The sequence below is a fragment of the Rhinoderma darwinii genome, chromosome 2 (assembly GCF_050947455.1).
Source record: "Rhinoderma darwinii isolate aRhiDar2 chromosome 2, aRhiDar2.hap1, whole genome shotgun sequence".
Lineage (NCBI taxonomy): Eukaryota > Metazoa > Chordata > Amphibia > Anura > Rhinodermatidae > Rhinoderma > Rhinoderma darwinii.
Window position 1 is genome coordinate 284,651,020 of NC_134688.1, and position 72,089 is coordinate 284,723,108.

The window sequence follows — 72,089 nt, forward strand, 5'->3', positions numbered from 1 at the left end:
GGATGTTAGCAAAATGAATAATCTCTGAACTTTTTTTTTTAATTTTTGGAGTTGGCAAATCCACAACAGCCTCGATTTCACTAAGTTCCATATTCAGACCTTCTGGAGATACACAATCAAGTCACATTATTATGACCAACTCCTACTTGCTACGTCGGCAGCGTGTAGCCCATGAAGATAGTGATGTGTCGTGGGCTGGCTTGGTGGGTATATAAGGTGTGCGATAGGCTGTCCGAATACACATCACTCATTGCCATGGCTAAAAGGGTAGATTTATCAGAGTTGCAAAAAGGGATGATTACTGGCTTTCGGGCCAAGGGTGGCAGTATTTCTCAAACAGCGCAGTTTGTGAATGGTTTGCGTGCTGCTGTGGTTAAAGTGAGTGGACAAACAGCACCATAGGGAATAACCAACGTGGAAACTGCGGAACACCACGTGCCATTGATGTGAGGTGAATGTTGACTACGAAGGTGCGTGAGGGCCGATCGACACACTACAGTGCAGCAGCTCACCATGAAAATCAACCAGGGGGCTACCAGACGTGTGTCTAAAACAACAGTTCAGCGAACCCTACGGAGTATGCGGCTCCGAAGAAGATGGATGATCACTGCTCCTAAACTAACAAAGTGCATCGGAAAAAAAAGGCTACTATTTGCACGGCAGTATTGGAATTGGACCACTGATGATTGGCAAATGGTTGCCTTCTCCAATGAGTAACGTTTTCTTCTTCATCGAACGGACGGACGATGGCGTGTCAGGCGAGAAACATCGGAGAACAAACACCCTGCAAACATTGCAGGAAGAACACAAGCTGGTGGCGGCAGCGTTATGGTCTGGGGAATTTTTTTCCTGGAATTCTCTGGGCCCACTCATCCATGTGGAAGGCACTCTGAACCAATTTGGGTCTGAATCCATCGTTGCAGATCACGTCCACCCATACATGTTGTTTGTCTTCCCTGGGGCAGATGGAATCTTCCAGTAAGACAATGCGACATGTCACACTACTAGAAATGTCCGACAGTGGTTGGAAGAGCACGACCAAGGCTTCCAAGTATCTCCCAAACCCCGTAATTCGCCAGACTCTAACCCAATTGAGCATCTGTGGGTCCACCTCGATCGTCTTGTTCGCTCTATGGATCCTCCCCCACGCACCCTCCAGCAAATGTGGGATGCACTGCAGTCAGCGCGGCTCCAGATACCTGAGACAACCTACCAGCACCTTATTGAGTCACTCACAACCCATCTAGCTGCTGTCCGTGCTGCACACGGTGGTTACTCTGGATATTAGTTGGTGGTCATAATAATGTGACTCGACTGTGTATAATGTACAATAGAAAGAACTGTAGTCTGTTAAAACTCACATTTCTCAAGTTTAATGTTTGCAATTCCAATCAAGATTGTTTGGGCTCCCTCTATCACCCATCAGTGGCCCGCAAAAGTAATCCCCGGGCACCGACTGGTTGCCATGGCAGTTGGGGGTCTAACAAAGGCCCCCAGGCTTGTCATGGATATATACCTGTTAGGTCCTGTTCACACAGGGTTTTTTTGCCCCTGCAAAAAACGTCCGAAATTGACTCCTATTGATTTCAATGGGAGGTGGAGGCATTTTTTCCCGCTCGCGGGAAAAAGAAACGACATGCCCTATCTTGAGGCGTTTTCCTCCTCAAAAACTCCATTGAAATCAATGGGGGATGGAAATAAATTCGTTTTTTGCCGCGTTTTTTAGCCTCGATTTTTGACTCGTTTTTCAGCAAAAAAGGCTTGCGGTTTCTCCCTTTGTCTGTTGAAGACATAGGTAAAGAAAACCGCTTTAAAAAACACGGCAAAACTCGTGTAAAAATCTCGGCAAAAAACGCGTGCGGTGCAAAACCACTTCCAAAAATCCGGAGCTGATTTACCCAGCCAGAATTTTCTGCCTGCAAAAAACTCTGTGTGAACAGGGCCTTAGGCCGTGCCACAGGCATGGCCTAATAGATTGGCTGTCAGTTTTAGGGCTTATTCAGACGAACGCCATATACATCCGTGCAACGCACGTGATTTTCACGCGCCTCGCACGGACCTATATTAGTCTATGGGGCCGTGCAGACAGTCCGTGATTTTTACGCAGCGGGTGTCCGCAGCGTAAAACTCACGATATGTCCTATATTTGTGCGTTTTTCGCGCATCACGCACCCATTGAAGTCAATGGGTGCGTGAAAAATCACGCGCACCACACGGAAGCACTTCCGTGGGAAGCGCGTGATTCGCTCAACAGTAGTGAAAAGTATGAATGAAAACAGAAAACCACCACGTGCTTTTCTGTTTACAAACATACAAACAGAGTGTCATAATGATGAGCGAAAAGCATGCAGCCGCGCACAATATGATCATGACACACGGAGCTGTTAAGTGCCTTTTGTGCACGCAAAACGCTGTGTTTTTTGCTTGCGCAAAACGCACACGCTCATGGGAATCCGGCCTTACACTGACAGGTAATAATGCTTTGGTATACTGAGTAAAAGAATTACATCAGCGATCAGAAGAACACATTGTAAATTGCCATAGTGGGACAAAAAAATTATTCAAAACAGTGAAATAAAGTTGATTAAAAAATAAAAAAAAGATGACCGTAAAAATAAAATAAAAAGTGGTTTTGTTTAGTAAAAGTGTAAATAAAAAAATACACATATACGATATCGCCGCAGTTGTAACGACCTAAACAATAAAATTAACACATTAAGTAAACTGCCGGATGAAGGCATATAAAAAAAACGCAAAAAAGACAAGTAGAATATTTATTTTTTATTCCCCTCAAAAAATAAAAAGTTAATCAATAAATTCCATGTACCCCAAAATAGTACCAATGAAAACGACACCTTGTCCTGCAATAAACAAGCCCACATATGCTACATCGATGGCAAAAACAAGAAAAAAGTTACGGCTCTTGGAATACAGTGTTGATAGGGTTTTTATTGTGCAAACGTAGTAAAACATAAAAAAACGTATACATATTTGGTATCGCCGTAATCGTACCGACCCATAGAATAACACAATATTTACACCACATAGTGAACGGCTTACATTTAAAACGCGATAAAAATAATGCTGGAACATTTTCCATCGCAAAAAAAGTTAATCAACATACTATATTCACCTAAAAATGCAATTGAAAAATACAAATCGTCCCGCAAAAAACAAGCCCTCGAACCACTATGAAGATGGAAAAATAAAAAAGTTATGGCTGTTGGAATACAACAATGTTAAAATGAAAAAGAATGCCTGGTCATTAATGCCCAAATAGGCCTAGTCCTTAAGGGGTTAATGTCAAAGTGAAAACAAATTTCTACGAAGTTCTACATTAAAAACAAGAACATTTCAGGACAACTATTCCCTCTTTGAAATCAGTATTTAAACAAAGGGGATGTGGCACTTAGTTAAGCGATGTGGCACCTTTACTATATACAACAATGCCCTTGTCCATTCGCTGTGTCTATATTTCTGCGCATATGCAGCTCTGCCACATTCACTTAAATAGCAGACACAATGTACAGTGGAGCTCTGTGGCGCCTTTGTTCTCTCGATTGGTGGCAGTCCCAGCAGCTGGAGCCCAAAAATCACACATTGATAGTTATCCATTCCTAGCCATATGTAATTAATCTTGAAAAGTTATTTTATCTCTTCATCTGTTGCCTTAGGGCTTGTCCACACGTAGCGGAATTGCTGCATATTTTCCATCCGGAATTGCGGACGGAAAATACGCAGCAGAATACAATAGCAGCAAAGTGGGTGAGATTTAACAAATGTCCACACGATGCCTAAAATATTCCACCAGAAATTGACCTGCGGTGCGTATTCCTGAATTCCTGTCAATTCCTGCTGTGGAAAGTGGATTGAATGGCTGCGTTTTTCAGAGAAGACGTCACCATCTCCCAACATTGAGAAAAGCACCGCAAAATCGGCACCGTTTTCTGCAGTAAAAATAAATAAATCAGGAAATGGTGCATTTTTTCCGCAACGGAAATCCTGCTACTTTCTGCGGAATTGCTGCAGAAATTGTCTGCAGCATTTCAGTTACGTGTGGACAAGCCCTTACACTTTTATTCCCTTATCTACATCTTGGCCTTAGATTTAAATGTGCCCCGAGTGGTGCTTTATATTAATGCCCCCTTATTGTTTATCATATAGTGCGCAAATAATCAAATCATATAGTGCTCAAGTAACAGTCGCATAAATAACACTTTCCAATCAATAAACTAAGGATTGTTGCTGCCTTTTCACTGCTTTGAGTACAAAATGTGGGATAAGTAGGTGTAACTCGGGGTCACCAGGGTAAGGGTCTCTCCCCCTTCAGTAGTGGCATATTATGTCCAGAGTGATATCACACTTGCTGCATACCGCTGAGGCTGGCCATGGCAATCATGCACTAACCACACACTTTGTCACCTAAACTAACTATGAAACGCTCAATGATATGTGCCAGACCCAATGAATTTCCATTCACATAAGCAATACAAGGATCTCAGAAGAGATGTTATGGCGTCACTTTGTTGCAGCAACTGCATTGATGCTCATGAAAAATGAAAAAAAAAAAAAGATGCATTAAAATCGCATTATGTCACTTGCATGTATTGTAAGAGTGCTAGCCAATGCAATGCGTTAAACATGCAGCAGGCTGTAATCTTATTCAATGGTAAAACCCAAACAATAAGAATAAAACATGCATAGTGCTGACACTGAGATCTGGCCGTCTGTAAAGTTGAAGACCACATACTGCCAGGACTAGTATACTGCTTTACATGCCTGTGTTAGAAGTTGTCACTATATTTTTTTGTCTAATAATGGCATTTTGACATGAAAAGAAGCAGAATTTGTCAGCGACTATTTTTAGACTAAATAGGAATATTCGGCATATTGGCATAATGAAAAGACTTACAGATAGATTATGTGATAAATACAAAGGTAAGTAGAATATGTGGTTTCCGCAAAGTCATAGCCCCTAAAAATGACCTCCCCTCCCTTTTCAGAATTTTCTCTGCATGGGTGAAATTCTCAGGACTGGGAGATGTTAAGTTATCTACTAGCAGGAACTAACAATATCCTCTTCCCTAATCACTAAAATATGTTTGTCTAAGACCTTCAAATAAAGTCTGGGGATAGTTAACCCCTCTTTCACTGCCCTTACATTGCAATGTGTCTATGAGTTCAGATGTGTTATGGTGAGTAGCTAATAGGCATAAACCGTGGAGACAGCAGAAATGTATAGCAACCTACAGAAATCAATGCATGTCCAGCTGTGATGCATCTTAACAGTTGCTCTCGAACACAGGGCAAATTTTTGTGCCTCAGTCTGCAAAACATCAATGCCAAGGTACAAATGATAAAAGAATGGTGCATGGAAGAACGAGTTATCACTTGTTCTGTTTCCATTCTATCCGTTTTCATTGTTGGATTGGAGCTATTAGATGGATGTAGTAATCCCGACTTAAATACAGGATAGGCACAACGACATTATGCACACACCCTGGGGCGTAAGTAGGAAAGACTGGGCCCCATAGCAAACTTTTGACTGGGCCCCCCTCCCCTGGGTGCCACAAACAGCCCCCCCTTGTAGATAGTGCCCCCCTGTGGATTCTGCCACACAGCACCCCTTTGTAGATAGTGCCCACCATGTAGATAGTGCCATACAGCCCCTTCTGTACATAGTGCCACACCCACTTGTAGATAGCGCCCCGCACATGCCCCTTGGAAATAGTGCCATACAGCCCCCTTTAGATAGCGCCATACAGCCCCCTGTAGATAGCGCCATACATCCCCCCTCCTGTAGAAAGCGCCATACAGCCCCCTCCTGTAGATAGCGCCATACAGCCCCAACTCCCCCCCCCCAAAAAAACGTCATTTAGCCTAGTTAAAGGGGTTCTCCCACAAAACACATGTATCCCCTATCCACGGGGACAACCCCTTTAATGGGGAGATACCGCCCTGCTTTGCTGTAGTGTTCAATAGTATCTGTGTCCTAAGGACGCAGATACTATTAAACGGGGAAACACTACAGCTGCAGCAGCGCCACCGGGGGGGGGGGGGGGGCCGTGATAGGCCCCGTGGCAGCCGCTATGCCTGCTACAGCGGTAGTTACGCCACTGAACAACATCTGCATTTGCATGTCTGTTTTGAATGCATCTTTGCTAAGAAAATGGGTTTAAGCAACTGCCAAAGATATCAATGAGCCACATAACAAATTAAATAAAATAACACAGCGGCATAGCACGCCGCAGCAATTTTTTCCCCCTGTCAAGCCACGCCTCTAACCCTGCCCAATCCTTACTCATCCAGTTCTGCCCACACAGTATAATACTTCCAATACTCAGTACAATGCCCCCATAGAAACCCCACACAGTATAATGACCCTATAGCTGCTCCCACACAGTATAATTCCCCATAGTGCCCCTCACTCAGTATAATGCTCCATAGTGGCCCCCACACAGTATAATGCCCCCATAGTACACCCACACAATATCATGCTCCCATAGTGCCTCCCCATAGAACCCCCCCCCCCCCCGCAAAGTACAATGCCCCTATAGCTGCCTCCAGACAGTATAATACCAAATAGCTGCCCCCACACAGTGTAATGCCCCCATAGCTGCCCCATACAGTATAATGCCAACATAGCAGGTGCCCCATAAAGTATAATGCCCCCTTAGCAGGTGCCCCATACAGTAAAATGCCCCCTTAGCAGGTGCCTCCATACAGTATAATCCCCATAGTGCCTAATAAAATATAAAATAAATACTTACCTAGCCCTGTTCCCATGACGAGTGGAAGAGATCAATTTCCAAATTATTATGCAAATGTTATTTTTCGCTGATTTTCCTAAATAGTCGATGCAAATGACAGTCAGTATAATCTTCAAGCCATCAACCGTTGGAGTATAATGCGAATTTAATTGAACAAATCTCCTAATGATAGCAGTTTTTTTTTTAGAAGTAAAAAACTCAAAATGCACTGTTTCAAATTATTATGCACAACAGAGATCAAAACATTTTAAAGGTTGTAAAGAGAACTAAAATGGTAATTTGTTGAATTTGCAGCATCAGGAGGTCATATTTACATAAATCAAAAGCTCTTTCAATCAAAAAAAACTTAACAGGCCAAGTTACATGTTAACATAGGACCCCTTCTTTGATATCACCTTCACAATTCTTGCATCCATTGAATTTGTGAGTATTTGTGAGTATTTGGACAGTTAATGCTTGAATATCTTTGCAGCAGTGGCGTAACTACCGCCGTAGCAGCAGTAGCGGCCCCCACCATGGCCGGAAGCTCCGCTAGCAGCCGCTATGGCGGCTACAGCGGGACGCCACTGAACAGTACGGCAGAGCAGGGAGGTATCTCCCCGCTCTGCCATTAAACAAAAGACATGTATCCCCTATTCACAGGATAGGGGATACATATGTGATCGCTGGCAGCGATAGGGAGAACGGGGGACTGAAAGTCCCCTGAAGTTCTCCATCACAAACCTCGGACTTCCGGGGTCTGTGTCGGCAGCTCCGGAGAAATTAATGGAGTGCCGGTCCCGCTTGTGCGCATGCGTGACCAGCGCTCCTTTCATTTTTAGTGAGCTGCGCAGATGCCGGAAGTCCGAGGTTTGTGATGGAGAACTTCAGGGGACTTTCAGTCCCCCGTTCTCCCTATCGCTGCCAGCGATCACACATGTATCCCCTGTCCTGTGGATAGGGGATACATGTCTTTTATTAGGACACACTGTAGGTCGCTTTTTTTTGGGGAACGGGGACGCTGTATGGCGTTCCCTACAGACCCCCCCTGTAGGTAACGCCATACAGTCCCCCCTCTAGATAATGCCATACCGCCCCCTCTGTAGATAACGCCATACAGCCCCCCCTGTAGATAGTGCCATAAAGCCCCCTGTAGGGAACGCCATACAGTCCCCCCTGTAGGGAACGCCATACAGTCCCCCCCCCTGTAGGGAACGCCATACAGTCCCCCCTGTAGGGAACTCCAGACAGTCCCCCCTGTAGGGAACGCCATACAGTCCCCCCCTGTAGGGAACACCATACAGCCCCCCCCTGTAGATAGTGCCATACAGCACCCTGTAGGGAACGCCATACAGTCCCCCCTGTAGGGAACGCCATACAATCCCCCCTGTAGGGAACGCCATACAGTCCCCCCTGTAGGGAACGCCAGATAGTCCCCCCCTGTAGGGAACACCATACAGTCCCCCCCTGTAGGGAACGCCATACACCCCCCCTGTAGGGAACGCCATACAGTCCCCCCGTAGATAACGCCATACAGCCCCTCGTAGATAATGCCATACAGCCCCCTCTGTAGTTAGCGCCATACAGCCACCCCTGTAGGGACCGCCATACAGTCCCCCCTGTAGGGAACGCCATACACCCCCCCTGTAGGGAACGCCATACAGTCCCCCTGTAGATAACGCCATACAGCCCCCCCGTAGATAACGCCATACAGCCCCCTCTGTAGATAGCGCCATACAGCCCCCTCTGTAGATATCTACAAAGGGGGCTGTATGGCGTTATCTACAGGGGGGCTGTATGGCGTTATCTACAGGGGGGCTGTATGGCGTTATCAAAAGGGGGGGTTTGTAAAAAAAGGCACTATCTACAAGGGGGGGTTGTGTGACACCCGGGGGAGGGGGTGCCCCAGTCAAAAGTTTGCTATGGGGCCCAGTCTTTCCTAGTTACACCCCTGCTTTGCAGGATGTCAGAATAGCCTCCCAGAGCTTCTGTTTTGATGTGAACTGCCTCCCACCCTCATAGATATTTTGCTTGAGGATGCTCCAAAGGTTCTCAGTAGGGTTGAGGTCAGGGGAACATGGGGGCCACACCGTGAGTTTCTCTCCTTTTATGCCCATAGCAGCCAATGGCACAGAAATATTCTTGGCAGCATGAGATGGTGCATTGTCATGCATGAAGATAATTTTGCTACGGAAGGCACGGTTCTTCTTTTTGTACCACGGAAGAAAGTGGTCAGTCATATACTCTACGTACTTTGCAGAGGTCATTTTCACACCGTCAGGGACCCTAAAGGAGCCTACCAGCTCTCTCCCCATGATTCCAGCCCAAAACATGACTCCGCCACCTCCTTGCTGACGTCGCAGCCTTGTTGGAACATGGTGGCCATTCCCCAACCATCCACTACTCCATCCATCTGGACCATCCAGGGTTACATGGCACTCATCAGTAAACAAAATGGTTTGAAAATTAGTCTTCATGTATTTCTGAGCCCACTGCAACCGTTTCTGCTTGTGAGCATTGTTTAGGGGTGGCCGAATAATAGCTTTATGCACACTTGCAAACCTCTGGAGGATCCTACACCTTGAGGTTCGCGGGACTCCAGAGGCACCAGCGGCTTCAAATACCTGTTTGCTGCTTTGCAATGGTATTTTAGCAGCTGCTCTACTAATCCTATTAATTTGTCTGTCAGAAACCTTCCTCATTATGCCTTTATCTGAACGAACACGTCTGTGCTCTGAATCAGCCACAAATCTTTTCACAGTACGATGATCAAGCTTACGTTTTCTTGAAATATCCAATGTTCTCATACCTTGTCCATGGTATTCAACTATTTCACACTTTTCGGCAGCAGAGAGATCCTTTATCTTTCCCATATTGCTTGAAACCAGTGGAATAATAATGTGGAACGTCCTTCTTAAGTAGTTTTCCGTTGATTGGGCATACCTGGAAAACTAATTATCACAGGTGTCTGAGATTGATTACAATGATCCAAAGAGCCCTAAGACACAATACCATCCATGAGTTTAATTGAAAAACTAATAATTAAATGTTTATGACACTTAAATCCAATGTGCATAATAATTTGGAACACGATGTAGTGGCTCATTGCAGACAGGCTCACGGCCGCTTCACAAAGTGAATGCTGAAGCAGGGAGCTGCTTCCCTTCTTTAGCATTGGATTCAACTTTAGCATTGGATTCAACTGTATCTGCATCCTGAGGAATCCGGGACTGTCCCACTGAATCCAAGATGTGTAATGACGGGGTAGGGAGACAGACAGGTGAGCCCTAATCTACCCATCACTCAGTCCCTTCCTACTTGCACGGCCCGTCCTAGGCGACGGAATACATCTGGGCGACGGTCCCTACGCTCAATAAGTGCACAACAGACCAGCAGACAAGGGTACACAGAAGCTAAGGGAAATGGGGCAGTTGCCCATGGCAACACCGTGAGCAACAAGAGTAGTGAATGAGCCGAGTCAAACCAGGAGTGTACGAGGTACCAAACGCAGAGCAGGAGAGTAGTCAGTAAAGCCAGGGTCAATTTGAAGCAGAGGACAATAGTACAAGCAGGAGCAGCAGAGCCAGGAAACAGAAGAATCACAGGCAAAGGAGGAGCAGGACATGAGGGTATAAATAGACAGAGGGCGGGAGCTAGCTCCATCTGGCCAGGCTGTGATAGGTTCTCCCACTCCTCAGCCTCCCAGCCTGAGTGGTAGCAGATCGAGTCACTCTAACAGATCTAGGCACAGATGCAGGCTGATTAACCACAGGCGTCGACAAAGAAGCTGTGTCAGGCAAATCCATTACAGGATGGTTGGGAGGTATGTGTAAGACCTGCAGGATTTTTTTTTTCCGTTTTTGCATCACCGTATTCCAAAACTATAACTTTTTTTATTTTTCTGTTCACACAGCCACATGAGGGCTTCTCTTTTGCAGGTTGAGTTGTATTTTTAAATGTCACGATATTGGGGGGACAGGGACATATGACTTATTTGTTACATTTTATTAACCCTTTCTGGGGATAATGGAAAAAAACTATAAATTCTGCCATTGTTTTTTTGTGTTTTAAATTTGAGCCATTTACCGTGCGGTGTAAAGTGTTACCATAATCGTACCAACCCATATAATAAAGGTGATACGAAATAGGCATACGTATATTTTATGTTTTACTACTTTTGCACAATGAAAACATTTTCAGGAAAAACCAGGCTGTCAGTCAACGCTGAGCTACCACAGTAATCGTTCGGGCACAGCTTTTGTCCTCGCTCGATCGCCATGACGTAACCGTATGTCATGGTCACTTCAATGTGAGAAGGATGAAATACTGTGAATCGCGGCTACGTGTGTCGACTATTCACAGTGAGCAAGTAGAAATAAAGGGGAAGCACCGCTCGTATGAGTGCTAAACCTTCTTCAAAACAGCTGATCGGCGAGGGTCCCGGCAGTCGGATCCCGACCGATCAGGTATTAATGGCCTATCCTCAGGGACTGGAAAACCACTTTAAAGCTTCAGCATTCCAAGACATTTTGGACAATCGTTTGCTTCCAACTTTGAGGGAACATTTTGAGAAAGACCCTTTTTTGTTCCAGCATGACTGTGCCCCAGTGCACAATGCAAGGTCCATAAAGGCATGGTTGGGTAAGTTTGACATGGGAGAACTTGACTGGCCAGCACAGAGCTCTGACTTCAACCCCATCAAACACCTTTGAGATAAAGTAGAACGGAGATTGTGAACCAGGCTCTCTCATCCAACATCAGTGTCTGACCCCTTCTGGATAATTGGGCAAAAATTCCCACAACACACTCCTAAATCTTGTAGAAGACTGGAAGCTTTTTTAGCTGCAAAGGGGGTGGGGGGCAACTCCATATTAATGCCTATGGATCTAGAATGGGATGTTATAAAAGCTCCTTTTCGGTGTAATGTGTGACAATACTATTGTCCATATAGTGTATTTCCTATATGAGCTACCAGAAGAATTAAGGGGAAAGCAGTATCATGATTATAGTTATGAGTTTATATGCATTTACTACTGACATTGGAGTATAGATATATCTAGATGTCTTAGCAGGCTCTTGTCTGATTAAAGTGTTTATAAGACCCTCCTTACTGGCCTCAGACTGGCAGAGAGATTTCTCACCATTTAGCAGCACGTAAACCAGTGGCAGGGAAAAGGCTGCTCTCTTAATGGGGCTTTTGCACGCATTATTCCTTTATAAATGAGTTGCTTGTTGGAAGGCAGGTCAGTTTCTCAGTGCTCCCTGATAGCTATTAGTTGTTAATAGTCATTCCTTTCCTAGCTTATTGGACAGTTTATTCCAGCCAAAGCCTGTTCTTAGCTCTAAAGGGGAAAGGTGAAGAGGAACATTACCTGCCTGGGAATAGCATTTTTATCCCTCACTTACACTTTCCCTTCCCCAGTCAATAGTCATTGCATATATTCTTTATACTTTAATGTATATCACTGTTGCACTATGTGGCTATTATTTTACAGCTAGATTTAAAACATAGCTGCGCACATTCTCGTCAATAAATGTTTATTATTATTTTATATACTTTAACAAATTATTGCTTTTTAAAATATTATTTGCTGTATAAAAAAACACGTAAACCTGTAAATTAAATTAAACTAAATTAAATACTTTCATCCCATGTTACACTATCAGTCCAGGAAAATGACATATGTGGAATTGATTGGTAGGTTACTCACATGATTTATTTATTTCTGTTACTTATATAGCGTCAACATATTCCGAAGCACTGTACTCAAAGCAGTTGTTATCAGTTTCTGTCCCCAGTGGGACTCACAATTTAAAATACCCTATCTGTATATTTTTGGAGTGTGGTAGGAAAGCGGAGTACCCGGAGAAATCCCATGCAAACACGGGGAGAACATACAAACTCCATGCAGATCTTGTTCTTGGTCAGATTTGACTCCAGCACTGAAAGGCAACAGTGCTAACCACTTAGCCACTGTGTTGCCCTTGAGAGAACTACTGATCACAGAGATATTTTCTTTCCGACTAACAATATATCAGCTCTTCAAGGTCAAAAGAAAAATTTTAATAATAATAAATGTAAAACTTCCTGAATTGTTTTAGTATTAGGGCTTATTTACACAACAGAGTGCAAACTCGGACGTGAAAAACTTACTTTTTTCACGTCCGAGGTGCACCCGCGCGGGACAAATTCTCATGGATCCCTCATACACATGAGTCTATCGAAGGATCCGTGAAAACTAAAGAAAATAGGACATGTTCTATTCTTCAACGGACCCTTCACACGGTCCATTAAAACAACGGCCGTGTGAACTGCCCCATTGAAATACATGCGTAAGTGTGATGGCCGTTGTTTTAACGGCCGTCACACGGATGTATACGACGTTCGTGTGAATAAGCCCTTAGAGAAAGAAAATCACCAGTGACCACATGTGTCTTCCATCTCCCCAATGTTAGGGTATGTTCACACGATTAACAAAATACGTCTGAAAATATGGAGCTGTTTTCAAGGGAAAATAGCTCCTGATTTTCAGACGTTTTTAAGCAACTCGCGTTTTTCGCGGCGGTTTCCGCAGCGTTTTTTACGGCCTTTTTTTGGAGCTGTTTTCAATAGAGTCTATGAGAAAACGGCTCCAAAAAAACGTCCCAAGAAGTGTCCTGCACTTCTTTTGACGAGCCATCATTTTACACGCTGTATTTTGACAGCAATGCATAAAATGACAGCTCGTCTGCACAGAACATCGTAAGACCCATTGCAAGCAATGGGTAGACGTTTGCCGACATATTGGAACCGTCTTTTCAGGCGTAATTTGAGGCATAAAACGCCTCCATTACGTCTGAAAAGAGGTCGTGTGCACATACCCTTAGATCTACTACAGAATGAAGAAAACTCATAGGTGTGCATAGCCCATTTTGGGTTTGGGGGGTGTTTGATGGACAACAACTTCAGCACGATTCTGAATATTTTCCTATTAGTGCCTCTCCAAAAGCCATGCCCTTGAATGCATAGGCAACATTCAAAAAAATACTACATTCCTAGACATAGCCCTATATGTACTAAGACAGATGTTTAAGACTGGTGTATGAAGCCTGCTGTATTAAAGAGGCTCTGTCACCAGATTTTGCAACCCCTATCTGCTATTGCAGCAGATAGACGCTGCAATGTAGATTACAGTAACGTTTTTATTTTTAAAAAACGAGCATTTTTGGCCAAGTTATGACCATTTTTGTAGTTATGCAAATGAGGCTTGCAAAAGTCCAAGTGGGTGTGTTTAAAAGTAAAAGTCCAAGCGGGCGTGTATTATGTGCGTACAGCGGGGCGTTTTTAATACTTTTACTAGCTGGGCGCTCTGACGAGAAGTATCATCCACTTCTCTTCAGAACGCCCAGCTTCTGCCAGATCACAATGTGACATCACTCACATGTCCTGCATCGTGTCAGACGAGCGAGGACACATCGGCACCAGAGGCTTCAGTTGATTCTGCAGCAGCATCGGCGTTAGCAGGTAAGTCGATGTAGCTACTTACCTGCAAACGCTGATGCTGCTGCAGAATCAACTGTAGCCTCTGGTGCCGATGTGGCCGACACGATGCAGGACCTGTGAGTGACGTCACAGCGTGATCTGGCAGAAGCTGGGCGTTCTGAAGAGAAGTGGATGATACTTCTCATCAGAACGCCCAGCTAGTAAAAGTATTAAAAACGCCCCGATGTACGCACATAATACACGCCCACTTGGACTTTTACTTTTAAACACACCCACTTGGACTTTTGCAAGCCTCATTTGCATAAATACAAAAATGGTCATAACTTGGCCAAAAATGCTCGTTTTTTAAAAATAAAAACGTTACTGTAATCTACATTGCAGCGCCTATCTGCTGCAATAGCAGATAGGGGTTGCAAAATCTGGTGACAGAGCCTCTTTAAGATGCGCTAAATGTATTCAGTGATGCACGCCTCTTAACCCCTTCCCTCTTTGGTCACTTTTGACCTTCCTGACCTTCAAATCTGACATGTTTCACTTTATGTGGTAATAACTCCGGAATGCTTTTACTTATCCAAGCGATTCTGAGATTGTTTTCTCGTGACACATTAGAGTATTTAATTGTGAAAAACACCAAAATTTAGCAAAAAATTGCAGAAATTAATATTTTTCTCAATTTAAATGTATCTGCTTGTAAAGACAGGCAGTCATACCACACATAATTCTTGCTAATTAACATCCCCATATATCTACTTTAGATTGGCATAGTTTTTTGAACATCCTTTTATTTATTTAGGACGTTACAAGGCTTTGAACTTTAGCAGCAATTTCTCACATTTTCAAGAAAATTTCAAAAGGCTGTTTTTACAGGGGCCAGTTCAATTGTGAAGTGGCTTTGAGGGCCTTATATATTAGAAACCCCAAAAAAGTCACCCCATTTAAAAAACTTCACCCCTCAAAGTGTTCAAAACAGCATTTAGAAAGTTTCTTAACCCTTTAAACGTTTCACAGGAATTAAAGCAAAGTAGAGGTGAAATTTACAAATTTCATATTTTTTTGCAGAAATTTATATTTAATCCATTTTTTTGTAACACAGAAAGTCTTACCAGAGAAATGCAACTCAATTTTTATTTCCCAGGTTCTGCAGTTTTAGGAAATATCCCACATGTAGCCCTAGCGTGCTACTGGACTGAAGCACCGGCCTCAGAATCAAAGGAGTACCTAGTGGATTTTGGGGCCTTATTTTTATTAGAATATATTTTAGGCACCATCTCAGGTTTGAAGGGCTCTTGTGGTGCCAAAACAGTGGAAGTTCCCCAAAAGTGACCCCATTTGGGAATCTACACACCTCAAGGAAATTTTCTAGGGGTATAGTGAGCATTTTGACCACTAAATGAAAATGAAAATCTACATTTTTCAAAGAAAATGTAGGTTTAGCTAATTTTTTCTCATTTCCACAAGGACTGAAGGAGAAAAAGCACCGAGTAAAAAAATACCCCACATATGGTCATAAACAGATGTTTGGAAACAAGGCAGGGCTTAGAAGGCAAAGAGCGCTATTTGGCTTTTGGAGATCACATTTAGCAGGAATGGTTTGCGGAGGCCATGTCACATTTGCAAATCACCTGAAGGGACAAAACAATGAAAACACCCAAAATGTGACTCTATTTAGGAAACTACACCCCTTCAGGAATTCATCTAGGGGTGTAGTGAGCATTTTGACCCCACAGGTGTTTCATAGAATTTATTAGAATTGGGCAGTGAAAATAAAAACAATCCTTTTTCTTCAATAAGACGTAGCTTTAGCTCAACATTTTTCATTTTATCACCAAATAAAGGACAAAAAGAACCCCAACATTTGTAAAGAAATTTCTCCAGAGTACGGAAATACCCCATATGTGGTCATAAACTGATTGCGCACACAGTAGGGTTCAGAAGGGAAGGAGCGGCATTTGGCTTTTAGAGTGCAGATTTTGCTGGATTGGTTTCTGGGCGCCTGTGGGACCAAAACAGTGGAAACCCTCAGAAGTGACCCCATTTTGGAAACTACACCACTCAATGCATTCACCCAGGGGTGTAGTGACCATGTTAACCTCACAGGTATTTTGTAGAAATTAGTGTGCACTCGATGTTGCAGAGTGAAAATGGGAGTTTTTCCATAGATATGCCAATATGTGGTGCCCAGCTTGTGACAACATAACAAGACAGCTCTCTAATTATTATGCAGTGTTTCCCGGTTTTAGAAACACCCTACATGTGGCCCTAATCTTTTGCCTGGACATTTGACAGGGCTCAGGAGTGAAAGAGTACCATATAAAATTGAGGCCTAATTTGGCGATTTACAAAGTATTGGTTCACAATTGCAGGGCTCAGATAAAAAGAAACTCCTGAGAAGTGACCCCATTTTGGAAACTACACACCGCAAGGCATTTATTAAGGGGTGTAGTGAGCATATTCACCCCAAAGGTCTTTTCCATAAATGAATGCGCTGCGGATGGTGCAAATTAAAAATTAATATTTTTCCCTAGATATGTCATTTCAGTGGCAAATATGTCGAGCCCAGTTGTGCCACTGGAGACACACACCCCAACAATTGTTAAAAGGTTTCTCCCGGGTATGGTGATACCATATATGTGGAAGTAAACTGCTGTTTGTGCACGCTGTAGGGTTCAGAGGGGAGGGAGCGCCATTTGGCTTTTGGAGTGCGGATTTTTCTTGGTAGTAGTTCTGTTTGAGTATTGCTGGTGTTTCCGTTTATAATGTGGTGGCATATGTAAGCTGGGCGGAGTATATCAGGGGCATAGTCAGGTGGTAAAATAATGGGGTAAAAAAAACAATAGAATAATCCATAGATGTGTGTTACGCTGTGAAGCAATCCTTTCTGCACAGGCCTGTGTCACACTGATAAATGATGTCCTTTCTTATCCCCTTTTTGGTCCACACTCCGCACCTTTGCAGTTTGGGGAATTTTGCTAGGAAAGTGTTGTCCTGGTATAATACGGGCATCGTCGCTTCCAGCAGATATGTTTGGGCCCTACCCTTCCTGCTTCCCTAATTTTAGGGCCTTGATAAATCGCCTCTTGAAACAAAAGAAATGTTCCCCTCGGACCTGCAGAACTGCATATTTTTTATTTCCTGACTTATTGGAGCCTTAACTAATTTTATTTTTTCATAGACATAGTGGTATGAGGGCTGTTTTTTTGCGGGACGAGCTGTAGTTATTATCGGTACCATTTTGTGGTTCGTGCGACTTTTTGATAATTTTTTATCCTATATTTTGGGAGGCCAGGTAACCAAAAAAACGCAATTCTGGCATAGTTTTTTTTTAAAAATTCATACAGCGTTCACCATGCGTTATCAATTACATATTAACTTTATTCTGCGGGTCAGTCCGATTCCGGCAATACCTAATTCCTAGCACTGTTTTATGTTTTACGTTTTGCACAATAAAATTACTTTTGTAAAAAGAATGTATTCTTTCTGTCGCCAAGTTGTGAGAACCATAAGTTTTTAACTTTTTTGTCGACGGAGCTGTATGAGGGCTTGTCTTTTGCGAGATGAGCTATAGTTTTTATAGGTACCATTGTTGGATATGCGTGACTTTTTGATCACATTTTATTCCAATATTTGTAGGGCAAAGTGACCAAAAACCAGAAATTCTGGTATAGTTTTTTACTATTTATTTTACGCTGGACACCGCGTGCAACAAATAATATAATATTTCTATAGCTCAGGCCGTTACGGTCGCAGCGATACCAAACACGTACGGTTTATTATGTTTGTTTTTCAATAATAAAGGACTTGATATGGGAACAGGGCAATTGTGTTTTATTTTATTACTTGAAACTTTTATTATGTTTTCAAACTTTTATTTTTTTCACTTTTTTATACTTTTTTTCAAGTCCCACTAGGGGACTTGAAGGTCCAACGGTCCGAATTTTTTTTTCAATGTATTAGATCTGTCAGTTGTTCACTGACAACAAGCCTCCCGGCGGGGCCTAATCGGCTTCCGTAGTGTCAAAGCAGGAGGCCATTGTGTCTCCTGTTGCCATAGCAGCAGTCGGCAGCCCTGATTGCATGTCAGGGCTGGCGATCTGCTAGCAACCGCTAAGATGCAGCGATTGCTTTCGATCGCTGCATCTAAGGGGTTAATGGCAGGGATCGGAGCTAGCTCCGGTTCCTGCCATTACAGGTGGATGTCAGCTGTAACATACAGATGACATCCACCGCTGAGGACGCCGGCTCAGCTCCTGAGCCAGCGCCATCTTGCCGGCGGCTACGGAAGCTGTTTAGGCTCTGCCGCCGGGCGGGTCCTAAACGGCTTCCGTGCTAGGCAGAACGGGAGGCCAGTATTAGGCCTCTGGTTGCCATTGCAGCCACCGGAACCCCAGCAATTTCATTGCTGGGGTTCTGATGAGCTGCAAACACCTTAAATGTAGCGATCGCGTTTGAGCGCTGCATTTAAGGGGTTAATGGCGGACATCGAAGCTAATTTCGGTCCCCGCCATTACAGCCGGATGTCAGCTGTAAGATACCGCTGACATCCGGCGATGATGGCACCGGCTCAGCTTCTGACGTATGGATACGGCAAAATGCGGTAAGCACTAGCTTTCGATGACGTATCCATACGGTAAATGTCGGGAAGGGGTTAAAGGGATTTTCCAGAACCTATAAACTAATTTATTTTTCACTACACATCTAATTTTCAAAAATAATCTAATTTGTAATATACTTTTGTTTGGATTTCCTTTTATAACACCTGATTCCAGCGCCGGTCACATGATGCGTCTCCAATCTTGAAATCTTAACTTCCGGCGCTGCCCCGTACACTTCCTTTTTTCGGTCGGCTCAATGTCCGGTGACGTCACTGTACACTGAGGGAAGGGGTGGACCGGATCCTCTTTCTCCGGCGTCTCTGAGCATGCGTGGTGTTTACACTAAAAGTGTTTGCCACGCATGTCCACTCTTGCGCTATCACACTCCTGCACTGAATTTTCTCTACCCTAGCAGCGGACTGGAAACTGTCAGAAGAAAGGGATGCATGTAAACAAAGTGAACGTTTACATCATGGAAAGTAAAGGAAAACAAACAAAAGGTATTTTTTTGGGAGTTTATTTATGCCTAAAAAAAAGCAGCAGACTATTTATAAAACATTTTTTAGATCTCGGAAAACCCCTTTAATAAATTTGTTGCATCTTGGCCTTTCCATGCACCATTACCTAAAATCTATGACAGTTATGAGCTGGCATAGATTTCCACAATCATTTACGACAATTTCTGATATCAATTATAGTAATTTTGTCAAGCAGTGGATGGCCCTGCTCCTCCTGCACAGCCCCATCCATTTATTTTTTTTAAAGTGTCGAGAGCGGCCCATAATTGGAAAAAGTTGTACATTTTGGCGCAAAACAGGTGTGCACAAAAGTAAAGGGCCAGCGCACGCACATGCAAACAATTACCTAATTATCTTCAGATCACCCTGGACTTTAAAAAGGGCTCTACCCTTCCACTCCTTGCCAGAACGTTGTTGTGTATTCCCATGTTAGTCTTAGCAAATGGTCCCTTAGTGTTATCCTGTATCATGTCAGCCTATGTCAAGAAGAATCAGGAATGGGGCTTCATACGATAATCCTCCTCCCCGTCCGGAACCGGGTTCTTCTTCGTTAAAAAGAAAGACGCATCTGTTCGACCCTGCATTGATTACCGTGGTCTCAACCAGATCACAGTCAAGAATAAACATCCATTGCCGCTGATCCCCATATTATTTGACCGTATACGAGGATTTTCTCTAAACTAGACTTGCGTGGGGCTTACAACTTGATCCGAATCCGTTGAGGTGACGAGTGGAAGACCGCATTCAACACTCGAGATGGGCACTATGAAGACCTTCGGTCTGTGTAATGCTCCCACAGTCTTCCAAGAATTCGGGAATGATATCTTCAGAGATCTCCTCTTTGTTTGTGTAGCGATCTATCTACATTATATTTTGATCTTCTCCCCAGATCCGACGACACATCGGAGGCATGTCTGTCAAGTCCTGTTACGTTTAAGGGAGAATCGCCTGTATGCCAAGCTTGAAAAAAATTCACTGCCCTTCCTGGGCTACATCATCTCTGACCAAGGTCTGAAGATGGATCCTGAGAAACTAAAGTCCGTCCAGCGTTTTTTGGGATTCGCTAACTTCTACCGGCAGTTTATGCCAAATTTCTCGTCTCTGACAGCTCCTGTCTCGTCTCTGATGGCCCATAAAGGTGTGAACCCCAAAGTGTGGACTTCTGAGGCAGAATCCGCATTTAATAGGCTCAAGAGTGCCTTCACTTCAGCCTCGATCCTCCATCATTCTTATGTATCTCGACAGTTCTCGTTGAAGGTGGATGCTTCCTCTGTTGGTGCTGGTGCACTTCTGTTCCAGAGAGGCTTCAAAGGAAAGGCAGTAGTGTGTGGCTATTACTCAATACTTTTTTCACCCGCAGAGCGGAATTACTCTATTGGGGATCGGGAGTTACTGGCCATCAAGTTGGCACTGGAGGAGTGGAGACATCTGCTAGAAGGCACAGTTCATCCCATTCTGATATACACCGACCACAAGAATCTTACCTATCTCCAGTCAGCTCAACGGCTAAATCCCCGTCAAGCCAGTTGGTCGCTGTTCTTCACCCGTTATGAGGGGGGGCCGATGCCCTATCCAGGTCGTTTGAAACAGAGGACACTATGGAGACCCCTTAATGTAGCATAGACCCCTCCTGCATTATTACTTCTAATTCCTTGCAAGTTAAAGACATCCCTCCGGGGAAAACTGTTCATTTGGCAGACAGGAGGAAAATTCTTCGCTGGGGACAAAGCTCCAAACTGGCTGGGCTTATTTTTTGCGGGAGGAGTTGTAGTTTCTTTTGGTACCATTTATAGTTTCATATAATGTACTGGTAAACTGAAAATTTTTTTGTTGCGGACTGTGATTCCTTAATTGTTTTTTGGGTTTCGTTTTTATGGCTTTCACCGTGCAGTAAAAACTACAACTTATCTTTATTCTGTGGCTCAATACGATTACGGTATATGAATACGATACAAAATTTATATAGATTTTTTTATATATTTTACTACTTTTATTGATAATAAACTTTTTATTACATTTTGTTTGAGAGCTAAGGTGACCAAAAATCTGCGATTTTGGCGTTTTACATTTTTTATTTTTTACGACGTTCACCGTGCGCATTAAATAATGCTATGTTGTAATAGTTCAGACATTTATGGACGCAGCAATACCAATTTAGTTATTTTTTTTTATATTTTTTACATTACTAAAATGGCAAAAGTTTTTTTTTTTACTTTTAATATATATAGATTTTTTCACTACTAAAAACTTTTTTTCACTTTTTTTTTTTACCCTAGGGGACTTGAACCAGCGATCATTAGAGTATATCGTTATTTTTACAGTCATATGTTAAAGAGGCTCTGTCACCAGATTTTGCAACCCCTATCTGATATTGCAGCAGATAGGCGCTGCAATGTAGATTACAGTAACGTTTTTATTTTTAAAAAACGAGCATTTTTGGCCAAGTTATGATCATTTTTGTATTTATGCAAATGAGGCTTGCAAAAGTACAACTGGGCGTGTTTACAGTAAAAGTCCAACTGGGCGTGTATTATGTGTGTTACATCTGGGCGTGTTTACTACTTTTACTAGCTGGCAGTGCAGACACACAGCGTGTTCTCAAGAGATCACGCTGTGACGTCACTCACTTCCTGCCCCAGGTCCTGCATCGTGTCGGCCACATCGGCACCAGAGGCTACAGTTGATTCTGCAGCAGCATCAGCGTTTGCAGGTAAGTAGCTACATCGACTTACCTGCAAACGCCGATGCTGCTGCAGAATCAACTGTAGCCTCTGGTGCCGATGTGGCCTCGCTCGTCCGACACGATGCAGGACCTGTGAGTGACGACACAGCGTGATCTCTCGAGAACACGCTGTGTGTCTGCACTGCCAGAAGCTGGGCGTTCTGAAGAGAAGTGGATGATACTTCTCGTCAGAACGCCCAGCTAGTAAAAGTAGTAAACACGCCCAGATGTAACACACATAATCAGGGCCGCCATCAGGAATTTCAGGGCCCCCTACAGCTACATTTTCTGGGCCCCCCTACCGTGGCACCGCCTGTTAACGGTACTCCGTCCAGTACTATATCATGGTACCCAGGGCCGCCATCAGGGGGGGTATTAGGGGTACTGATGTGAGAGGCCCAGCCAAACCTAATTGAAAGGGGGGCCCGGCAAACTGCCGCGACTTGCCTTTGGTAGAAAAAAAACAGGCCCCTGCAATGGGGCCCGTTTTTTTCACCAAAAGAATGTCATGAGCTGCGGGCCCCCCTTTCAATTAGGTTTGGCCGGGCCTCTCACATCAGTACCCCTAATACCCCCCCTGATGGCGGCCCTGGGTAGCATGGGGGCCGTCAAACACCGCCGCCCGTGCGACCGATCACGCGCACCCGCAAACTCCCGCGCATGCGCACCGGCGACCGCCTGGAACCGCGCACCAAATTTTGAGGCAGATTTTGACCTGCCCACACTATCTTGCCGCATTTGTTGCCCGCGGCGATTGAGGACAGCAGACAGAAAACGCAGCGAAAAATGCATTTTCTGCCTCCCATTGATTTCGATGGCAGGTCAGAGGCAGAACCGCGGCAAGAAAGGACGTGCTGCTTTTTCTTTTTTCCGCGACTGGCTCCCATTGATTTCAGATTAAATCAATGGGAGGCGGTTTTGGAAGTTTTTTGGTGCTGATTCTGACACAGTGTCCGAGTCAATATCAAGGCCCAAAAACTCTGTGAACTGGGCCTTATTGTTAGGGCTTATTCAGACGAACGTGTAATACATCCGTGCAACGTGCGTGATTTTCACGCGCCTCGCACGGACCTGTGTTACTCTATGGGGCCGTGCAGACTGTCAGTGTTTTTCACGCGCCTCGCACGGACCTATGTTACTCTATGGGGTCGTGCAGACTGTCAGTGATTTTCATGCAGCGCGAGTCCGCTGCGTAAAACTCACGACATGTCCGATATTTGTGCATTGTTCGAGCATCACGCACCCATTGAAGTCAATGGGTGCGTGAAAATCACGCCCAGCACTTCCGCAGCCGTATAAACTATGAATGAAAACAGAAAAGCACCACGTGCTACAAACATACAAACAGAGTGTCATAATGATGGCGGCTGCGCGAAAATCACGCAGCCGCGCATCATACGCTGCTGACACACGGAGCTGTTATGGACCTTTTCCAAGCGCAAAACGCCACGTTTTTGTGCACACAAAAAGCACACGCTCGTGTGAATCCGGCCTTAGGGTAGGAACACACTAGGCATGAACACTGCGGATTTTATGCAACACATTTTATTGTGGAAAATCCGCAGCGTATTACAGTCGCAGCAGAGTGGATGAGATTTGAACAAATCTCATCCACACGCTGCAAAAAAAATGGACCTGCCGTGTGGCTTTTTAAGTCGCAGCGTGTCAATGTATATTCTGTGGAATCGCTGCTCCTCTGTTGCGGAAATGCTGCGGTTCTGCCGCAAAAATCACAAATGAGAAAAAAAAAAAAGGCACTTTTTTAAATTTATAAAAAAAGTTTAGACTTGCCCCGGCCGTAGTCCTGGTGACGCGATCCTCTATTCTTAGCGTAGCCCCGCCTCCTGTCATGATGTTTCATCCCATGTGACTGCTGCCGCAGTCACATGGTCTACAGCGTCATCCCAGGAGGCGGGGCTACGTTCAGAAGAGAGAGATGCGTCACCAGGACTACGGCCGGGGCAAGTCTAAACTTTTTTTTCCCTGCAGGATTCCTGCAGCGGACACGCCTCACGAAACCTGCGCCACTATTTGGTGCGGTTTTGCTGGCGGAATTCCCTGCGGCTCCCGGGATAAGCTGTGTCGTTTTACTCAGCATATCCGCCTAGTGTGTCCCTTATGATGTCGCTCCTGGAGCTGCTGCCGCTCTCTAAATAGGCAGTTGGTTCAGTAGAATTTGGAATTATTTTTTTTTGTGAACCAGCTTAAAAAAATACAAAACTTTTGTGTTAGGGCCTGTTTACATCACCGTTCGCTTCCGCTCCGGGGTTCCGTCTGAGGTTTCTGTCGGGTGAACCCCGCAACGGAAAGTGAAAGTGACAGCACAGCTTCCGTTTCCATCACCATTAGCGCAGTCGACTGCGCTATTGATTCCGTCCGAAAACCAGCCGGAATGGTGACGAACGGAAACCATTAGCGATGTTTCCGTCACCATTGAGATCAATGGTGACTGAAACGGAAGCTGTGCTGTCACTTTCACTTTCCGTTGCGGGGTTCACCCAACAGAAACCTCAGACGGAACCCCGGAGCGGTGGTTCGTCACCATTCCGGCTGGTTTTCGGACGGAATCAATAGCGCAGTCGACTGCGCTAATGGTGATGGAAACGGAAGCTGTGCTATCACTTTCACTTTCCGTTGCGGGGTTCACCCGACGGAAACCTCAGACGGAACCCCGGAACGGAAGCGAACAGTGATGTGAACAGGCCCTAACACAAAAGTTTTGTATTTTTTTAAGCTGGTTCACAAAAAAAAATAATTCCAAATTCTACTGAACCAACTGCCTATTTAGAGAGCGGCAGCAGCTCCAGGAGCGACATCATAAGGGACACACTAGGCGGATATGCTGAGTAAAACTCCACAGCTTATCCGCCCCGGTAGCCGCAGGGAATTCTGCCCGCAAAACCGCACCAAATAGTGGCGCAGGTTTCGTGAGGCGTGTCCGCTGCGGGAATCCTGCAGGGAAAAAAAAGTTTAGACTTGCCCCGGCCGTAGTCCTGGTGACGCATCTCTCTCTTCTGAACGTAGCCCCGCCTCCTGGGATGACGCTGTAGACCATGTGACTGCGGCAGCAGTCACATGGGATGAAACGTCATGACAGGAGGCGGGGCTACGCTAAGAATAGAGGATCGCGTCACCAGGACTACGGCCGGGGCAAGTCTAAACTTTATCAATTTAAAAAAGTACCTTTTTTTTCTTCTCTTGTGTGATTTTTGCGGCAGAACCGCAGCATTTCCGCAACAGAGGAGCGGCGATTCCACAGAATACATTGACACGCTGCGGCTTAAAAAGCCACACGGCAGGTCCATTTTTTTTGCAGCGTGTGGATGAGATTTGTTCAAATCTCATCCTCTCTGCTGCGACTGTGATACGCTGCGGATTTTCCACAATAAAATGTGTTGCATAAAATCCGCAGCGTTCATGCCTAGTGTGTTCCTACCCTAAGGCCGGATTTACACGAGCGTGTGCTTTTTGCACGCGCAAAAAACGTGGCGTTTTGCGCATGCAAAAGGTCCATAACAGCTCCGTGTGTCAGCAGCGTATGATGCGCGGCTGCGTGATTTTCGCGCAGCCGCCATCATTATGACACTCTGTTTGTATGTTTGTAGCACGTGGTGCTTTTCTGTTTTCATTCATAGTCTATACTGCTGCGGAAGCGCTGGGCGTGACTTTCACCCACCCATTGACTTCAATGGGTGCGTGATGCGCGAACAATGCACAAATATAGGACATGTCGTGAGTTTTACGCAGCGGACACACGGACACACGCTGCGTGAAAATCACTGACAGTCTGCACGGCCCCATAGAGTAACATAGGTCCGTGCGAGGTGCGTGAAAATCACGCACGTTGCACGGACGTATTACACGTTCGTCTGAATAAGCCCTAACAATAAGGCCCAGTTCACAGAGTTTTTGGGCTTTGATATTGACTCGGACGCTGCGTCAGAATCAGCACCAAAAAACTTCCAAAACCGCCTCCCATTGATTTAATCTGAAATCAATGGGAGCCAGTCGCGGAAAAAAGAAAAAGCAGCACGTCCTTTCTTGCCGCGGTTCTGCCTCTGACCTCCCATCGAAATCAATGGGAGACAGAAAATGCATTTTTCGCTGCGTTTTTTGTCTGCTGTCCTCAATCGCCGCGAGCAAAAAACGCAGCAAAAAAATGCGGCAAGATAGTGTGGGCAGGTCAAAATCTGCCTCAAAATTCTTTAAGGAATTTTGAGGCAGATTTTTTTTTGCCTGCAAAATACTGTGTGAACAGGGCCATACATAAACAACACTTTGAGATAATTTACTCACTGTGTCAGAAGAGCTGCTCCCACTCCAGTCCTCTTCCGGCAATGTCTTCCAGGGGAGGTCTTCGGTCCAGACGTCCAGACGTCCAGTCCTTCACCTCCAGCCAGGCTCCAGGTAAGTTTTGTCCATGTGTGTCCGCGGCTGCGCGCGCTTCGTTCGCGGGTGCGCGCGCGGCCGCTCGCTTCGTTCGCGGGTGCGCGCGGGGGCGGTCTCCAGTGCGGGCGTTCGTGGATGCGCGCTCGCGAGTGCGCACGCGCGGGAGTTTCCTTGTGCGCGCGATCGGGTGCGCGCGCGCGGGCGGACGGTTTGACGGCCCCCCATGACGAGGGGAGGGGGCCCGCAGCAGCAGCAGCTCACGACATTCTTTTGGTGAAAAAAACGGGCCCCATTGCAGGGGCCCGTTTTTTCCTACCAAAAGAATGTCGAGGCAGTTGCCGGGCCCCCCTTTCAATTAGGTTTGGCCGGGCCCCTCACACCACTACCCCTAATACCCCCCTGATGGCGGCCCTGCACATAATACACGCCCAGTTGGACTTTTACTTTAAACACGCCCAGTTGGACTTTTGCAAGCCTCATTTGCATAAATACGGAAATGGTCATAACTTGGCCAAAAATGCTCGTTTTAAAAAAATAAAAACGTTACTCTTATCTACATTGCAGCGCCGATCTGCTGCAATAGGAGATAGGGGTTGCAAAATCTGGTGACAGAGCCTCTTTAAGCCCTGCCACAGGTAGGGCTTAACAGAGGCACAATAAAGAAAGCCCTGGGGGCCTTCATTAGGCCCCTGGACTGCCATAACAACCGTCATCACCCCCCAATCTCACTGCGGGCGGGGGGCGTTGAGCTGTTGGAGGGGGCCGCCCCCCTCTTTTCAACGCTTCAGATGCTGTGGTCGCGATTGCCTGCAGCATTTGAGGGTTAAACAGCCAGGAACAGTGTGATCGCTGCTCCCGGCTGTTAGTCCCGAGTGTCCGCTTTAAAGTACAGCCGACACCTGCTGAATATGGAGCGCACTCAGCGCGGGAGCACGCTCCAAACATCACCCTCGCACTCGGATGTAATAGCACATCTTGGTGCGCGGAGTTAAACGAGCGGGATCCCGGTCGTTACACTGAAGCATCGGCAATAAGATACAGCCGACAAACTCATTCTATAGAGCGGGCTCAGCCCATGAGCGCTATCCATACTCCCCTACCCGACCTGCGCCGTATATATACGGTGGATGATGGGAAGGGATTAAAGGCATCTTTTCACGCATCGTACAAAAACAAAACTTATGTTTCACATCAGCTTTGAACAGACACAAACTTTGGGGGGGGGGGGATTTATCAACTGTTCTAAGCCAGTTTTCTGGATGGTGAACAGCCGAGGTTGCTGCGCCACAATTGTCGCATAGTTATGTGACTATAGTATTGTCATTTTTGTTTTCTATATAGTCTACCAATATTTTTCTCTATTGGTAATCACTATGAAATATGTTAGGATGTAAAAACTATATATTACTATAAAATATATAAATTACAAGTTTAATTTCAGTGCTTTACAACTGAAGGGGCTGTTTAAAATCATGGACATCCGAGCAGGTTGTATTGAGTTATGTGAATTATTATTTTCCTAGTTTCAATGTTATATTACTGACTGCTTACTTGACACTTCTTTCCTCAGTCACAATAGCTTCACTTGGAAAGTGATGATTCCTTTGATTTCAGTGATATTAGTTTTACCACACAGATTAACATCTCCATTGACTTCACCAATAGTTTATGTGTTGCAGCTGCTTTTAGCAGGTGATTTTTTGTCATGGAGAAAATGATCAAAATTCCATTAATAGTAAAAACGAAAGCTTGAAAAAGGATGGAATAAAGGTCAAGAAAAAGGTTTGGGAAATGTTGAAATGATAAATGGCAGTAATCGTGGTCATTGTTTGCCAAATCATTTCGAGTGTGCTTGACTAAATTGGGTGAGTAACGTAGTTTTTGCAGAGGATGTTGTGCCACAATCCTATCATTGGACAGCCCTACATTAGGTTTTGTCTATAACATGATTAAATGGGTTTTTCATGGTTCCTTGTTAACCTATTGACTTAATTTAATATATTCTACATGTGATTTTGTATATCACTATTTTACTCATAGGACAAACATTTCTAATCCCACCTTGTGACTCCTGGCAGTAACATACCACAAGACTCTACAATGTTACCCAAAACATGTTTGCAATCCGTTTCAATGACTTGGCTTAAACATAAGAACCCAGATGGCATAGTGGTTAACACATCTATCATGTATCTTGATGTAGAGCTTCACGGTGTTCTGATATGGTGTTGTCTATTGCACTGTCCTACGATCATTGCTGAACAGATGATAGGTGCAAATAAATATCTAGAATTCATGCCTACCAGGAATTATTTGGACAATGAGGCCTGTATCAAATCCTAGAGGGAGTTCCGTATATCTCACACTGCTTGGGATCTGGGGGCAGCTGGCACTACATCTAATCCTTACTGCCGCTGAAGAGGTTCTGGTGTCACCCCTCATGCACACCCCCTGTAAGCTGCCTATTCAACACTTAAACTGTTCTTTGGTCATTACAATGTAAATATAGCTTTTCATGGACTAAGGCCTTTTTATGAAGGGGGGGGTTGAAAACATTTAGCCCACTTAACCCTGCTGACAAAAAAAAACACTGAATTAGCCATTTACACGCTGCTCGTGCGAAAAATCCCTTCTCCAAAAGGCTGTGGGTATATAAACAGCTACGCTTCGGAGGAGGTGAAAAGACTTTAAAGCCTGTCCGTGTGCCACAGCTTCTTTCCAGCAATAGGCCAACCATTGATGGAAAACAGCTGCTTAGCTTTAATAGAACAATGATTTATTCATAGTGATTTGGGGAGGGCAAGGGGAAAACTTATGTCTAAAACATTTCTTTTCTTTCACAGGGGGTTTGTGTGTCTGTAGCCACACAGACACATAATTCAAGGCGTGGATGGGAGGTAGGGTTAAGGGAAAGTCTATGGCAAATATATCTATCAAACAGGTGTCGAGGACAGCAAATATAGAAAAGAAAAAATGTATTGTTTATAAGTCGTGGTTGATTTTCCAGACTACAATGTATACAATAGTAGTATCAGTCATTGCCACATCAGTTTACTGGCTTAATTATTATGTACGGAAGACAAATCGTACAAATTTTATTATATGTATTCATTATCAGAAGGTTTATCTACAACATACTGTACATAAATAGATATCTTTTATACTACGATATGAGCGATGATAGATTCTCATGAAAATGTATTGATATTAGAAAATTTTTCTCATGGGAATAACCCATTTTTTGGCTAAATGCTAAGGCTGAGTTCACTTGTACCAGATGAACCCATTGACCCTGCTGCGGAAAGCAACGCTAGAAAAAAAGATTCCGGCGCAGTTTCCTCGTCAAAATCAGAGCCAAAAAGCTCAGCTTGAACTGACCCTTATAGTGATTGTTTACATCCATATCAGTACCACTTGTCCAGAAAAAGCAAAAGCGACTTGGACAAGGTATACGCATAGACTTCAACGTTGGATGTAAAAAGGCAAGCACGTTATGTTTGTGGCACTTCCCATGATATGTTATAGCATGCTATATTATAAAATTGATGTATTATGGTTGTAAAGTGCAAATTTCTGTATTAAGCTTATTGTGCAAGGAAAGACCGGATAGCAAGAACTGCCAGAGGAAAGGTTCGTTTCTGTTAGGGTTGGATTTACACACAGTGATTATGTGCACTTTTGGTGGCAGATTTTAGGCATTTTTTCTTAGCTAAAAACGCTGCAGTCGGATGCTTGCTGTAAGTTAGCAGGAAAATATGAATATCTCTATACACTTTGCATTTAGGTTTTGTGGCGTTTCTATGGTGTTTTTGATCTTGGTGGCATTTTTTAAGATGTTTTTAGCAGAAACTGTCACTGACTGTATGAACTTATGCAGCATTTTTTGGCTGCAGTATTTATGGAGTTCCTTTGTGAATTTAAGTCTCCTTCACACACAGATTATTTTTTGCATTATTACTGCATCAAAAAAATGCTTCTAAAAATACCTCCATTGTTAGGCCAGATTTACACGAGCGTGTGCGTTTTGCGCATGCAAAAAACGTGGCATTTTGCGTGGGCAAAAGGCACTTAACAGCTCCGTGTGCCAGCCCCGTATGATGCGCGGCTGCGTGATTTTCACGCAGCCGCCATCATTATGACACTCCGTTTGGATGTTTGTAAACAGAAAAGCACGTGGTGCTTTTCTGTTTACATTCATAGTTTGACAGCTGTTGCGCGAATCACGCTCATCCCACGGAAGTGCTTCCGCGTGGCATGTGTGATTTTCACGCACCCATTGACTTCAATGGGTGCGTGATGCGCGAACAACGCAGAAATATAGGACATGTCGTGAGCTTTACGCAACGGACTCACGTTGCGCAAAAATCACGGATACACTGCACGGCCCCATAGACTAACATAGGTCCGTACGACACGTGTGAAAATCACGCACGTTGCACGGACGTATATCACGTTCATGTAAATAAGCCCTTAAAGTGTAACTTGTGGTTCCTATGGCCTTTTTAGTAGCATTTTTGGGAAAAAAAAAATTTTATTTGGTGTCATTTTATACATGCTTTTTCCAAGTGTGTTTAAAAGAGAAACTTATGGGAAAAATGCCTGAAAAAACGCCATATCCAGAGCATGCTGCGTTTGGAAAAAATGGCACTGACCACAAAAATTGCCTCAAAACCTTCAAACCAAAACGCATTTGTATGTAGCGTATTTTACATTTTACTATAGACTCTAATGTAACATCTGGCCTAAAAAAAAAAAAGCAATTAAAAATGCCATTAAGCTGGATTCACACACAGCATTTTTCTGCGTATTTTAGGCAGTTTTTAATACTTTTTTTAGTGTGGCCAGATGTCACGTTATAGTCTATAGTAAAATGTCAAATACAATACACAGAAATGCGTTTTGGTTTGTGGCATTTTTTAGCTAATTTTGTGGTCAGTGGCGTTTTTTTCCAAACGCAGAATGCTCTGGGTATGGTATTTATTTAGGCGTTTTTCCCATAGGCTTCTCTATAGGACTTCAGAAATGCCAGAAAAAAACATGTCCAAAATTTTAACGTTTAAACTGCCAGAAAAATACTGCGTGTGATGGAAGCCCTAAAAATGCACAAAATCTCTTTGTGGGAATCCATCCTTCACTATAAGGGCATGTTCAAACGGGGCAGAATTGCTGTTGAATTCTGCTGCGAACAGTCCGCAGTGGAAATCTGCAGCAGCCATTTTTTCCATTGTTTACTATAACTTTTTAGGTAAATTACAGTAGTACAGACGTTGTGGATAATTGCAGTGCACAATTTAGGCTGCGGTGCTAAATTTTCATTCCGCAGCATGCATGACCGCCAGCGGAGAAGCAGCGGATTTTCACTGCAGATTACAGTCTTTGTAATGCAATCTGCTGTGTTATCCGCAACGTCTGAACATGCCCCAAACAAACCAAAAACAAAACATGTGTAAAGGGTTCCTAAGTGTATATCCAATCATGCGGAATGGAAGAAATCAGGACAAAAATGTTCAGGCGCTGTGTTCTTACTTCAATTTTATGCATTTTATGATGTGGTTGCAGTTAAAATTGCTGTTATTTATCCATTTATAAGGAGTCTGCATTTCTTTCTTGAAAGACATATTATAAATTAAATGTACTAGATCACTTGAGATGGGTTGTTGATTCAGGGATACATTTTGACTTTAATGGCTGTTTATTAACAGAGTGGAGCCAACAGGAGACAATGTGGCATAGTGCTTTCCTAGAGCCACTGCTACATTGTTCTAGTGCAGGGGTCTCAAACTCGGCCGGGTAAATGGGCCGCACATAAAAAAAAATAGAAGTTGACGGGCAGCCTTACTTTCAAATTTGATAAAATACAAAATTCTTGTTAATCAATTAGCTATTCGAACTACTTTCCACGGCGTGGGGTGTGAACCCACTGGGCCGTACCGCGTAGTGGGATAGCAGCTAGCCAAACTGGTACAATGCAATGTCTATAGTTCAGAAAGGGTACCTGAGGCAATGTAGACAGTAGCGGTAGATTCAGGCTAAGATGAGGCTCCGACAGTAGACAGACACCCGGCAGGGTGTGGTACAGTAAATGCAGCGGAGGGCACAACACGACTCCAACTCTAAACGGGACAGAGGCACGGTAGCACGGGATACAGGGTACAGGCAGGAGGAACGGGTAACACTCACTGGGAACTGGAAATCACTAGGAGACCATTTGCAATAGCAAACTTTAGGTAACACAACAATACTCAGGCAAGGATCGAGAGGGCAGAGCCCCTTTTATAGTCCTGTAGCATTCTGGGCTGATAGCAGTATTCTGCAACTGTGAGCGTACCCTGCGGGAGACAGTGTCCGGACCAGGAAGTGAGTGCTGGCGTCTCTCATTGTGACATCACAATGGCAACCATTGTGCCATCACAATGGCGACCATTGTGCAATCACAATGGAGACCAATGTGACATCACTTTTGGGACCATTGTAACATCACAATTGGGACCATTGTCACGTCACAATGGCGACCATTGTGACATCACAATGGCGACCATTGTGACATCACAATGGAGACCATGGTGACATCACAATGGAGACCATGGTGACATCACAATGGAGACCATGGTGACATCACTTTTGGGACCATTGTGACACTACTATGGCGACCATTTTGACATCACAATGGCGACCATTTTGACATCACAATTGGGACCATTGTGACATCACAATGGCGACCATTGTGACATCACAATGGCGACCATTGTGACACCACAATGGCGACCATTGTGACACTACTATGGCGACCATTGTGACACTACTATGGCGACCATTTTGACATCACAATGGCGACCATTTTGACATCACAATGGCGACCATTGTGACATCACAATAATGACCATTGTGACATCACAATAGCTATCATTGTGACATCACAATGGAAACCATTGTGACATCACAAAGGTGACCACTGTGACATCACAATGGAGACCACTGTGACATCACAATGGAGACCATTTTGACATCACATTGGGGACCATTTTGACATCACAATGGAAACCATTGTGAAATCACAATGGTAACCATTGTGACATCACAAGGACGACCACTGTGACATCACAAGGGCGACCATTGTGACATCACAATGGATATCATTGTGACATCACAATGGCGACCAGCCGCTCGTCCATGGCCGCGGCCGTCAGAGGGTAAGTCAGGACAACGGTCCGCTGCCTAAGATGTTACACTACTATAGCAGTAATACTACAATACTATAATAATACTACATGACTATAATAATACTGTTCGGTTTAAACTTACTGGAAATTTGCGAGTTTACTCCACGTGTATTTTAACTATCCAGTTTTCCAGTTTAAGTGTCGCTAAATGCAGTCCGGCGGCTCAGTTGGCAGCGTTTGACAGGCACAAGAATGTCAAGATTGGGCAGCCCTTTCTTAGATAGTGCCACAATGCCCTCTTTAGATAGCGCCACATACACACCCCCTATAGGTAGTATCACACACACCCCAGAGCGTTGCCGACGCTTTGGCCGGGGATTCCTCTGCTGGAGGAGCCCCTGACGTCACTGTCCATAGACAGTGACGTCAGGGGATACTCTTGGACCAGAATGTGATGTCAGGGGCAACCCCAGAGCAGGAGTCCTGGGCAAAATGGTACTAGGGCTCCTCCTGGGACTCCAGCTCTGCTCCTGACATCACTGTCCATATATGGTTCCTATACTAGCAGAGCGTGAGTATAGGCTCTGCTCCTGAACTCAGGGGAAGCCCCTGACATCACTGTCCATTTATGGACAGTGATATCAGGGGCTTGCCCAGAGCTGGAATCCTGGGCAGAGTGCTAGTAGCACTCTTCCTGGGACTCCAGCACTGATCCTGACATCACTGTTCATATATGGACAGTGATGTCAGGGGTTCCCCAGAGCCGGATTCCCAGAGCAGAGCGCTACTAGCACTCTGTCTGGGACTCCAGCTCTGCTCCTGACATTACAGTCTATATATGGACAGTGATGTCAGGGCTTCCCCAGAGCAGGAGTCTCAGGGAAGAGCGGTAGTATAGTCTCTGCTTTGGGACTCCTTCTCTGGGAATGCCCCTGACTTCTCTGTTCATATATGGACAGTGACTTCAGGGGCTCCTCCAGCAGAGGAATCCCCGGCCAAAGCGTCGGAAATGCTCTGGCTGAGGATTCCAATCCTAGAGCGAGCCCCAATAGAGCGATCTACTACAGGGGGCTGTGTGACGGCATGAAGGACCACGCTTCTCCTTCAGACTGCTCTCTCCTCTTCCGGGGGAGCTACGGTGCCCTGCGGGTCGCAGATGACAGTCCCCTGTTCTAGTTAAATGCTACCAATGTCTGTGATGAGACAACCCCTTTAACAAACATATTTAAGATAGAAATAAAGCAACATGCCTGGACCTTGAATGATTAAAGTGGCCACTCTGCTAATAGTTGGAATTTGCAGCTATCAAATCTCAGCAGTAACATAAAAATATTTTTTATATATATATATATATATATATATATATATATATATATATATATATATATATATATATATAAAAAGCAGCACTGTTTCAGATGAAAACAGGGTGCAATATCCTCGTCCGGACATGTGGCCAGTGTCCCAAAATTCGATTTAGTGAAAAATAGGATCACCACATGCGATGTTTCAGCCCTACTCCATGGGGCTTGAGAAAGATATAATTTTATATATATGTATATATAGGGAAAATATTAATATTTATAGTACACAAATAAATGAATAGGCAGCACCTGCAGATATAAACTACAACTTTGGCAAAATATTACACAAGTTCAATTATCGTTACCTCAAAAAGCTGGTTCTTTGGTTGTTACATGGTAAATGGTACAACTATATTTAATGACTGTTGTATTGTTTTACATTTAACTAGCAACTTACATAAACTGCTTTATAGCCCTCAGCTCTGTATAGTGAACGGTTCTTGTCTAGACAGCTCTATAGCAGGACCACTGGTAGTCAGTGCACATTAATATGAGCATGTACACGCAGCTAATGTTTTCGTGTAGCAAATTTTTCTCATTGTATATAAGTAAGCAAGCTATATTTATTAGAAATTTGATAGTCCACAGTTGAGGATGTTGGCTTACATAACTATGCAATGTTTATAGTTCTCAGTACAAACTGTGTACATGGACCTCTATGTATTTTCATCCTGAGAGCTGTCTGTTCAACAATAATTGATAAAAGTAGATTTCACCTACCACGCCAGGATCAGACATGCAGTTTTGATGCCTTTTTAGCTTATTTTTTTTGAGCCAATCCAGAAATGGACCCAAAAAAGACTGATGCACCTCCTTTCTTCTGTGTCCATTCCTGTGTTTGGCTCAAAAAAACGGAGCCAAAAACTGCATGTGTGATCCTGGCCTTATAGTTTTAACCCCTTGGCACGTACTATTAGGTGGCTGCCGCCAAGGGGTTAGCACATTGTGACGTAACTGTACGTGACAGTGATGGAGCTTGTTATCAGTGTATGACTGACAGCTCTAATACACTGCACTACGTATGTAGTGCAGTGTATTAGAATAGCAATCAGGGCTTCCGGCCTTCAAGTCGGACAAAAAAAAAAAAAGTTAAAAGTTAATAAAAATACGTTTTAAGTTACATAAACAAAAAAGCCTTTTTCCCCTCATAATAAAAATTTTATTATAGGAAAAAACTGAAAACATTAAAAAAAAGTACACATATTTGGTATCACCCTGTTCATATTAACCCCAACTATAAAACTATAACATTATTTTTCCCGCACGGTGAACGCCGTAAAAAAATAAATAAAGAGCAATCCCAGGATCACTTTTTTTTGGTCACCTTCCCTCCAAAAAAAATGGAATAAAAAGTGATAAAAAAGCCGCATGTAGCCCAAATGGTACCAATAAAATCTACAACTCGTCCCGCAAAACATACGCCCTTAACTAGCCTTGTCGACGCAAAAGTAAAAAAGTTACGGCTCTTAGAATATGATGACACAAAAAATAAACGATTTAAAAAAAAAAAAAAAGTGATTTTATTGTGGTAACTCTGTAAAACAAAAAAAACTATATACATTTGGTATCGCCATAATGGTATCGACCGGCAGAATAAAGTCAATACGTCTTTTATATGGCATGGGGAACGCCGTAAAAAAAGGAAAAAGTGATCAAAAAGTCTCATGTACCCAAAGATGGTACCAATGAAAACTACAGATTGTGCTGCAAGAAATAAGCCTTCACACAGCTCCGTTGGAGAAAAAAAAAAAAGTTATGGCTCTCAGAAGATGAAGACAAAAAATGTGCAGAGTGTGTTCCAAAAGCTGATAAGATTGGGCACCACTTATCAGCGCGACACTGGCCACACATCTATGAATTATTTACTGCATTATTATGCCCTCTTACTATGCCTAATGCTCTGCCCACAGCTTACATATGCCCCCATAACTGAAATACCACAAAACTCCAAACAGAACTACCAAATAAAATTTTTCGCTTTGCACTAACTGCTGTGTATTCATTTCTAATAATAAAAAAAAAAAAAACCTTAACAAATGCCTTGAGGGGTGTAGTTTCCAAAATGGCATCACTTCTGGGGGGTTTGTTTCACGATTTGACCTCGGAGCCCTGCAATTGTGGGCCAATGCTGTAAAAATCACCAAAATAGGACTCAAATGTACATGGTGCTGTTTCACTTCTAAGCCCTGTCATATGTCCACGCAAATGATAAGTGCCTTGAGGGGTGGAGTTTCAAAAATAGAGTCACGTCTCTGGGGTTTCCACTGTATTCTAGTAACTCAGGGGCTTTGCAAATGTGTCATGGCGCTCGAACAGCAATCTTGTAAAATCTGAGCTCCAAATGCCAAATGGCGCTCCTTCGTTTCTGAACCCTGCCATGCGGCCAAACAGCAGTTTACGACCACATAAAGTGTATTGCCATACTCGGGAGATATTGAGTAACACATTTTGGGGTGTTTTTTCTCTTATTACCACTTGTGTAAAGAAAAATTGGGAGCTAAATCTGGATATTTTTGTAAAAAATAAAATGTTTCATTTTCATTGCCTAAATCTAATAAAATATAGGATACACCTGTGGGGTCAAAATTTTTACTACACCCCTAGATGAAGTGTAGTTTCCAAAATTCAGTCACTTCTCAGGGGTTTCTACTGTACTGGTACCTCAGGGGCTCCCCAAATGCAACATGGCACCTAAAAACAATCCTGCAAATCTGCATGCAAACTAGCCAGCCTTTCTGAGCTCTGCCGTGTGTCCAAATAGCAATTTAAAACCACATTTGGGGTATTGCCGTACTCGTGAGAGAGTGCTTTACAAATGCTGGGGATCTTTTTCTCCTTTATCTCTTGTAAGAAGCGATCATTTATCCCTATTTATTGGACAGAATTTATTTAAGTCCAATAAATTCTGCAAAATACCTGTGTGGGTTTAAATGCTCAGTATACACCTAGATAGATTCCTTGAGGGGTGTAGTTTTCCCACTTTTGGGAGGTTTTCACTGTTTTGGTCCCTCAGGGGCTTTGCAAATGCGACATTGCACCCGAAAAGCATACCAACAAAATTTGAGCTCCAAAAGTCAAATGGTGCCCCTTTCTTTCTTCGTCCTGCCATGTGCCCAAACAGCAGTTTCCGACCACATATGGGGTAATGCCATACTCTGGAAAAATTGCTTTACAAATTTTATGAAGCTTTTTCTCCTTTTTTCCTTGTGGAAATTAAATAATGCTACATTCTATTGGAAAAAAGTATATTTTCACTGCCTAAGGGCGGATTTACATGAGCGTCTGCTTTTTGCGCGTGCAAAAAACGCGGCGTTTTGCGCGCGCAAAAGGCACTTAACAGCACTCTGTTTGTATGTTTGTAAACAGAAAAGCACGTGGTATCATACTTTTTACTGCTGTTGCGCGAATCACGCGCGTCCCATAGAAGTGCTTCCATGTGCTGTGCGTGATTTTCACGCACACATTGACTTCAATGGGTGCGTGATGCGCGAGAAACACAGAAATATAGGACATGTCGTGAGGACACCCGCTGCGTTAAAATCACGGACTGTCTGCACGGCCCCATAGACTAATATAAAGCCGTGAGAGGCGCGTGAAAATCACGCTCGTTGCACGAACGTATATCACGTTCGTGTAAATCTGCCCTAATTCAAATGAATTCAGCAAAAAACTTGTGGGGTGAACAGGCTCACAATATCCATATATGAATTCCTTAAGTGGTGTAGTTTTCCAAATGGAATTCACTTTTTGGGTGTTTCCACTGTTTTGGCCCCTCAGGGGTTTTGCGACATGGCACCCAAAAACCATTACAGCAAAATTTTAGCTCCAAAAGCCAAATGGTGCTCCTTCCTTTCTGAGCTTTGCCATGTGTCCAAGGAGCAGTTAATGTTAACATATGGGGTATTGCCGTAGTCAGGAGAAATTTCTGTACAAATGTTGGGGTGCATTTTCTCCTTTATTCCTTATTTAAATGAAAAAAAATCTGAAACTACATTTTATGAGAAAAAAAATCAAAACTTTCACTGCCTAATTTCAATATATTTAGCAAAATATCTATTTTTCTATACATTCTAGACCCAGACAAAGTTGTAAATCTGCTCCACTATGTGCATACATCACACAGAGAATGTTCCAGTAGCAACCAGTAATGAGCGTGTTGAAAAAGCATCTTTTATTTTAGGGTGCAGTCACATGCTGCAGATTTTATTGCAGAAATTTCTGCGACTGAAAATCAGTTGCATTCATCTGAATGGAACTTGCAGAAATCCATGCACCTGCGCCATTAACAACCACATTGAGCGTATGTTCACACGGCAGCGTCCGTTACGGCTGAAATTACGGGGCTGTTTCCAGGAGAAAACAATTCAGCCATAACGGTATGTGCAGGCGCTTGAACGCCGCGTCCCTTACGGACATAACCGGAGCTGGTTTTCCATGGAGTCCATGGAAAACGGCTCCATTTACGTCTGAAGAAGTGACATGACACTTCTTTGGCGCGGGCGTCTATTTACGCGCTGTCTTTTGACAGTGACGCGTAAATATACGCCTCGTGTGAACAGACAAACGTCAGCCCATTGCTTTCAATGGGCAGATGTTTGTCAACGCTATCGAGGCGCATTTTCGGACGGAATTCGAGGCGTAAAACGCCCGAATTACGTCCGTAAATAAGCCGTGTGAACATACCCTGAGATGAATGGAACTGATTTTCAGCCACAGAAAATATCTACAACAAAATCTGGCGCATGTGACTGGACCCTGAGGGTTCGCTCACATGTGGTGTACTTGCATTGTGTTTCCACAGCGTAATAATATGCTGCGGAAAAACTACAATGTATGCCTATGGGAAAAATATTCTGCAATGCAAGAACTAGACAAATCTGTCTGCGTTGTAGAATATTTTAAAAAATACGCGGTGAAATTATAATGCAAGTACACCACGTATGAGTGCACCAATAGTGGTTGTCCAGGCACGGACTACTGATGATGCCCCATGGCACCTGAGAACCATGCCGGAAGCAGATGGATCCGGTCACAGAATAGCGGCCGAGCTGTAGTACTACAGCTTTGCTCCTCTGCAAGTGAATAGGAGAGGAGCTGCAATTCTGCAGCACGGCCACTATACAGTGTACGGAGCCATCTGCTTCTGGCTCCAACTACCGTATACAGTGCAAAACATACGGCGCCCGGAGGCAGCCCGAACAGCTGATCGGCGCAGGGTCCGAGTGTACTTTAGATAGGTCATCAGTAGTCCATGCCCAGAAAACCCCTTTAATTTATGTGCAAATTAGTCTGTTCCTTAAAAGTTTTTTAAATGAGTTTTCCAAACAAAAATGTTTTCACATACTCCTTTATATCCCGATGAATAAAACAAATGGGATTTATCGTATCTGTCATCTAAAAGGAATTTATGGTACTTACATGGGTATTACAGGAAAACCTAGATAATATGTTTTCCTATAGACATATGGCTGAATTATAAAAACTCTTAATTAAAGTAAGCTGAACGTCACTTTAGTTATTTTGTTATAAGTTTGTTTCTCTTCCCATCCATATAAAGGGATTTTCAATATATTTTACTTCTATGCAAATACAAATATAAAACAGACACTTCCTACCTAGAATTGGTATTGTTATTTATGGAACTTTTCATTTCTCTTTTATACCTATCCTATGTTTGTCACTATCAAAAACTGTTTGTATAGATTCATAATTCAGTTGACCAATAATCAGAATACACACTTGTATTTGTTTTCAAATGATGAAAACTTGTGTAAGGATCCACATAGCACTCGTTGTGCCATGCTACAGCCAACGACCCAAATTTTCTGATTGGTTACTTTTTCTGCACTAGATTATAAAGAAGGCCCAATATCTGCTTTCTATACCTTTACTCAGTAATAATGGGGTAGGGTGTGACATTATCAGGGCTTGAGTGAAAGGACATTGTGACTATAAGCAAAGGAATCAGACTGTGTTAGAAGCAATGACCTCCGACCCTCTCAGCAGCTGCCTCTCGCACTCCCTGTGCTTTGGTTAAGTGCATCTTTTCTGGATATATTATGTGCTTGTCAAAGTTCCATTGTCATATATGATACTATTGTGCCTTGCAATGAAGGACTATCACTTAGGTCTCACTGTGAAACAGGAGATTTTAATCAGGCCTGACATGTTTTATAGACACGGAGAGTCAATAGAATCAGATTATATATAAAGATTAAGGAAAGAGATTTAGCATTTCTTTTTCCCTTCCAGAGAATCATTGTCATATTGGGGAAGCATTATGTTATTTTGTTGGACAAAACAGCACCTCTTTTTAGTACAAGCCCTAAGATAATATAATTATGTTATATTCAGAATCCTATTGTAACCTTTATAAAGTTGACTTGAATGAGTGATATTTTTATATTAGCACCATAATGGCTACTTACAAGTGAAGCGCACGGTAACGGTTATATAATGTTACTATTAGAATGACTCCCTATACAAGCAGGATGACTATATACAGTTAGGTCCAGAATTATTTGGACAGTGAGACAATCCTCATGATTTGGGCTCTGCATGCCACCACATTGGATTTGAAATGAAACAACTCAGATACAATTGAAGTGTAGACTTTCAGGTTTAATTCAAGGGGTTGAACAAAAATATCCTGTGAAACGTTTAGGAATTGCAATCATTTTTCTACACAACCTCCTCATTTCAGGCTCAAAAGTAATTGGACAAATTAACATTAGCATAAATAAAATGTTTGTTTTTTTAATACTTTGCAGAGAATCCTTTGCAGGCAAAGACTGCCTGAAGTCTGGAACCCATGGACATCACCAAACACTGGGTTTCCTCCTTTGTGATGCTTTGCCAGGCCTTTACTGAAGCTGTCTTCAGTTGCTGCTTGTTTGTGGGTCTTGTCGCTAGAAAAACATTTTTTTTTTTTTTAGTTAAACAGTTAGTGTATAGGTGATTAAACATTGTTCTAATTTTTTAATTTTTTTCACGAGTCAGGAAATATTATAAATTAGATTCTAATTTATAATATTTCCCAGCGCTGGTCACTAGATGGAGCAATTCTCAAAATTGCAGCATTGCATGTGGTAAAGCAACCACATTGCTTTATGCTGCAAAATTTGAGAAAACTCACTCGCTCTAGTGAGCTCTCAGAATCCCCCCTCCTTTATCCTGGCTAGTGCCGGGAGAAACGAGGGGATTGAACGGTCAAACCTCCTACACTGTGTGTCGCCATTTTTTGAGCTAACACACAGTGTAGTAGGTTAACATACAGTAGTAAACACACACTAAACCACGAACATACATAGAAATAACTTACCTGCTCCTGCCGCCGCCACTCCCTCCGGTCCGTCCGCTCCGTCTGCTACCGCCGCTCCAAGTGCACAAGTCCGGAAGCCGCGACCGGAAGTAGTAATCTTACTGTCCGGCCGCGACTTCCGGTCCACAGGAAAATGGCGCCGGACGTCTCACAGTTCAACTTGGACTGTGTGGGAGCGGCGCATGCGCCGTTCCCACACAGACGGCGTACAGCATAGTGGATGGAACGGGCCCCGTTCGCATTCACTATGGGACTGTATGTGCCGTATTCCATGTCTGTATGTGTCGTTAATCGACACATACTGAGATGGAAAAAAAATGGCAGCCCCCATAGGGAAGAAAAAGTGAAAAAATAAAAAAAAGTAAAACACAAACACACAAATAAATAAAAAAATGTTTAATAAAACACTAAAATCAAATTTTTTTCGTGACACTGGTCCTTTAAGTTTTGTCTTAAGCAAGTGAAATGCAGCTCGATCGGGTTGAGATCTGGTGATTGACTTGGCCATTGCAGAATATTCCACTTCTTTGCCTTAAAAAACTTCTGGGTTGCTTTCGCAGTAAGTTTTGGGTCATTGTCCACCTGTACTGAATCTGAGCAAAAAGTAAATCCCTGAACACTGAGCACTTCAGAATTCATACGGCTGCTTCTGCCTTCAGTAACATCAACAATAAACACTAGTGACCCAGTGCCTTTGGCAGCCATGCATGCCCATGCCATCACACTGCCTCCACCATGTTTTACAGAGGATGTGGTGTGCTTTGGATCATGAGCCGTTCCAAGCCTTCTCCATACTTTCTTCCTCCCATCATTCTGGTACAGGTTGATCTTAGTTTCATCTGCCCAATGAATGCTGTTCCAGAACAGCATTCTGTATTTGCTCTCATCAAGTCTTCCCTTTATGGTAGACTTAGATACTGATACACCTACTTCCAGGAGAGTGTTCTTCACTTGGGTAGTTGTTGTGAAGGGGTTTTTCTTCACCATGGAAAGGATTCTAAGATCATCCGCCACTGCTTTCTTCCGTGGATGTCCAGGCCTTTTGGAGTTCACAAGATCACCAGTGCGCTCTTTTTTTTTTTTCAGGAATGTACCAAATTGTTGATTGGGCCACTTCTGATATTTGTGCTATCTCTCTGATGGATTTCTTCATTTTTTTCAGCCTAATTATGTTCTGTTTCACTTGCATTGAGAGCTCCATTGACCTCATGTTGTGGGTTCACAGCAACAGCTTCCAAATGCAAATGCCACACCTGGAATCAACTCCAGACTTTCTACCTGCTTAATTGATGATGGATTAACGAGGGAATAGCCCATGCAGCCCATAAAATAGCTTTTGGGATTATTGTCCAATTATCTTTGGTCCCTTGAAAAAAGGGACAGCTACATATTAAAGAGCTGTAATTCCTAAACCCTTCCTCAAATTAGGAGGTGAATGCCGTCAAATTAAAGCTGAGAGTCTGCACTTTAAGCCCATATTGATTATATAACTATATATTCAATATGTTTTGGTAAACAGCTAAAATGCCAAAACTTGTGTCACTGTCCAAATAATTCCGGACCTAACGGTATAACTCACATCTTTTAAATTTAGCATTATCAATAATTATAATAATTATAATAAATGATCATTATCCTATTGAAGCCATGATGGGGAATATGAACCCTAGGCAACCCTCCAAGTTTCACTTCATACTTTCTAACTGTCCCGAGTTTCACAAGACTTTAAACCCGATGTTAAGCTCAAATATCAGGCATGATATATGTTTGACTTTTTTTTATTTTATACATTTTTAATATAACTGATGGATGCAAGGGAGCTGATGGCTCCCTGTCCGACCAATTGCTGTGCAGGTGGCTGGCCTCTTTTGGCCCCTCTCTTTTAGGCTGTTCTATGTACATGAACATTTGTTGTATTTTCATACACATATCATAACACTATTATGTTTAATACCTGTATTATGGTGAATATTCTCATATGGAGCGCACTTGAAAAACATAAGAACAATGATAGCAAAAAATATGGAAAGTTTAGAAAAAAAAAAGGACAGCGTGACAAAGACAGCTGTGGAGAAGAAGAGATTCAGGATGTATTCTGAAGACAGCACACTTCTTTAATGTCTAACACATGGGCACATGATGATGGGATGGCCCAGGGCAAAGTGACATCTTTGTTTTTAGTCAGGAAGAAGCAGGACAATAACACAGACCCCTCTGTGTCTCTCTTTAGGGAGCGTGCGTGTGGAAGACACATTCACAGCTTGTGGACATGTGATTCCTGGGCTAAAACAATACACACACAAAGTAGATGTTTGGAGGAAGAAGTCCTATGAAACTTTAAAGACCCCGTTCCATCTTGACAGTGACAAATTTAATAGTTGTAAAATAAGGTGTATTTTCATGTTATATCTAGGTAGTAGCATGGAGCAACTGTAATAACATAATAAATAACAACTCGTAACTAAACTGATTCCTAATATAAAATGCTAATGAATAATTCATTGCAATCATGAAAGCAAAATGTTTACTGCGTCGTTCTTTGTAGATACTGACCCCATATACTTGGTAAATACAAGGAGAGGGGGTCACTATGGGCATGTGTGCACACATGACCACGAGTATAGAGAACCACAAAACTATGTACAAAATAGGCAGTAGTACAGCATTATTCTGTTATGTGTAAAAATGCAATGGCCAGATGTTACTTTCACAAACACAACTGTGAAAAAGTGAATTAATTTACGTAAAAAGTTTAGTATTTTAGTAAGTACATTACATTGCGTAGTCAGGGGTGTGTCCAGTAGGTAAGGGGTCTCAATGCCACCTTATTGACACTTTCTACTGTGTATTAGAATGAATACAAGTGACTGTGTAAAGGCTCTTAACTGTTGGGTTCTCAGCAAATACTGTTCTTACACAGGGACCTCTTTCTCTTTTTCAACCCTGTCTTGTACTAAACTTGAGTTGCACCCTGCATTAGGAGTATATTCAAATGTGCAGTTTTCGCTGCTTATTTTTGTCATTTTTTTAAGGTGTTTTTATGTAGAAAGTACAGGAAAATATTGTCCTGTCTTTTTTTTTTTTACAAAATATGCAGAAAAAAATCTGCTACCAAATTGCAGTGAGAACATCATATAGAAACATTCCCTTATAGTCCTAGAGTTACATTTACAAATCTGCAGGCTTCAAAGATGTTCAATGTCTGCAAAGAAAATAATGTTATCTGGCACTCAAATTGTACATAGTTTCCTAAAAAGAAACGAATAAATTAAAACAATTCCGATATTCCAAATACCCCCTACATTAAAGTGGACTCTAAATAAAGAAATTCTCTGTCCAGAATGTTTTAGTGTGGATTTCCACACTATGTATATAATTACATGAGCGTACATACCTACCCAAACATTATATTAAACTCACCCATTACAAACAGACCTATATGCGCACATTCAATATCCTAAGCATGTTCAGTCCATTTAGTTAGGCTGTGCACATGAGAAGAGTGGAGGACAGTGCGGCGTACACAGTAAGCCACAATGGATCTGGCAGCTAATGCACAGATATGGTGCCAGGGCCAAGCTCAATACATATATACTGCACCAGAACAAAGCTCAGTACATATAGACAGCACCAGAACAAAGCTCAGTAAATATATACAGCACCAGAACCAAGCTAAGTACATATATATATGTTTTGAGCTTGGTTGTTCTGATATATATGTACTGAGCTTTGTTCTGGTGCTGTGTATATGTACTGAGCTTGGTTCTTGTGCAGTATATATTTACTGAGCTTTGTTCTGGTGCTGTATATATTTACTGAGCTTGGTTCTGTTGCTGTATATATGTACTGAGCTTTGTTCTGGTGCTGTATATATGTACGGAGCTTGGTTCTGGTGCTGTATTTATGTACTGAGCTTGGTTCTGGTCCTGTATATATGTACTGAGCTTTGTTCTGGTGCTGTACTTATATACGGAGCTTTGTTCTGGTGCTGTATTTATGTAAGGAGGTTAGTTCTGGTGTTGTAGTGCTGTATATATGTACTGAGCTTTGTTCTGGTGCTGTATATATGTACTGAGCTTTGTTCTGGTGCTGTATTTATGTACTGAGCTTGGTTCTGGTCCTGTATATATGTACTGAGCTTTGTTCTGGTGCTGTATTTATATACGGAGCTTTGTTCTGGTGCTGTATTTATGTAAGGAGCTTTGTTCTGGTGTTGTAGTGCTGTATATATGTACTGAGCTTGGTTCTGGTCCTGTATATATGTACTGAGCTTTGTTCTGGTGCTGTATTTATGTACGGAGCTTGGTTCTGGTGCTGTATTTATGTAAGGAGCTTTGTTCTGGTGTTGTAGTGCTGTATATATGTACTGAGCTTGGTTCTGATGCTGCATTTGTATGCGGTGCTTGGTTCTAGAGTTGTATGTATGTTCTGAGCTTCTCTTTGGTGCTTTATATATGTATTGAGCTTGGATGTTATGATGAATATAACTCCAGAACCAAGCTCACTACATATATATATACACAGCACCAGAACCAAGCTCAGTACATATATACAGCACCAGTACAAATACAGCTCAGTACAGAGATAATTTGCAAATGTATAAGTTTGTACGGCATAAAACTACAGCTCCCAGTATAGCCAGAACGATGGTAAGGATAAGCTGGGAGTTGCTGTTTCACAAAAAAAGAACAATACACACATCATCTCGCTGCAGATCATACAGTCACTACAGTACTGAGCAGTCGCAGGGAGAATAAACATTTACATTTAGTGACTCACTGGTGACGACTTCTCAGATTCTAGTCCATCTTTTTCTCTTTACTTTTCCATTTGGTCCAGACCTCTATGATGCCTCCTGGCCATGACCCATTTCTGCGGAAATGGGTCAATTTGCTGCTCGGATGTCTTCGGAAGCTCACTTTTTCAACATTTCTGCACCTATAAACGAAGAGCAAATTGTTATGGTGCCAAACTCTATGCCCCTAAATAGAATAGTATCATACACGGAGACCCCGAATATAATAGTGCTACACACTGTGCCCATGAATATAATAGTACCATATACTGTGCCCCTGAATATAATTGTACCATAAAATGTGTCCCTGATTAAAATAGTACCATACACTGTGCCCATGAATAAAATTGTGTCAAACACTGTAAAGTAATGCACCACACATAGTGCCCCCTGTAGATAGTGCCCCTCATAGAGCCCCCTGTAGATAGTGCCCCTCATAGAGCCCTCTGTAGATAGTGCTCCCAGTAGAGCCCTGTAACATCCGTGGTCGCTGACCACGAACTCCTTCCATCCAGTCGACGCCCTTCTCTTCAGAGATGTCTGCACATACGGCCGTCCTGTTCCACAGTGACCACCAGGGTGCGGCCATCAGCTCAGTCCATACATAAGAAGCCAAAGCGTACGCAGGTGGCAGATTGAGCTGATTGCTCCCAGAGCACCCTGGGCTATAAGAAGGGTCCAGGCCCTTCCTGCCATGCCTAAGCATTGTTGTCATACCCAAAGTTTGTGTATGCAAATGGTCTCCTAGTGTCTTCCAGTTCCCAGTGTTTCCAGTACCTGTATCCTGTATCCCGTGCTAGCCTGGTCAAGTGCTGTGCTGAGCTGTAGTAGTGCTGTGCTGCACACCACGTCTGTCCTGCTACACCACGCCTGATGTCTGCCTGCTGCCTAGTCCCAGCCGAGCCTGCCTTGCTACTGTCCGAGCTGCCACAGGTACCCTATACGAACTATAGGCTGTTACCTGCGCCTTGTTGGCCAGCTGCCATACCGCCAAGGCGGTACGGCCCAGTTGGTCCACGAACCCAACGTGACAAGCCCTCTGTAGATAGTTCTCCCCATAGAGCCCACTGTAGATAGTGCTCCTCATAGAGCCTTCTGTTAGTAGCGTTCCCTGTAGATAGTGCCCCCTGTAGCATTCCCTGCAGACAGGAGCCCCTGTAGCGTTACCTGTAGATAGTGCCCCCTGTGGAATTCACTGTAGTGCCCCCTGTAGATAGTGGCCCCTGTAGATAGGGGCCCCTGTGGCATTCCCTGCAGATAGAACCCCCTGTGGCGTTCCCTGTAGATAGAGCCCCCTGTAGCATTCCCTGTAGATACAGCCCCCTGTGGCGTTCCCTGTAGATAGAGCCCCCTGTGGCGTTCCCTGTAGAGAGAGCCCCCTGTGGCGTTCCCTGTAGATAGAGCCCCCTGTGGTGTTCCCTATAGATAGAGCCCCCTGTGGCGTTCCCTGTAGATAGAGCCCCCTGTGGTGTTCCCTGTAGAAAGAGCCCCCTGTGGCATTCCCTGTAGATAGAGCCCCCTGTGGCGTTCCCGGTAGATAGAGCCCCCTGTGGCGTTCCCGGTAGATAGGACCCCCTGTGGCGTTCCCTTTAGATAGAGACCCCTGTGCCCCTGTGGCATTCCCTGCAGACAGGAGCCCCTGTAGCGTTACCTGTAGATAGTGCCCCCTGTGGAATTCACTGTAGTGCCCCCTGTAGATAGTGGCCCCTGTAGATAGGGGCCCATGTGGCATTCCCTGCAGATAGAACCCCCCTGTGGCGTTCCCTGTAGATAGAGCCCCCTGTAGCATTCCCTGTAGATACAGCCCCCTGTGGGGTTCCCTGTAGATAGGGCCCCCTGTGGTGTTCCCTGTAGATAGGGGCCCCTGTGGCATTCCCTGTAGATAGGGCCCCCTGTGGCGTTCCCTGTAGATAGGGCCCCATTTGGCGTTCCCTGTAGATAGGGCCCTGTAGTTACTGTTACTTTTATAGTCCCCTGTAGTTACTGTTCCCTATATAGTCATCTGTAGTTAGTGTTCCCTATAGTCCTCTGTAGTTAGTTCCTTATATATAGTCCCCTGTAGTTACTGTTCCCTATATAGTCCTCTGTAGTTCTGTAGTTACTGTTTCCTATATAGTCCCCTATAGATAAGGCCCCCAATGCTGTCCACAGTAGAAAGAAAAGGAAAAAAAATATATGCTTACCTGTCCCGTTCCCGCTCTGTCCTCCAGCGACGCCAGTCCTCCAGCGGAACGATGCAGCGGCGTGATGACGTCATCGCGCCGACTGCATCGTCACTAAAGCGCCGAATGGCGAGGCATCCTGTGCCTTGCCAGAGCAGCGCTAGGCTACTCAATTGTATCCGTGTCCTAAGGACGTGGATATAATTGAGTGCAGGGGACCGGCTCCAGTCTCCCGTTTCACCCGATTCTGCAAACCGGCAGTAATTTTAACAACCGGTCCGGGAGAACCGGGGCGAACCGGACAGATCCCACCCCTGGTTAGATGAGTACCTATAATGATGTGTGAGGACATATAATGTATCCAAGACTGAATATAACACACAGCACAAGGTTTGTACCATGAAAATATAAAAAGAGCTTTATTACAATAAACATAACAACATATTGGCCATCAAGAGTTAATATTAATTATGCAAACAGATTAAAAATGTAGTGTGAAGATACGAAGAGGACTACACAAGTAACATGCCAGTACCATATGAACAGCATGTGATGCGGTAAAGTACAGAAAACTCAATTCAAAACGGATATATACACACCAAAAGCCGTATCATAGGGCAAAAGGGCCATAGAAAAAATGCACACCTGAGCAGTACCACATAAGAATGTGCACTGATATATACAGAAATGAGATTATGTAAATTACAAAAGGAATAGCCCAAACCAAAGGCTCAGAGAGCTGTACAAACCCATAGATTGCATGGGGAGTCAAGTACAAAGTATCTCCACACTAAACACCCCCTACCCCTGGTTACCCTGACCTGACGGATTCGGGTTTGAGCGCAAGATACAGCTTCTATGAATCAGGATACTTAGAAGCTGTATGTCAAAATGTAAAAAATATATATAATACTAATAAAAAACAATTAAAAAGTTGTCTTAAGTCCTCTAATACGTTGTTTTATAAAAAAATAAAAAATAAAAAGTGCTGAAAGGATTACATCATTTTCAAGTAGTAAATCAACCCCATTGTACCGGTAGCAAACTGCCTGAGATTTCTGCAGCTATTGCTGATGGATTAAGCTCACTGAGCATACAAATGTCTACTCTTTATTCCTTTTTTTAACCATTGGATTGCACTATTGGGCTACTACAAGTGAAGTTTGTATTGAATATACATGTCCCAACAACTGGTTGTCAAGCAAAAAGCCAATAATGGACAGAATATATAGCTCAATGCGGTGATCAATATCATTAATGTGAAGTAGAAGTGTACATATTCTCAATGTAATCTCCCATTTCAAACAATATTGTTAAGATTAATTTGAATATACAGACACACACACACACACACACACACACACACACACATATATATATATATATATATATATATATATATATATATAGCACACACAAAAATGGTGACTGTACACTGCGAACACTAATGTCACCTAAGCTGCTAAATATAAATAAATATGCATTACTGTTAAATCTATTTACAATAGGGCGGTTCTTAGCGCACATTTTGATCAAATTGTGTGAGCCGACCTGCCACGACAAGGCGTCCTCCATAGGTGGGGACCTACTCTGCATATACACCCAGAACTGTGACTAAGCCTACATATATATCTGGGGATGGTAGGAGCCGGCACTAAACTAATTAAAATCACCCAGGGCAGAATGGGAGGAGTGCAAGAACAAAAAATGGAGGCAGTCACTAACCCCACATATATGAATCACATAAACAACACAAAAGTTTGAACAGCGCATTCCAACAAAATGAAACAAAACGTGTATGCAGGTGCAAGAACGACTGTGACTGCAAATACACAGCACACAAAAAAAAGATGCCTTTACAATGTACCATCAATATATCAGCAATGTTCATAGTAACAAAAAGAAATACATTTATCACAGTGGTGCTTGCTGAATTTTGGCACATTTTGCATGACCTCTTAGACACTTTTCCTTATACCTCTTGTGATTTGGCTTATTTTGCATCAGAAATTTGTGCTAGTTTCTTGGCGCATTTTTGGCGCACTGTTGCGCATTTTAAGCTAGCCCCCCTTCCAGCAAACTGTACCTCTTTCTCTGCTAAGCCACATCCTCTTTTTAATCTTTTTCAAAGTGAGGTGCCAACATTAAAAATGTGGCAATGTCCACCAAAGTGTGGCTCATATTTTTACACAGTCTAGACCCAGACTCTATAGTAAATCTGCCCCATTGTTTGTATAAAAGTGGACTACAAACAAGGAATGCCGGCTTCTCACGGGTCACTTGATGGCTTGTAAGGAACCTTCCTAGTAAATAAAGTATCATAAGCACCAGTAAATATGCAATTCTTCCTTGATCTTTGCATTACCAATAAAACTATTTGCCCTAAAGCCGAGTTAATGTGACAGAAGCCGCCTGTAACGAGGTGGGCAGATGTGACTGACAGCTCTGCTCTGCCAGACCCTCAGGCCCTCTCCTGACTGTAGAGGTGAACTGCTTTCAGGGGGAGCTCGCCCGTAGCAGTGTCAGGGAGGCAGCAGACCTTGACCCTATGCTCTCCTTTCTGATACAAAAATCATAAACACAAATAATAATAGATTGCAAAGCGGTCATTGAAAGGATTAACCCTTTAGTCATTTTTTTTGTTAGGCTATGCCCTGTGATTGCCTTTATTGTATGCCTTTTTTTTTACACACAGCATTTTGCTGCATTTTTCGTGGCATTTTTTTGCAGCGTATTCTCATGCATTTTTTTAGTGCGGCCAGATGTTACATTAAAGTCTATCTTAAAATATAAAATGCAGTACAGACAACTGCACATTGGTTTGTGGCGTTTTTTTCCCCCCAAATGCAGCATACTCTTAAAGAGAACCTTTCAGCGGAGTGCAGCATGTAATGGGGAGGGCTGAACAAACCCTGCGGCACTTTACATTTTTTTTCTACCTCCCTCTGTTATTTAGATATCGGTGCAGTTATATTTGGCGCCCGATATTTAAATAACCCCCTGAACAGTCAAAGGGGCGTGTACTGGCCAGGGGGCGTGTTACTATGGCTGTGACACTGTCCAATCAGATATGGACAGTGTTACAGCAAGAGCGAAGAGAGATGCCAGTTCGGCAGACAATACAAGACTGATCTCTTCCAAGAGCTGAAGAGATGAGAGCACGCATGCGCACTCTCCTCTCCCCAGCTCTTACACTGTCCGTAGCAGTGACACGCCCCCTTTCCAGTTCAGCACAAGACTAATCTTGAAAGCTGAAGAGTGAGAGCGTGTGTGTGCGCGCACACACTCTCTCTCCTCGCTCTTGCTGTAACACTGTCCATATCTGATTGGACAGTGTCACAGCCATAGTAACACGCCCCCTGGCCAGTAGACGCCCCTTTGACTGTTCAGGTTTTTTTTTAAATATCGGGCGCCAAATATAACGGCACCGATATCTAAATAACAGAGGGGGGTAGAAAAAAATGTAAAATGCCCCAGGGTTTGTTCAGCCCTCCCCATTACATGCTGCACTCAGCTGCACATGTATGGGGAGGTGAAAGGTTCTCTTTAAGTATTGTGTTTTTTTCAGGTGTTTTTCTCATAGGCTTCTCATATAGGACTTTAAAAACGGCAGAAATAAAGAATGTACGAAATGACACCAAATGAAAAAATGCTACTATAAACGTCTGTTAAATTTTAATAACGCTAGCATTTTTAGAAGCTTATTTGATGCAGTTTAAATAGCCAGAAAAGTTCTGTGTGAAGGAGGCCTAAAGAAGGCATGAATGCGCTTTCAGGTTCCACATTAAAATGTTGTTCCAAAAACACCCATATCGTAATGGTTTAGTTACCTGCAATATATATTGACAGTTTAAAAATATTCTTTTGCCCAGTGTAATTCAATGTAATATAGCAGGTGTTAGGGCAGGGGTCTCAAACTCGGCCGGGTAAGTGGGCCGCATATAGAAAAAATGGGAAGTTGACGGGCCGCATTACTTCCAAATTTGATACAATCCAAAATTACTGTTAATCAATTAGTTATTTGAACGACTATAACACTATATTACTAGAATAATAATACTACATTACTATAATAATACCGCTAGGTTTAAAATTTGAAATATTTCTCCAAGTGCTTATTTCAACAATCCAGCTTTCCAGTTTAAGTGTCGCTAAATGCAGTCCGGCGGCTCAGTTAGCACACATGTCAAGATTGGGCAGCCCCTTTTTAGATAGTGCCGCAGTGCCCTCTGTGGATGCTGCCGCAGTGCCCTCTGTGGATGCTGCCGCAGTGCCCTCTGTGGATAATGCAACACACCCCTAGATAAGGCCACAGTGCCCTCTGTAGATAAGGCCACAGTGCCTTCTGTAGATAAGGCCACAGTGCCCTCTGTAGATAAGGCCACAGTGCCCTCTGTAGATAAGGCCACAGTGCCCTCTGTAGATAAGGCCACAGTGCCCTCTGTAGATAAGGCCACAGTGCCCTCTGTAGATAAGGCCACAGTGCCCTCTGTAGATAATGCCAGTGTCCTCTTCAGATACTGTCACACACCCACTTGTAGATAACGCCACAGTGCCCTCTGTAGAGGCTGCCACAGTGCCCTCTGTAGAGGCTGCCCCAGTGCCCTCTGTAGAGGCTGCCCCAGTGCCCTCTGTAGAGGCTGCCCCAGTGCCCTCTGTAGAGGCTGCCCCAGTGCCCTCTGTAGAGGCTGCCCTAGTGATGTCAGGGGCTTGCCCAGAGCTGGAGTCCCAGGCAGAGCGCTAGTAGGCTCTTCCTGGGACTCCAGCTGTGCTGCTGACATCACTGGGACTCCTGCTCTGGGGAAGCCCCTGACATCATTGTCGATGTATGGACAGCGATGTCAGAGGCTTCCCCAGAGTCCCGGAGCAGAGCCGATAATAGAGCTCTGCCCGGGACTCCGCTCTGGGGAAGACCCTGACACACTGTCCATATATGGGCAGCGATGTCAGGGAATTCCACAGAGTCCCGGAGCAGAGCCGATACTAGCGCTCTGCCCGGGACTCCGCTCTGGGGAAGGCCCTGACACACTGTCCATATATGGGCAGATATGTCAGGGAATTCCGCAGCGTCCCGGAGCAGAGCCTATACTAGCGCTCTGCCCGGGACTCCGCTATGGGGAAGACCCTGACACACTGTCCACATATGGGCAGCGATGTCAGGGAATTCCACAGAGTCCCGGAGCAGGGCCGATACTAGCGCTCTGCCCGGGACTCCGCTCTGGGGAAGGCCCTGACACACTGTCCATATATGGGCAGATATGTCAGGGAATTCCGCAGCGTCCCGGAGCAGAGCCTATACTAGCGCTCTGCCCGGGACTCCGCTATGGGGAAGACCCTGACACACTGTCCACATATGGGCAGCGATGTCAGGGAATTCCACAGAGTCCCGGAGCAGAGCCTGTACTAGCGCTCTGCCCGGGACTCCGGCTCTGGGGTAGTCCCAGACATCGCTGTTTATATGTGGACAGCGATGTCAGGGAATTCCACAGAGTCCCGGAGCAGAGCCGACACCAGCGCTCTGCTCGGGACTCCGGCTCTGGGGAAGCCCCAGACATCGCTGTTCATATGTGGACAGCGATGTCAGGGAATTCCACAGAGTCCAGGAGCAGAGCCGACACCAGCGCTCTTCTCCGCTCTGGGCAAGACCCTGACACACTGTCCATATATGGGCAGCGATGTCAGGGAATTCCACAGAGTCCCGGAGCAGAGCCGACACCAGCGCTCTGCTCGGGATTCCGGCTCTGGGGAAGCCCCAGACATCGCTGTTTATATGTGGACAGCGATGTCAGGGAATTCCACAGAGTCCAGGAGCAGAGCCGACACCAGCGCTCTGCTCCGCTCTGGGCAAGACCCTGACACACTGTCCATATATGGGCAGCGATGTCAGGGAATTCCACAGAGTCCTGGAGCAGAGCCGACACCAGCGCTCTGCTCGGGACTCCGGCTCTGGGGAAGCCCCAGACATCGCTGTTCATATGTGGACAGCGATGTCAGGGAATTCCACAGAGTCCCGGAGCAGAGCCGACACCAGCGCTCTGCTCGGGACTCCGGCTCTGGGGTAGCCCCAGACATCGCTGTTCATATGTGGACAGCGATGTCAGGGAATTCCAGAGTCTCGGAGCAGAGCCGATACTAGCGGCTCTGTGTCCCGCGGGCCGCAGATGACAGCCCCAGGGGCCACATGCGGCCCGCGGGCCGCGTGCTTGAGACCCCTGTGTTAGGGTATGTTCACACTCAGTGTTTTCAGGCGTAATTTGGGCGTTTTACTCCTCGAATTACGCCTGAAAAAACGCTGCTAATACGCCTACAAACATCTGCCCATTGCTTTCAATGGGAATTACGATGTTCTGTTCCCACGAGCCTTTATTTTACGCGTCGCTGTCAATATACGGCGCGTAAAATGACGGCTCATTAAAACAAGTGCAGGACACTTCTTGGGACGTTTTTGGAGCTGTTTTTCATAGACTCTATAGAAAACAGCTCCAAAAACGGACATAAAAAACACGGCGAAAATCGCGAGTGGCTTAAAAAAGTCTGAAAATCAGGAGCTGTTTTCCCGTGAAAACAGCTCCGTATTTTCAGACGTTTTTGGTTAAGCGTGTGAACATACCCTAACTGGGAATGCTGTGCAGCCCCAGTTACAGTGGAAAAACATGGTGTTAAAGAAGAAAGAAAAAAAAATAAAGTCCACAGACCATAGTAATAAAAAAATAAAAGTAAAGTGCACATTTTTTTTATAATAATAGACATAAAATACCCACCCCAAAAAATACTTTCCCCCCCCGCCAATCATTGTCGTAACGCTAGCCCTGAGCCAATTACCCTAAAATAGACATATACTATATTGAAATTTACGGTAGAAAATGACCATCACAAATAAAAGCTCTATTTTAGGGTAAAACTATGTTATTACGAGAAAAAAATAGCTAAAATCTAAAAAAGCTTATTTTTTTACTATTATTTTCAAACTTTAAGCCTAAAAAGTTTAAAATAGCAAAAGGGTGTGTATAAAAATGATAAAAGAAACCTGCATTGTCTACGGAAAAAAAACATCGCAAAAATCATGTGGCTAGCCCAACAAATAAAAACGTTATAGCCATTTAACTAACGTGCTAAAAATGCCTAAATGGTGTCTGGTCCTGAATGATCAAAATAGCACGGTCCTGAACCGGTTAAAGTCTATAGTAAAATATCAAATGCAATACACACAACTACGTTTTAGTTTGTGGTATTTTTGAGGCAATTTCGTGGCAGTGGCATTTTTTTCAAAATCAGCATGCTCTGGGTATTGCGTTTTTTTACAGGCATTTTTCCCAAAAAATGCCAGAAAAAAAGCATGTATAAAATGACACTAAATGAAAAATGCCATCAATAACGCCAATAAAAACGCATGTTAAAATTGAATAGCATTTTTTAGCTAGCATTTTTACTAGCATTTTTTTAAGCAGTTTAAATTGCCAGACATTTTCTGTGTGAACGAGTCCTAAAGAGCTCTTTTTCAGCATGTCTTACACTCTTTAAGGCCTCATTCATATGGTACCATTACAGATCTTACAATATAAAAACTCTGTACTGTTTGCCTTTGGATGGTGCTTTGCTCCAACGCATTCTGTATTCCAGTGGTATCCTCTCCTAGAAGCATACGGCTCCATGTGCCTCCTTTCAAAGTCCAAACTAATCACTAAGTAGATATTTACTCTCATATAGATAGCAAGGAGAATCAACAATGTTATATAGCAACAATTATTGGGCAAATCAGCATGAGGACCAGTAAAGTGATTCATCCCACAAATATTTAAACCTAAACAATAATGCAGGGGTGGGGCATACCTCCCAACCATCCCGGATCAGGCGGGACAGTCCCAGTTTCTCACTGCTGTCCCGCCGACCCGGGCGGTCTGCAGAATGTCCCGTTGGGCGCTGCAGCTGTATCAAAACAGTTGATCGCTGCTGACAGGCGCCCTGCATGCCAGACGACTGCAGCAGCGATCAGAAGAAGGCAGGAGTCTTGCGGCGGTGCTCTCACTGGGATCGATGCTGGCTTGGGAGTTGACAAGTCCAGTCACCTGACCTGTCATCTGACCTCATCGGTCAGGTGACTGGACTGGTTCACTCCCGGGCCGGCATCGACACCAGTGAGAACACTACTGCAAGACTCCTGCCTTCTTCTGACGGTGAGTGACATCAAAGAGCTATCTACAGGGGGCTGTGTGTGGAGCTATTTACAGGGAGGATGTGTGTGGAGCTATCTACAGGGGGGCTGTGTGTGGAGCTATCTACAGGGGGGCTGTGTGTGGAGCTATCTACAGGGGGCTGTGTGTGGAGCTATCTACAGGGGGCTGTGTGTGGCGCTATCTACAAGTGGATGTGTGTGGCGCGACCTACAGGAGGCTGTGTGTGGAGCTATCTACTGGGGGCTGTGTGTGGAGCTATCTACTGGGGGGCTGTGTGTGGTGCTATCTACAGGGTGGCTGTGTGTGGAGCAATCTACAGGGGGTTGTGTGAGGAGCTATCTACAGGGAGGCTGTGTGTGGAGCTATCTACAGGGGGGCTGTGTGTGGAGCTATCTACAGGGGGCTGTGTGTGGAGCTATCTACAGGGGGCTGTGTGTGGCGCTATCTACAGGTGGATGTGTGTGGCGCGACCTACAGGGGGGCTGTGTGTGAAGCTATCTACTGGGGGGCTGTGTGTGGAGCTATCTACTGGGGGGCTTTGTGTGGTGCTATCTACAGGGCGGCTGTGTGTGGAGCGATCTACAGGGGGTTGTGTGAGGAGCTATCTACAGGGAGGCTGTGTGTGGAGTTATCTACAGGGGGGCTGTGTGTGGAGCTATCTACAGGGGGCTGTGTGTGGAGCTATCTACAGGGGGCTGTGTGTGGCGCTATCTACAGGTGGATGTGTGTGGCGCGACCTACAGGGGGGCTGTGTGTGAAGCTATCTACTGGGGGGCTGTGTATGGAGCTATCTACTGGGGGGCTGTGTGTGGTGCTATCTACAGGGTGGCTGTGTGTGGAGCGATCTACAGGGGGTTGTGTGAGGAGCTATCTACAGGGAGGCTGTGTGTGGAGTTATCTACAGGGGGGCTGTGTGTGGAGCTATCTACAGGGGGCTTTGTGTGGAGCTATCTACAGGGGGCTGTGTGTGGCGCTATCTACAGGTGGATGTGTGTGGCGCTACCTACAGGGGGGCTGTGTGTGGAGCTATCTACTGGGGGCTGTGTGTGGAGCTATCTACAGGGGGGCTGTGTGTGGAGCTATCTACTGGGGGGCTGTGTGTGGATCTATCTACAGGGGGGCTGTGTCTGGAGCTATCTACAGCGGGGCTGTGTCTGGCGCTATGTACGGGCGGGCTGTGTGTGGAGCAATCTACAGGGGGGCTCTGGTGGGCCTCTTTTCCGAATTCAAAAGTTGGGAGGTATGGGGGTGGGGAACCTCCGGCCCGCAAGATCTTTTGGTCTGGCCCGACCTTACTCTGACCATGCCGCTCGCTTCTTGGCTCCGTCCGCCCTACTCACTCTGCATCGGAGTTTGGGAGTTTAGGGGGCCTCGTTCTAGAGATTGGTGAGGGTCCCTGAGGTGGGACCCGCATCTGTCTGACATTTAAGACATATCCTGTGGATATCAGAAAAAAGGAGATTTTTGAAGCAGCACTAGTCCCGAGTATGGTGCGGTGCACGCTGTCAAGCCAGGCAAACCAACTCCAGCACGATGTATATCCAAAGAAGTAGTAGGACAACAGCACACGTCTTCAAATCATCAAAGTGGTTTTATTGTCAAGACATCCACAAACGACAAGCTTTGATGATTTGAAGACGTGTGCTGTTGTCCTACTACTTCTTTGGATATCCTGTGGATATGTCATAAATGTCCCTGATGGGAAAACCCCTTTATGTAAGTCGGAAACACTGTTTTTTTCAAAACTTACCATTGCAAAGAGTCGACTGTGCTCCAGACTGATCGACGGAGTAGCAACATCATCAATACCAGCTAACATCACATGCCTCACCAAAGAGAAGCTGTTCCAGCCATCACATTAGGGGTGAGTTAATTAAATGTTTGATCAAATATAGCAGGGGAATGATGTTATAAATATCCAAATGGCCCTTGGCAGAAAAAAGGTTACCCACCCCTGCAATAATGGTACAATGCACTAATTTTCTGGAAAAAGTATTAAAAACTTTATTAAGCATACAGGACAAATGAGTAAAATTAGTCACACAATGCATATGGCGACATCACCGGAGTGAGATACATAGAAGGCACCAACATATCCTACTGTATAGCCGTACACTGGGATACATCATCTGAACTTCCCGGGAACAGTACTGCTTTAACCCCTTGCGTACCTTCGACGTAATAGTACGTCGCTGGCCGCTTATTCCAGCATACCTTCGACGTACTATTACGGCGCAGGAATAAACTGTCACTATGTGAAATCACATAGTGACAGAACAGCGGCGGCAGCTGTCATTGACAGCTAACCGTCTCTGCTACCGGCCTGGGGACCAATTAGCAGTCCCCAATGCCGGCGATTGCTGTGATTGGTCAGTCTCTGAAGACTGACCAATCACAGCCGTCTGTGACGTCGTCTGCAGGAGAAAGCTCCTGTCACTTTCTCTGATCTCCTCACTTCTGTGAGATACGTGAGGAGATCAGAGAAAGCGGTGTAAAAAAAACAAACACTATTTTTATTAACCCCTTCCCGAAAATGGGCGTATAGTAACGCCCTGAGGATGAAGCGGGCACAGGAGCTGTGCTCGCTCCATCTTCATCGGATGTCGGCTGTAATATACAGCCGACATCCCACTGCAACTACAGCGATCACTGTCCTCTCCGATCGCTGTAGTTTAACCCCTTAAATGCCGCTGTCAATAGCGACAGCGGCATTTAAGTGATTGATACAGAGGGAGGGGGCTCCCTCTGAACCCCATTGCCGCCCCCGCGAAAAATCGCGGGGTTCTGATGGTTGCGATGGCAACCAGGAAGCCTAGCAACGGCTTCCTGGTTGCCAGGTACGGGAGCCTATTAGGTCCTGCCCAAGGCAGGACGTAATAGGCTCAACTGTCAGTTGTAAAGTGACAGTTACAATACACTGCACTACATCAGTACATACAGAAGTAGTGCAGTGTATTGTGCAGGGGATCAGAAGATCAGATCTTCCAGTCCCCTAGTATGTGTAAAATAAAAAGTGAAAAAAAAAGTTAAAAAAAAAGTTTTAGATAAATAAATAAATACAAGTTTTACATAATAAAAACAATAATCGCCTTGTTTCCCTGATCAAGCCCTTTATAATTAGAAAAAAAATGAAAAAAAAGACAAAAACTAGACATAATAGGTATCGCCGCGTTCGTATCGGCCTGACCTAAAAAAATATCATATTATTTATCCCGCACGGTGAACACCGTAAAAAAAATACCATAAAAAACAATGGCAGAATTTCCTTTTTTGGTCACGTTGTTTCCAAAAAAATTGAATAAAAAGTGATCAAAAAGTCGCGCGTAGCCAAACATGGTACCAATAAAAACGACAGTGTGTCACGCAAAAAATGTATATACTCCGCACAGATTACATATGCCCCCACATTATAAACTGAAACACCAGTAAAACACTAAACAAAACTACTACCAAGCAAAATCTGCGCTCCAAAAGCCAAATGGCGCTCCTTCTGGGCCTGGCAGTGTGCCCAAACAGCGGTTTATGACCACATATGGGGTATTACCGTACTCTGTAGAACCGCTTAACAATTTATGGGGCGTATGTCTCCAGTGGTACAAGCTGGGCCCAACGCATTGGGCACTGAAATAGCATATATGTGGAAAATGTCAATTTTTAATCTGCAACATCCACTGTGCACTAATTTCTGCAAAACCTTTGGGGGTCAAAATGGTCACTACACTTCTAGATGAATTCCTTGAGGGGTGTAGTTTCCTAAATGGGGTCACTTCTCGGGAGTTTTCACTGTACTGGTACCTCAGCGCAATGCAACATGGCACCAAAAACCAATTTTGTAAAATCTCCACTCCAAAAACGAAATTGCACTTTTTCCGTTTAGACCCTTGCCGTATGTCCAAATAGCCGTTTACAACCACATATGGGGTATTTCCGTAATCAGGAGAAATTGTGTAACACATTTTGGGGTGTCTTTTCTCCTGTATTCCTTGTGGAAATGAAAAATTCTGAGCTAAAGCTACAGGTTATTGGAAAAAAAAATGTTTTCATTTTCACGGACCAATTCTAATAAAATCTATAAAACACCTGAGGGCTCAAAATGCTCACTACACCTCTAATTTAATTCTTTCAGGGGTATAGTCTCCAAATTGGGATCACATCTGGGGAATTTCTACTATACTGGTACTTCAGGGACTCTGCAAATGCGACATGGCCCCCAGAAACCAATTCAGCAAAATCTGAGCTGCAAAATCCAAATGGTGCTCCGTCCCTTCTGAGCCCTGCCATGGGTCCAAACAGCAGTTTATTACCACATAATGGGGTATTTCCGTAATCAGGAGAAATTGCTTTACAAATGTTGAGGTGCTTTTTCTCCTTTATTCCTTATAAAAATTAGAAAATTCTGTGTTTTCTCCAAAAAAAAGTCTCTTTTCATCTTCACAGACTAATTCCAATAAATTCAGCAAAAAACCTGTGGGGTCAAAATGATAACTATACCACTAGAAAAATTCCTTGAGGGGTATAGTTTCCAAAATGGGGTCACTTTTGGGGGGATTCCACTGTTTAGGTCCCTCCAGGGCGTTGCAAACGTGACACGGCACTGAAAACCATTCCAGTAAAATCAGAGCTCCAAAATCCAAATGGGGGTTATTCCCTTCTGAGCCCTGCTGTGGGTCCAAACAGCAGTTTATTACCACATATGGGGTATTTCCGTAATCGCGAGAAATTGCTTTACAAATGTTGGGGTGCTTTCTCTCCTCTATTTCTTGCAAAAATTAGAAATTTTTACGTTTTTCTAGAAAAAAAGTAGATTTTCATTTTCACAGACTAACTCCAGAAAATATAGCAAAATACCTGTGGGGTCAAAATGCTAACTATACCCCTAGATAAATTCCCTGAGGGGTGTAGTTTAAAAAATGGGGGTCACTTTTGGGGGTTTCCACTGTTTTGGCACCACAAGACCACTTCAAACCTGACAAGGTGCCTAAAATATATTCTGAAAAAAGGAGGCCCCAAAATCCAAGAGGTGCTCCTTTGCTTCTGAGGCCTGTGTTTCAGTCCATTAGCGCACTAGGGCCACATGTGGGATATTTCTAAAAACTGCAGAATCTGGGCAATAAATATTGAGTTGCGTTTCTCAGGTAAAACCTTCTGTGGTACAGAAAAAAATGTATTACATATGAATTTTGTAAAAAAAAATGAATTTTTAAAATTTCAGCTCTACTTTCCTTCAATTCCTGTAAAACGCCTAAAGGGTTGAAACACTTTCTGAATGCTGTTTTGGATACTTTGAGGGGTGCAGTTTTCAAAATGGGGTGTTTTATGGGGGTTTCTAATATATAGGGCACTCAAAACCACTTCAGAACTGAACTGGTCCCTGATAAAATCGCTTTTTGAAATTTTCTTAAAAATATGAGAAATTGCTGCTAAAGTTCTAAGCCTTGTGAGGTCATAGAAAAATAAAAGGATGTTCAAAAAACGATGCAAACATAAAGTAGACCTATGGGAGATGTTAATTGGTAACTATTTTGTGTGGTATTACCATCTGTTTTACAAGCAGATGCATTTAAAATTGGAAAAATCATAATTTCTTCATATTTTCGCTAAATGTTGGTGTTTTTCACAAATAAGCAATGAATTTATCGACCAAATTTTTGCACTAAACTAAAGTACAATATGTCACGAGAAAACAATCTCAGAATCAATTGGATAGGTAAAAGCATTCCGGAGTTATTACCACATAAAGTGATACATGTCAGATTTGAAAAAATGGGTCTGGTCCTCAAGGCCAAAATGAGCTGGGTACTCAAGGGGTTAAGGGTAGGAACACACTAGGCGTAAACACTGCAGATTTTCTGCAATGGATTAATTGTGGAAAATTCACAGCGTATTACAGTAGCAGCAGTGTGGGTGAGATTTAAACAAATCTCATCCCCACACAGCGGAAAAAAGCTGCCGAAAAAACGCATATAAATTGACATGCGGTGTGGTTTCTTCAGCCGCAGCATGTCAATTATGCTGCGGAATCGCTGCTCCTGTGGTGCGGGTTTTCCCCATTGAATTCAATGGGGTGTTAAACCCACAAGAAAGTGCTGTGTGTTGAGACATTTTGCAAGTAAAAGAAAAAAAATCGCAAGTAAGAAAAAAAAAAGTTATACCATATTTGGACAGTGATGTTAGGGGCTTCTCCAATCCTGGCGGCCCTGGTCAGAGCACTACCGATGCTCTGGCCGAGGACTCCCTAGTTGAAAGCCCCTGACATCACTGTCCATACATGGACATTGACGTCAGGGGCTTCCCGAGGGCCGGAATCTCCGGGCCAAGCGCACAAAATACGCTTTTTTTGCAGGATCCCTCAGGATGGAAGAGCATAGTATACTACGTTATTCCAGCCTCCAAAAAAAAGTATACCGGCCCAACAGAGGCCTATGGACACGTTTAGCGTGTACTTTGGGAGCTTTCCCAACATACACGCAAAAGTGTAAGGCGAAGATGTGATGTGAACATAGCCTTATGTATTAACGTGCATAGTGTTGGGCAATATATGAGATCATAAAAATATATACAATGTATATACATTGTCTTTGCAATATTGCAAGGTGGATAAGGACATGGACAAGAGGCTAAATGCAAGCAGTAAGGGTAATTAGATATGTGAAACATGTTCATAAAAAAGAGCAGCATATAAAATGACATGCTTTAATATATACATATCTGTAGGACACAATCGGGATGGCGCCAAACCCGATGTACGTTTCAGCACAGCTTTTGAAGGTAGGGGTCTGACCAATGCATAGCGCCAGATCAGGAGTGGCGATCCACCACACTTTACTACCACTACAGCGACTTTGTTCCATCAATCGCCGGAGATTTCATCAGTCAGACCCCCACCGATCATGACGTTATGGTATAGCCTAGCAATATGCCACAACTTCAAATGGTTGAAAATCACTTTATGATCACCGGATCAGCCACAATTATACGCTACAAACTTGTGATTACTCCATATTTATAATCTTAGGTCGATAGGCACATTTGCCTTTGGGGGCTAAACGCTATTTCTACCCCTGTTCTGCTTAAGGCTGGGGCTGAACACACAGTTTTTTTGTAGCGTGACAACTGTCAGACAAATATCAACAGGAATGGAATGGGGTGGTAAAAAAAGTTGCTTGCAAATTGCAGTTGAAGCTGTCACAGATCAGTGCAAATGTTTCTACAATCCTGCTAACATATTAAGATGGGGCTACACACAGACTTTTATGGCACAACAACTTCTCCACGACCAAAGTCTGATTGTAGCCCCAGCCTAATATTCTAGTAGGATTGTAGAGGAATTTACACTAGAATTTTTATTGAAGAATAGAACAATTTTCTTTGTTTTTCTCCTGTCCCTGGGGGTATGGTTTTACTCTCATAATCAGATACTTATTTTTTTTTTTGCACGCTTAGGCCATATTCACACGAGTTTATTTTACGTCCGTGTTAGGCCGGAGTCACACGAACGTGTGCGTTTTTGCGCGCGCAAAAGGCATTTAACAGCTCCGTGTGTCATCACCATATGATGCGTGGCTGCGTGATTTTCGCGCAGCCGCCATCATTATGACACTGTTTGTATGTTTGCTTTTCTGTTTTCATTCATACTTTTTACTGCTCTTGCGCGAATCACGCGCGTCACACGGAAGTTGACTTCAATGGGTGCGTTATGTGTGAGAAAAGCACAAATATAGGACATGTCGTGCGTTTCACGCAGCAGACATACGCTGCGTGAAAATCACGGACTGTCTGCATGTGCTGTGCGTGATTCACATGACAGCTGCTAAAGAAATGATTTTGAAAAAGAAAAACACCTCCTTCAGTTTATTTTGCTGACGTGAATCGCGCGACATACGCGCGTAAAAAACGCAGACACGCACCATACACTGATGTCACACGGAACTGCAACACAGGAAAAACGCTGCGTTTTTTATGCGCGCAAAATGGACACGTTCGTGTGAATAAGGCCTTATTATGTATTTTGGTACTAACGCAGTACACGTAAAAATGTACGTTTTCAGTTTTATCACTGAGAATATAGCAATAAAAGTATAAAAAAGAAAGAGGAAAGGAAAAAGTCAGTAATAGAAAGATAAATAGATGATAGATAGATAGATAGATAGATAGACAGACAGACAGACAGACAGACAGACAGACAGACAGACAGACAGACAGACAGACAGACAGATAGATAGATAGATAGATAGATGATAGATAGATAGATAGATAGATAGATAGATAGATAGATAGATAGATAGATAGATAGATAGATAGATAGATAGATAGATAGATAGATAGATAGATAGATAGATAGATAGATAGATATGAGAGAGATAGATAGATAGATATGAGAGAGATAGATAGATAGATAGATAGATAGATAGATAGATAGATAGATAGATAGATAGATAGATAGATAGATAGATAGATAGATAGATAGATAGATAGATAGATAGATATGAGATAGATAGATAGATAGATAGATAGATAGATAGATAGATAGATAGATAGATAGATAGATAGATAGATAGATAGATAGATAGATAGATAGATAGATCATTTATATTTACGGAATTTAGTGTATGAATTAACAATAAATGTTCTCCAACATAGAGAATGTTTTGTTTGTTTTTGATGGCCGAGGTCTCAGCTCAGTGAGGTCTCCTTCACTTCTGCTGGGCAAGTCCCATTCTTGATGTGGCTCTGGAAAATCTGGGTTCATATTGAGATGTGGCAATTGGGTTCATTCTTCTTTATTCTGGCTGCATGGTCTTTCAGAAGTCACAGCTCTGAGAGATACCTGTTTTATTTATTATTTCATTTAACAAACACAGTAAACAAAGTTAATTATTATTTTTTTTGTGTGTAAATGATAATATTCCTAATAAATTAAAGAAATATATCTTCAAGCTCGTAGCTTACTTTGCATGTGCATTTCTCATAAACCTGCCTAATACTGATTAGGGATCTATCTCCCAAACATTCGCGAAATGTCGCAGTCATACATCCCGGCTGCAGAGCGTTTTCTGCCAATATTCTTTTTTTTATTATTTTGGAACAGCAAATAATATACACAGATAATATGTTTATTTTAAAGTTTGTAGAGTTTTTTTGAAAATATATATTTCGATTTAGAACTTGGCCTTTTCGTAAATGGCAGGCTGTTCAAAAGACCTTGCGTTGGTGCATTGGTATTACATTGCCACCTAGTGGCAGTATAGGAAAGTAGTAACTTTTACTACTATTTACTAATGGTAACCTTTATTTCTAGAGAAACAATACATTCTGCAGTGATTTAAAAACAGGGGAAACCTTCAATATAAAATAATTACAAAATATGAAAACAAATAATGAATAAATAATAGTTTCCATTGTCAATAAAACAAAATAATTTTTCTTTAGTATTAGCTTGTATTTTAACCTAAAAATCTACGTGCAAAATGTTACATATTGTGGCACATTTAGGGTGCAGTTTTGCCTCGTTTTTTTTGCCGCCGGTCACAAACGGCACCAGAAAAAAATTCAATAAAAAACGCTCCATGTGGCCTTACCACTAGGGTGCCTGTACATGTAGGGGCCCTGTGCCGATGTAGTACGCATGGCCAAGAACCTATTTGCCACAGTTTTACAATGAGGTTTTTCGCCGCACAGCTTGTACAGATGAAGCACATTGAAATCATATGCCTCACCTGTACAAGCCACGCAGCCAAAAACTGCATTGCAAAACCGTGACAATGCGTCTGGCACCCTTTACAAGAAAAACTGGCCTTGTTAACCAGTGTAAGGGTCAGTTCAAACTTAGGGTATGTTCACACGAGGGCGTCCGTAACGGCTGAAATTACGGGAATGTTTCAGCCTGAAAACATCCCCGTAATTTCAGCCGTAACGGCATGTGCAGGCGCTTGAACGCCACGTCCATTACGGACGTAATTGGCGCTGCTATTCATTGGAGTCAATGAGTAACGGCTCCAATTACAGCCAAAGAAGTGACAGGTCACTTCTTTGATGCGGGCGTCTATTTACGCGCCGTCATTTGACAGCGGCGCGTAAATTACGCCTCGTGTGAACAGACAAACGTCTGCCCATTGCTTTCAATGGGCAGATGTTTGTCAGCGCTATTGAGGCGCTATTTTCGGACGTAATTCGGGGCAAAAATGCCCGAATTACGTCCGTAATTAGTGCGTGTGAACATACCCTTAGTGTAAATACTGCGGATTTTCCGCAAAGGATTGCGTTGTGGAAAATCCGCAGCATAAGGCCTTATTTACACTAGCGTTGCGCAACTCGAACGTGAAAAATCGATAGTTTTTCACGGCCGAGGTGCATCCATGCTCGGCGCTGCGGGACGCGATGTCACGCATCCCCCATAGTTGAGTCTATAGAGGGATGCGTAATGCATGAAAAGATAGGACATGTCCTATTTTCCCACGGAGCCTTCACACGGCCCGTTGAAACAATGGCTATGTGAACGGCCACATTGAATTACATAGGTCCGTGGGACGGCCGCTGTTTCAACGGCCGTCCCACGGACGTTTAACACGCTCGTGTAAATAAGGCCTTAGGCTGGGTTCCCACAGTGCAGATTTGCTGCAGATTTTTCATGCGTTTTTTTTAGCCAAAACCAGGAAAGGAACTTAAGAAATATATTTTTAGCTAAAAAAAACTGCATGCAAAATCTACTGCAAACCTGTTTTCGCCATTGAATTCAATGAGGAGGTAAATCCCACAACAAATAGCAGTTCTTGCATTTTTTTGAGGCAGGTTCGCAGCGATTCCGCCGCAAAAAAACGCAGCTCAGAACAAAATAAATCTCATACGTAGGCCGGATTTACACGAGCGTGTGCGTTTTGCACGCGCAAAAAACGCGGCGTTTTGTGTGCGCAAAATGTACTTAACAGTTCCGTGTGTCAGCCGCGTATGATGCGTGACTGCGTGATTTTCGCACAGCCACCATCATTATGATACTCTGTTTGTATGTTTGTAAACAGAAAAGCACGTGGTGCTTTTCTGTTTTCATTCATACTTTTTACTGCTGTTGCACGAATCACGCACCCATTGACTGCAGCCAATCACAGCGGTCTCCAGAGGCCATGCTGCAGTTATCCGCAGCGGACATTCTGGGCGACAAACTTCACCACAGTTTGGTGCGGTTTTTCAACGCAATTCCCTGCGGCACAGATGGCGGATACGCTGCGTGCTTTTACTCAGCCAGACAATTAATTATTTGGACATCCATCTGACTGGGGGAAATCTAGAGATGTAAGCCTAGGATGGATTTACTCATTTTCTGCAGCTCTTAATATGTATCATGGAAGTCATGGCTGGACCAAAGCAGAAATGTACTGTAATATTTATGATATTACTGCTTCTCTGTGATCTGGATTTTGGGGTGCAGTATCATTTCTCTGATATAAGTTGTAGGTAAGGGTTAACATTTCCAATCACATTTGTGATTGGAAAGGTGTCATGCAGCCTTGCTGTTGAGTGATACTGCCCCCTGGTCCTGGCTTGGGCCTTAAGGGAGGAACATCTGAGTAAGATTTCAATTTTCCCTTTTGATTTGAACTCATTTATAACAGAGCGACTTGGGGCCCCAGAGTGTGACATAGTGTTAACTCCATCGGCAGCATTGGGCATCTGAGGGAGATGAATAGTCAGTTCCTATGTCACCAGCAAATCAATGCTATGAGGGACAAAATCTTTCTTCACAGGCTCAGAGGCCTACACAGAAGTGAATGAGACTGAAGTATACTGTACTCTGGTCTACTTTATAACCCTTATTTCACATACATGTAATTGACTGACCCAGAAGTAAAGCCTCAAAACCCTTTTGTTTTAGGGCTTGTGGGGAGTGCCAGTGGTTAGAAAGTTGTGGAATATCTTAAAACAACGGCCGTCACACGGTCCCTCTGCAATTCAATGGGATCATTCAGACATGCAGTTTTTTTCGCGCGGCGTGTTTCCATTGCGTGAAACTCACTGCATGTTCTATTCTTGTGCCTTTTTTGCAGATCACTCACCCATTGAAGTCAATGGTTGCGTGAAAATCACGGACAGCACACGGACGCACATCCGTGTGCTGTCCGTGATTTACGTACCAGTTCCTTGAAATGCAGAGAAAAGAAAAAAAAAAGAAAGAAATGTGCACCAACACTGACCACAACAACTGATGCTACACGGAACTGCAATACATGAAAAACGTGTCATTTTTTTGCGGACGCAAAACGGAAATGCTCGTGTGAATCTAGCCTAAGGCCAGAGAAATGCACTGTTTTTTGTCACCAAACACAGGAGTGGACATAAAAGAAAATAGATGCTGTTTTTTTTCTTTTATACCTTTCCTTCCTTTTGGATCCACTTCTGGCTTTTACTCAAAAAACTGAAGAAGTGCCCGGAGTTGTAATATGGCCATGTGCATGGTGCTCCAGTATATGCAAAGCTGTAGCTAAAGTTACGTAATCTCCATCGGAAAGTTTGGAAATTAACCTCTTCGCTACACGTCCCCGTTACTTGGTATAACACTAAGTGGACAAATGGAGGGGGGGGGGGGGTTAGAAGCACAAATGTACTTGTCCAAGGTATAGCAGAGTGAAATTCTATTGTAGCGTGTGCTGTATTCACAGAAATGGTACACACCTGTTCGGATACAGCGCAGCTACTGAACAACAGCAACAGATTATTATCAGTGCTACAAGGGCATAAAAGTGTGGTAAACCATATTCATATACTGTATATCAAATTTGTTGAGTACCTATAGGGTTAAGTCTTTCCTAATGTGATTGTATGACAGGGTAGAGAAAGGGTCATTCAGAGCAAAGATGAAATACTTTCCAGATAAACAAGTCGATTATTAAAAAGAAATGTAAGAAAATGTCGCCTCTGGGCCCAGTTCTTTCACATACAGTTGTCAAAATGTTGCTGAAAGATTGGAGGCCAAGAAAGTGAGTCTGGCCTCAGGGTTAGCATGTTCCTTTGGCTTTCCCAGGTGTGCGCTTGCCAGTGATAAAGCGCTAACCTGGGAACTACATCCCTATGCCAAAATCTAGTAGAGCGGCCTGGGGGATTAGGGGCGGGGGAGAAAGAAAACAAAGCCCACATTTATTTTACAGTGTACATCAAGTGATGACATGCGACATTTTAGCGGTACTATTTTAGACTTTTTTAAATTTGGCAAGCGACTAGGAAAGAGGGTGTATTCTTCAAAGGAACCATAGTTAATGCCAGATTTATTATGGGGAAAAGGAGGAAATGGTGCTCATTTTGGTGCAAATTTATGTCTGCTCAAAGCAAACTTAAGGGCAGATTTATTGACTGCAGATTCATACGCCAATCTTAGACTGAAGTCCACAGGAGTAAGATGCAACAAATTTATTAAAAGGTGCACAACTTTTACAAAATTTGGTCACATCTTGGGTATTGGGTAATTACGCCCCCTTCTACTAAGCCTGACCACTTTTTAAAAGTGGGGAGTGCGACATAAAGAGGAAACAATTATTGCGCAACTATAAGGTGTTCCATAATTTGCGACTTTTAAACACCAAAATTCTGGGGTAAAGTTCCCTTAGTTTTCATTGTGCCTTTAACCCCTTCCCGCTTTGGCCACTTTGACCTTCCTGACAGAGCCTCATTTTTCAAATCTGCCATGTTTAACTTTATGTGGTAATAACTTTGGAATGATTTCACCTATACAAGTGATTCTGAGATTGTTTTCTCGTGACACATTGGACTTTATGTTACTGGCAAAATTTGCTCGATACATTCAGTATTTAATTGCGAAATAGCATTTTTCTAAATTTAAATGTATCTGCTTGTAAGACAGGCAGTTATACCACACAAATTTTTTACTAATTAACATCCCCCATATGTCTACTTTAGATTGGCATCGTTTTTTGAATATCGTTTTACTTTTCTAGGATGTTACATTTCAAAAGGCTATTTTTTCAGGGACCAGTTCAGTTGTGAAGTGGCTTTGAGGGCCTTATATATTAGAAACCCCCAAAAAGTCACACCATTTTAAAAACTTCACTTCACCTCAAAGTATTTAAAACAGAGTTTAGAAAGTTACACGTTTTACAAGAATTAGAGGTGACATTTATAAATGTAATTATTTTTTTTGCAGAAGTTCATATTTAATAAAAAAAAATTGTAACACAAAGTTTTACCAGAGAAATGCAACTTACTATTTATATCCCAGATTCTGCAGTTTTTAGAAATATCCCACATGTGGTCCTAGTATGCTAATGGACTGAAAGCACCGGCCTCAGAAGTAAAGGAGCACCTAGTGGATTTTGGGCCTCCTTTTTATTAGGAAATATTTTAGGCACTACGTCAAGTTTGAAGGGCTCTCTCGGTGCCAAAACAGTGGAAATCCCCCAAAAGTGACCCAATTTGGGAAACTAGAGCCCTGAAGGAAATGATCTAAGGGTATAGTGAGCAGTTTGACCCCACATGTTTATTGTAGAAATTATTGGAAGTAGGCCGTGAAAATTTAAATCTACAGTCTTTCAAAGAACATGTAGGTTTAGCTAATATTTTCTCATTTCCACAAGGACTAAAGAAGAAAAAGCACCACCACATTTGTAAACCAATTTCTCCCGATTTAAACTATACCCCACATGTGGTCCTAAATGGCT